The sequence below is a fragment of the Humulus lupulus genome, chromosome 5 (assembly GCF_963169125.1).
Source record: "Humulus lupulus chromosome 5, drHumLupu1.1, whole genome shotgun sequence".
Classification (NCBI taxonomy): Eukaryota; Viridiplantae; Streptophyta; class Magnoliopsida; order Rosales; family Cannabaceae; genus Humulus; species Humulus lupulus.
The window spans coordinates 11,108,558-11,180,646 of NC_084797.1; the positions used below are offsets into that span (position 1 = coordinate 11,108,558).

At 35.1% G+C, this 72,089-nt stretch overlaps 3 protein-coding genes and 1 long non-coding RNA gene across 4 annotated transcripts; 2 read left to right on the top strand and 2 right to left on the bottom strand.

The window, feature by feature from the left end:
- The first annotated feature begins 22,866 nt into the window (after positions 1 to 22,866).
- On the top strand, positions 22,867 to 23,387 carry LOC133778840 (probable protein phosphatase 2C 55). Its single transcript, XM_062218860.1, has 2 exons — positions 22,867 to 23,076; positions 23,202 to 23,387. Exons 1-2 carry the CDS (start codon positions 22,867 to 22,869, stop codon positions 23,385 to 23,387), a joined length of 396 nt encoding a protein of 131 aa, XP_062074844.1.
- Positions 23,388 to 25,896: 2,509 nt separating this feature from the next.
- Positions 25,897 to 29,029, top strand: LOC133834434 (uncharacterized). The gene is made up of 2 exons (XM_062264043.1): positions 25,897 to 27,764; positions 28,221 to 29,029. Exons 1-2 carry the CDS (start codon positions 27,489 to 27,491, stop codon positions 28,467 to 28,469), a joined length of 525 nt encoding a protein of 174 aa, XP_062120027.1. The 5' UTR covers positions 25,897 to 27,488; the 3' UTR covers positions 28,470 to 29,029.
- Positions 29,030 to 36,734: 7,705 nt separating this feature from the next.
- On the bottom strand, positions 36,735 to 52,009 carry LOC133778841 (uncharacterized). The gene is made up of 5 exons (XM_062218861.1): positions 51,869 to 52,009; positions 50,533 to 51,614; positions 48,470 to 48,641; positions 37,089 to 37,281; positions 36,735 to 37,002 (listed from the first exon to the last, which is right to left on the bottom strand). Exons 2-5 carry the CDS (start codon positions 51,271 to 51,273, stop codon positions 36,735 to 36,737), a joined length of 1,374 nt encoding a protein of 457 aa, XP_062074845.1. The 5' UTR covers positions 51,274 to 51,614; positions 51,869 to 52,009.
- Positions 52,010 to 56,675: 4,666 nt separating this feature from the next.
- LOC133780265 (uncharacterized) lies at positions 56,676 to 57,856 on the bottom strand. The gene is made up of 3 exons (XR_009869194.1): positions 57,729 to 57,856; positions 57,286 to 57,613; positions 56,676 to 56,906 (listed from the first exon to the last, which is right to left on the bottom strand). It is a non-coding gene; the product is annotated as an uncharacterized LOC133780265 (long non-coding RNA).
- Between the last annotated feature and the right edge of the window lie 14,233 nt (positions 57,857 to 72,089).

Consider the following 72,089-nt stretch of genomic DNA (forward strand, 5'->3'; position numbering starts at 1 on the left):
ACCTGGAGGCATCAGGGCACGACGAAGCCTAGGCCCAGGTCTTTTACTTGTTTTTCTTTCTCTTTTTTTTTTGTAACATTTTTATGGACGCGGGTGCGTCTGAGACAATTTTTATACTCGTATTTATTCGTTTCTTGCACAAGGTTTTCCTGTTTCCATTCGTTAAACTTTCACTAAGTGTTTTACCACCCTGCGTAAACGAATCGAATGTTTGGTCTTGGTTCCAATGGCCGGGACCATTGGGGAAAAGTTGCAGAAAACATCTATCTCTTCTGGTGATCCATGTTCGGGTCTTTACGGCCTGGAGTGAATTATCTAGATTTTATAATATGGGCTCCAACGGCCCGGACCATGAGAGATCTCTTTTTAGATTTTAACTTATTAACTCGCTTTAACCCTTTTGTTTAGGTTCCAACGACCTGGCCCATTAGGGAGTTGATTAGCTTATTTTGAACCACACACTACAAGAATAACTAATATCACTAACGGCACTATTACTGACGGCAAAATGTTGTTAGTAAAAGTCATAGTATCACCAACGACATTTCACTGTCGTCAGAAATACTTTTTTCTTTTGGTTAAATAAAATATCACCAACGAAAATTACAACAATGAGGACAATGTCGTCATTGATAAATTTATCAATGACGACATTGTCCTCATTGATGTTTTCTACTGTTTTTGAAAATGAACCGTTAAAGAGGCGGGCTTTTTCCCTCTAAAAAGTATTGCCAACGACTTTGTCGTCAGTAATACTCTGCCACGTCGTCAACGATGTCCAATCACCAACGACTTTGTCCTCATTGATAGTCGTTGGTGAAAATCATTAAAAACATCTTCTTCAACCCCGAGCCCCCATTTCCCCTTAACCCATTTTCTCAGTTTTTTTTCAGATCGAAGCTCTCTCCTCCCCTCCCGTCGAACGCCGTCCCCTCCCCTCCCCTCCCCTCCCTCTGCCGTCTCCTCCCTCTTTGCCTCACTCTCGCCTCTCTCCTCAACGAAACAGTAGCCGCTCCTCTCCATCGCTCCATCGGACCCTCGCCGCTCCTCTCCAACCACTGTGAACCCCTCACAGTCGCTCCTCCACTCGGCGCTCATCTCCGACCACCGCGAAACCCCCACAGTCGCTCCTCCACTAGCCGCTCGTCTCCGACCACCGCGAACCCCCCACAGTCGCTCCTCCAAAGAGAGCTCCGGTATATATTTTTGCCTCTGATCTTTGGTGGTTCTCAGCATATATAATATATAATATATAAATGTGTAGACCCAGATGCCTCATGCTTATATATATAACCCAGATGCCTACTGCTGTGTATTGTAGTTTACTAGTTTGGTAATCAAATTTCCAATTTGGACCTTAAACTTCTTCTTTCTCCCTTAATAAAGGAAATGCTGCTAGTTTTTACTCTATTGGTGACTTGTAATTCTGGCTTATATTCGATCATTGTTACAGGAGTTGGCTCATTAACAGCAGAGGAGTTGCAAAAAAAGTAAAGAAGGCTTCTGCTTGTCAAATAAGAGACTGCTGGTAATTATTTCACAATCAAAACCCAACTGTAATTAGACTCTCTTATATATATATTTAGTCCAGTTATATACTATTCCAGTGTGATTGTCCATAATATTAATGGGATGTGATTTTTTTTTTCTTTGAAAGGGAATGGGATAAAATTGTGAAAAGTAATTTTTTTTCGAGTCCCCTATAATTGAATTTCCATCTTTTTATTGAAAAGTTTAATTTTAAAAAGGATTATTATTTAAATAATTAACAATTTAAAAAATTTGATAAAATTAATTTCAGAATTAGTAATTTAAGTAAGAAAATATTATTTCATATTTTCTATAAAAAATAATATTTAATAAAAATAAATAATTAGACAATTAATTTAATAAATCATAAATAATAATTTAAATGATTTAATATTTAATTTTAACATAATAAAATTTTGTGCTAAAAAAAGATTAATATTATTTTTTAAAATCAATAAATATATTATAAGTTTAATTATTTGAATGTTTCTTTTAGAATTATCTAAATAATATTTAAAATAAAAGTTAAAAAAAATCATAAAATAACATAAAACACATTTTGTTCAACTTGTACATTAATCATAAAATTTGTACCTCACAAACCAATTTGATTAAAATTAATTTATTTTAAATTTTTGGTAGATGACAATCGATAAGACTTGGGTGACCATGAGAAATCGTAAGGATCCTGCTTACTGGGAAGGTCTCCAAGTCTTTATGGCACTCGCGTCTAAACACAAAGATTGTGACGGAAGAATTTTCTGTCCTTGTGTTAGATGCAAGAATACAAGACTGCATCCTTTAGATACTGTGGATGCCTACATCACATGGCCAGCAAACATCGCCAATGATGCCTACACCACATGGGCAGCAAACATCGCCGATGATGCCAAGTTCGCAGGTGCTGCCCTACTACCCACAGATGCCAAATGTTCCTTAACAACAAATTCCGAGAAATGCTAGTGATGATGACGATGACGATGCTACTACAAATTTCTTTTAGTATTTTTATATACGTTTTATGGACTATTGATTATGTATTTATTTATGTTTTATGAACACTTTAGTATTTTATATTTCCATGTATGACTTTTTAAAATTTAATATGAACATTTTTAGTTTGTTATATGTTTTATTTTTAATTAAATTATTTTTTATATTAATTAGTTATAAAAAAATGAAATAATTAATTATTTTTATATTAATTAATAATTTAAAAATAAATAAATAAATAAATAACACTAACGACATAGTCGTCATTGATAATATTATCAATGACGACTAAGTCGTCATTAATAGTTAAAAGCATTAAAAAAAAAAAGGTTAAATTATCACCAACGACATAGTCGTCATTGATAATATTATCAATGACGACTAAGTCGTCATTAATAATTAAAAGCATTTAAAAAAAAAAAAAAGGTTAAATTATCACCAACGACATAGTCGTCATTGATAATATTATCAATGACGACTAAGTCGTCATTAATAGTTAAAAGCATTAAAAAAAAAAAAAGGTTAAATTATCACCAACGATATTGTCGTCAGTGATACTTTTTTTTACCAACGACTTGTAAAGTCGTCATTGATATTGACTTTCACCGACGAGGTATCACCAACGACCAATCACTAACGACATGTCGCCATTGATAGCTACTACTGACGAAAGAAGCACCCTTCACTGACGAAATTTGTCCTCGTTGAAGCCTATTTTTCTTGTAGTGACAGGGTAGGTTCTTTCGGCCTGGACCATTTATATGACTAATTTTAGATAACTTATACCTGGAACTCATGCTCCAATGGTCTTGTGCTATTGTAGAGAATATGTGGACGAGTATTTGGTTATTTGGGACCACGCTTAGTCAACCTATTTTTTAGGTATTTCATATCCTCGAACCATGCGTGTCTGGGTTAGGATTAGGGCTGGCTCGCATGTCCTATTGGATATTATACCTCTGGACCATGTATGTCCGGGCCAGGATTAGGCCTGAGCCTTAAGTCTTATTGAGTTTGTACTCCTAGACCACGTATGTCCGGGTCGGGACTAGGCATGAGCCTTGCGTCCCACTTGGTTTGTACCCCCCGAACCTTGGAGATCTAGGCTGGGACTAGGTGTTGGCCTTGAGTCCTTTTGGGCTTGTACCCCCCGGACCCTGTCGGTCCAGGTTGGGACTAGGCATTAGCCTTGCGTCCTTTTGGGCTTGCACCCCCTGGACCCTGTCGGTTCGGGTTGGGACTAGGCATTAGCCTTGCACCCCCCAGACCTTGTCAGTCCGGGTTGGGACTAGCCGTTAGTCTTGCGTCCTTTCGTTAGGAGTTGGCCTTCCATTATTATCTGTGTGTACAGTTCAAACCAAGAGCATTTAGCATCCTGTTTTGTTTTTGTTCTCGGACTTGTTTGTATGAATGGATATATCCCCCCCCCCCCCAAGTGAGCGAGGACTGGTCATGGCTCACTTGGTTATGGAGACGGACAAGAACTTTCATTGTTTCACAATATATATATATTTTTTCATATATGATGTTTTGAACACATCATTTTTATTATTCATGATATCGCCCTGGGGCGTACATTGTTTACAAGGAAAATTAAAAGCTGAAACATGCTCTCTTGACTAGTGATAGTACTTGCGCAGATGTTTCGCGTTCCAGGCCCTTGGGACTTCGGTCCTGTCGAGTCACCTTAAGCGGTACGTTCCCAGACATACTTCATGTTGGATTTCATATGGTCCTTCCCAGTTTAGGCCCAGAACCCCCACTCCTGGATCTTGGGTTGCAGGGAAGATTTTCCTTAGGACTAGGTCGCCGGTTTCAAACCTTCAGCTCTTTACTTTTGAGTTAAAATGTCGAGCAATCTTGCCTTGATACATCTTTAGTTGAACTTGAAATTCTTCCTGGATCTCTTCGATAAGATCTAAGGATTCCTAGAGTAAGGCGTGGTTCTAAGCGGGATCATACGTGTCCCTCCTGTGGGATGGGACAGCTGTTTCCATCGGGATGACGACTTCACACTCGTATACCATAGAGTAAGGAGTGTGTCCGGTAGACGTTTGTTCGGTGGTTCGGTATGCCCATAGTACGTGGGGAAACTCCTCTGGCCATTTGCTCTTGCAGGCTTGAAGCTTTTTCTTTAACGTCCCCTTCAAGATTTTGTTGACAACCTCTGTTTGCCTATTTACTTGAGGCCTGGCGACCACAGAGAAGCTTTTGAGGATGCCATGTCTTTCACAAAAGTCCGTGAAGTTGATGCTGTCAAATTGCTTCTTGTTGTCGGACACGATCTTGTAGGAGAGCCCATACCGGCACACGATGTTGTTGATGACGAAGTCTAAGGCCTTCTTTGAGGTGATGGTGTTCATGGGTTCTGCTTCGACCCACTTGGTGTAGTAGTCGACGACCACGATTGCATACTTCACTCCACCTTTTCCAGTCGGGAGCGATCCTACTAGGTCGATTCCCCATACCGCAAAAGGCCAGGGACTCGTCATCAAAGTTATTTCCATTGGAGGGGCTTGCGGGATCTTTGCGTACCTTTGGCATTGTTTGCACTTGCAGACATAATCAACACAGTCTTTCTTCATGGTTGCCCAGAAATATCCTTGGTGCAGGATTTTCTTGGATAAGCTGAGTCTGGCTATATGATCTCTGCAGAAGCCTTTGTGCACCTCGTGCATGATTGCACTCATTTCGGTCTCGGACATGCATTGGAGGTATGGCATGGATAGCCCTCTGCGATAGAGTTTTCCTTCCATCATGATGTATCTATGGACCTGGTACTGAAGCTTCCTGGCTGCTGCCCTGTCCGTGGGCAACCCCCCGGTTGTTAGGTATTGGATGATGGGTCCCATCCAGGATGTGGAGTATTCTATAGTGTTGATCGTGGGGGCTTGAATACTTGGTGCGGGGAGATGGTTGATCGGGACTAGCCTAAAGAGTTTTGCCTCATAATTTGTGGCCAATTTTGCCAACGTGTCCACAAACACGTTTTGTTCCCTGGGGATCTGACGGATGGAGTGCTTCTTGAAAGTTTGAAGTATCTCTCGCGTTCATGCCACATAAGCTGCCATATTTTCCCCTTTCATTTGGTATTCTCCCGAGATCTGTCTGACAACCAATTGGGAGTCGCTATAGATCTCCAGGTTTGCTACCCTACCTCCCGGGTCAGGCGCAATCCGGCCAACATGGCCTCGTGCTTGGCCTTGTTGTTCGAAGCCTTGAACTAGAAACGCAAGGCGTTTTGTAACTGGTGTCCATGTGGCGACACCAAGATGATTCCGACCCCTGCTCCATTTTCATTCGAGGCTTCGTCTACAAAAACTTTCCACAAGGGTACCGCGAGATCGGCGGGCTTGTCCTCTTCGGTGGTCCCTCCTCTTCGGTGGTCCCGAAGCATTCCACGATGAAGTCGGCCAAGGCTTGTCCCTTTATTGATACTCGAGGGACATATGCAATGTCGAACTGACGCAGTTCCATGGCCCACTTCAAGAGCCTTCCCGATGATTCAGGTTTTTGCAACACTTGTCGCAAACGATGGTTGGTCAGAACTCTTATGGCATGGGCCTGAAAATAAGGCCTAAGCTTCCGGGATGCGATTAGTAGGCAAAATGTCAACTTTTCGATAAGTGGGTATCATGATTTTGCACCTAATAGCCTTTTTCTTACGTAATAGACCGGGAGCTGGGCCCACCCGTTTTGCCGTACTAATGCAGCGCTGATGGCGTGTTCAGTCACGGCCAAATAGAGGTATAGCGGTTCTCCTTCCACCGATTTCGCCAATATTGGTGATCGGGCCAGATGTTCTTTTAGTCTTTGGAAAGCCTTTTCACATTCAACCGACCATTTGAACCTTTGGCTTCCCCGAAGGACGTTGAAGAATGGGATGCACTTGTCCGTGGCCTTTGAGACAAAGCGGCTCAAAGTGACTATCCGCCCTGTTAGACTTTGAACATCTTTGTGCTTCCGTGGCGAGGGCATGTCAATCAGTGCTTTGATTTTTTCTGGATTGGCCTCTATTCCCCGGTAGCTTACTATGAATCCTAGGAACTTCCCAGATGCCACACCAAAGGTGCATTTTTTGGGATTCAACTTCATCCCAAACCTCTGAATGATCGCGAAGGCTTCGGCTAGATCATCATCGTGTGCTCTGGAGGTCTTGGACTTGACCAGCATATCATCGATGTAGACCTCCATGTTCTTTCCTAGCTGGGCTCGGAACATTCTATTGACGAACCCCTGATACGTGGCTTCGGCGTTTTTGAGTCCAAAGGGCATGACGACGTAGCAGTACATCCCTGTGTCGGTTTGGAAGCTGGTATGTTCCTGGTCCGCTACATGCATAGAGAGATTTGGTTGTAGCCTGAATAGGCATCCATAAAGCTCAAGATTTCGTAGCCGGATGTTGCGTCCACCATCTGATCGATCTGAGGGAGCGGGAATCAATCTTTAGGGCAAGCTTTATTGAGATCCGTGAAGTCGATGCACGTTCTCCAAGTCCCGTTCGGCTTAGGCACTAGCACTGGATTGGCTAGCCACACGGGATATAAAGCTTCTCAGATGAAGTTGATCGAGTATAACTTTTCAACTTCCAACTTGAGAGCTTCCGCTCTTTCCGCCCCTAGGGGTCTCCGTTTCTGCCGGACCGGGGTCGCGTCCTTGTCGATATTTAAGGCGTGACAGATGATATTACGGTTGATCCCGGTCATATCCGAATGAGACTAGGCTAGGACATCCTGGTCCTCTTTCACCCGGGCGATGATAGCGGCCCAGACCTCTGCACTTAGGTTCTTCCCGACTTGGATTACCTTGGTCGAGTCAGTGTCGCTGATGCACACCTCCTCAATTTCCTCCATGGACTCCAGTATGCGGTCCTCCCCTATCCGTGGGTCCAGCTCGTCTTCTTCTCGGACAATCCTTCTTGCCAGGGGAGGAGGTGGAACTGGATTGGCGTTTTCCTCCTTAAGAGGTTCTTCGCGGACCATGTAAACGGGCCGGGCAGATACGTGGTAACATTTCCGAGCGCTCTTCTGATCTCCCCGGACTGTTCCCACCCCTCCGTTGTTGCAAGGGAACTTAATGCAGAGGTGGCGGATGGAGGTGATAGCCCTGAAGTCGACTAGTGCGGGTCGAACAAAGATGATGTTGAACGAGCCTTGAATATCGTTCCCCAGTGTTACGGGAAACTGGATTTTTCCCATCGGGAGTATCGAATCTCCATTGAAACCATAGATCTGGGTTGGGCATGAGGCCAGATCTGCCTCAGTCAAGCTAATTGCGACGAAGGCTGGCTTGAACAAGATGTTGACGGAGCTCTCGTCATCCACCAACACTTTGGACACCATCTTGTTAGCTATCTGGGCATCAATGACTAGAGGATCATGATGCGGGAAATGGAAGTTGCAGGCATTGTCTTCCGTGAAGGTGATGTGGAGGTTCATCAACTACGGGCGTTGAGTCGGTGCTTGGACCAAGGCGCATACCTCTTGGTTGTGGTCAAGTTCGATGAGGTAGCGCTTTTGATCGTTCCGGGACGGTCCTCCTAAATGGGGCCTGCTTGAGATGGTGACTACGTGACCATCTACTCGCGGGGGCGCGGTCCCGGCAGGGTAGGGCATTCCAGGTCCAGGCGCCTGCATAGCGGGGCCCCCCTGAGGGGCCTGTGCTCCCAGGCCCTTCACGTATTCTCCCTAGGGAGGTGGGTACGCTGCAGGTGCGCCCGAGATCGTGGACTGTCCGAGGATTGCTGGCATTCCCGGAATGCCCACGGGCACCCTGACCCACTGGTGGAGATGTACCAACTTGATCAAATTTTTGATCTCGTCCTTCAGCTGCCGACATTCTTCGGTTGTGTGGCCCACCTCCTTATGGAACGCGCACCTTTTGCTGGTATCCCTTGGGTTCTTTCCCCCTTTGAACACATGGGCTAGTTTCCAGTAATGAACCGTCCTTTCTGTGGCCAGGTATATGTTTTCCTTGGTGTCCACTAGGTTGGTGTACTCTGAATACTAGGGCTCGTAGCCCCTCTTGCCTTTATTAGAGGGTTCAGACCGATTTTGTCCCTTCCTAGATCTCTTTCCCCAGGAGGGATTCACACTTGCCTCAGTTCCCCCCATCTGGGACGGCTGGGTCCCGCTGGGAGCAACACTGTATCCGACTGGCGCGACTTCGTACCCGGGTAAAGGGGTAAACTGGGCCGGGGTGTATCTTGAAGATGCAGGGCCATAGACCGCAGGTGCGGCAAAGGTCATTCCAGGTGCAGCTGCTGATCTTGGCGCTATCGAGGGAGTTAGGTACTGCTGGACGGATATTGAACCCTGTATCTTGGAAAGGTTTGGGCATTTTGCTGAGGGGCCGGTTGCCATCTGAATGCCTAGATTCGGGCCTCCTCCAAGTTGATAAATCCTTGTGCCCTCCTTATGAATTCTTCGAGGGTGGCCGCTTTACTGCGCTGCATGTCGTCCCAGAGGGGAGACCCGACCCAGATTCTGGATTGTAGGGCCACCAGGCACTGCCCATCGTCCACCTTGGTTTTAGAGGCTTCCTATGTGAAACACTAGATGTAGGCCCTCAGAGTCTCCATGGGGAGCTGCTTGATGGTGGTGAGGGCACTGATCTGCATATCCATCCTCATGGAGGCCACAAATTGTTTGCAGAACGCCGACTGCAGTCTGGACCAGGATTGGATGGATCCTGGCTTGAGCCTCTTCCACCATTCCTTTGCAGGTCCGTCGAGAGTAATCGAAAAGAAAATGCACTTTCCGTTGTTGCAGACGTGGGCTACGGTCATTAACCGATTATTGCGCGATAGATGGTCTCTGGGGTCGGTGTTCCCAGTGTAGGCGGGTAGATTTGACATTTTGAACCCTTTGGGGAGCACCACATCCAGGATGTGCTTGGCGTAGGGCTCCTTTTCCTCTTCTTCGAAGTCGGAGTCTCCTCCCTCTTGCTTGCGGACCAGGCGGTCCATGACCTTTTTTAAGGGGCCAGCTGTTCTATGAACTATCTGGCCGTACCATCATCTAGGGGAACTCTCTCCTTCCTTTTGTCATTGAGATTGTTTCTCAAATCGCCTCCTTAGGGGCAGATCTTTTCCTTGTGGGCCCGTTCCTTTCGAGCATTCAGCCTGTCGCGCAGGTCTACCCAGGACGTATCATCCCCTGAGCTAAGGGCATTTGGCTCATCATCATGTTGGTGTCCTCGGTGATCTTTATTCACGGAGGCGCTTGGGCAGAAAAATCGTTCCCGTCCAGTCCGCCTAGGGGTAGCCTGGGGCCTGGTACCTTGTGGGCGCGTCCTTTGCGGATCGATCGGGTGATCCTGTCCTGGGACGGGATGCACCTTCTCTCTCCTAGGGAGCGGCCGAGGGTTGGCCCCAGTTTCTGAACGGGAGGAATTTTTCTCTGGGGGTTTGTTTTTCCCTCGGGGTTGTCCGCTTTGGCCTTCCCTTTCTCTTGGGCCGGGTTACTCGGGCCCTGTTCGGGAGCTTGTCCTAGGGGAGGAATTGGCCTCACATGTTCGGGGATGTTATTCCTAGCCTGTAGAGCAGGCGGTTGTGTTCTTGGAGATTGAACAACTGGAGGACTGGCCGCCAGCCCTTGGGCGGTGATGAAAGCTTGTAGGGCCAGGAGGGATTCTTGCATCCGTCGAGTGGCTTCTTTTTGTTCATTAATCCTGGCCTCTTGGTCTAGGACTTGTTGTCTTAGTTTTGTCACCTCCGGGTCCTCCTGATCAGGGTCTACTTCTTCTGGGATCATTGGATCCTCAGCTTCGAGGTCATGGTATTCCCCCTTATTTCCCTCCTCTTCCTCGTAGTAATCTTCCTCATAATTTGCTTCACCTTCATAGTTCTGCGACTTGTCAGGCTGGGGCATCTGATGAGGTGTGTCCTCAGGTTGGTTTTGAGGAAGAGGTTGGCTAGGCCATGGCTCTCCATTGCCTTGTTCTTGGTTAGTAGGGTCGAAAGTGGTGTGTCTTGTGTTCACCATTGTTGCAGATGTTCAAGATCAACTCAAGCTTTCTTCAGCTCTCAATGAAAGCACCAAAATGTTTATTGAGTTTTTCAGAAACTAGAATTATAAAAGATAAGATAGCTTAAGAAGAAAGGATTTAGAATTTGCAAGCAAGGTTTTTACGTGGTTGGGGCGTTAAAGAGCCTTAGTCCACGAGTCAGTTGTATTAGAGCCTAGAGAGCTTTTGACAATGGTGTTTTCTACAAATTTTAGCAGAGTAATCGCTTACCAATGAAATTCCCATTTTCCTTCGATGCACCACTATTCATATTTATAGGCAAGCGAGTGCACTGGGCTTGGGCCGGATTAGCCCAGATTGAAATATAAAACATATATTAACCAAGGCCCATTGGGCCAGCCCAAACATGATCACATTATAAGACTCTCGACAAACAAGTGCTTCAGTCTGGGTGTTATGGGCTACAAGGAAGATTCAGGGACAAGATCTGTTAGTGTAGTGGCGGCGTAGTTCTGAACAGACATCGTACATTCCCGATGTAGCCTCCTCCATAGGTTAATTATGGGGACATAGCTCCACACTTCTTGGGATGATGCTAGTATCTGTTAGGAAAATATAAATTGTCTCAATGGAAATGGTAAGAAAATATTACAACTCTATGCAAAATATTACAATAGACAGTGATTGATTAAATAAAGTGTTACAACTCTATAATTGAAAATACAAATAAAAGGAGAAGGAGATGTAAGATGATAGAAATAGAAAGTACAACTCTATTACAAAAAGATACAAGTAAAATAGAAGTGTTTGAACAAAGGAAATAAAAGGATTACAACCCTTAAACAAAAGTACAAGTAAATAGAATAAGAAGAAAAGAAGAAAGAGCAATAGAATAAAATAAGAACAAGAACCAAAACAATAAAGTCTCACTCACACAACCAAAGTGAAGAGTGTTGGGGATCACCAACTTGAACAAGGTTTGAAACCTTTGTCCAAAAGCTTATTTCCCCCTAACTCAAGCACTAAGGGATCTCTCACAGATTATAGGAAATGCTTTCTGGAATAATCAAGCCTCAAGGTGTTTCTAGCCAAGTGCTCTAATGGATAGAAATGTTGTGTCTTTCAAGTGAGCTATAGGCTCCTATTTATAGATTTTAGAGACACTCTTTGAATTTCAAATTCCACCAACCCCCATGACTGTTACCAATGTTTAATTGGATTAATATGGAATTAAAAAATGAGATTTGGGAGTTATTTGGGTTTTTTGAGCCGTTCAACAAAGATTGAAAAAACTGAAAAAATGGTCAGTTTTTGGCCTGTGGCCGCGACCACTAGCCTCTGTCCCACTGGCCGCGACCACCAACATTCAGTGGTCGCGGCCACCGACCATTTTCAGCACCAAAAAATGTGCTGCTTTTCCAAACGGTTCCAAACTCTCCCAAATGAATTTGTAACTCCCAAAACACATTATTGGGGTTAAAATCATATCTCTAACAGTCATATCACATATGACTTTATGAAATTCATCTCAATATTGTGTAACAACAATTTTACACAATAAAGGGTAATATTTAGAAGTTACAAATTTGTAACACCAAATATGTTACATTATTTGGATATATCTCATATATCTAAATATTGTAACCCTCTATTATATGTTACAATATGTGACATACTTTGTCACATTTATTTAATCTAAAATATTATATTATAATATAATATAATATTACATTATATTATAAAATAATATAATAGTATCGGGGACACTTTATCACGCCAAACTCGGACAACCGATCCAGGACCGTTTACCAACATCCCTCTTCATTTACCAGGGTCCCAGTTCGTTTACCAGGACCCGGGTTCATCCACAGCGATCCCGGCCTAATCTCGGACTTGGGAGTCATGACCTCTTCTACTGCATCTCGGGAGACATCCCGGTATGCAGTCCTGGGTTTATGCAACATGCCTTGGCGATGGTCCTGGCTTATACTTCCTGATGCCCTTTGGGCCTTACCGAGACTTGGACTACCAATATTCGTTTTCTCTTCATCTACTGGGCCTGATCTGGGCTTTAACTCCCTAGAAGGCAGCCCATAAACTTAGAGTGTGGATCCGTACATTTTGGGAAGAAACGGGGATCACACCATTCTATTGGAATGACATTCCGATACTCAAAGGCCATGTTTGATACGCCATATTGTATTGTATTGTGTAATATTATTTTTATACAGTACTATGTTTGGTATTGACTTGTATAAATATGTTGTATTAAATTATACTATGTTTGGTGTGCAATGGTATTGTTTTGTATTAATTAATTTTTTTTTTGAATAATTAAAACAAAATAAAATAAATATTTTCAAACTATTTCATATGTGATACTAACTTTGACCTCTACTTCGACCCCGACTCTAGCCCCAGCGTGACCCCAGCCTCGACCCTAGCTCCGACCCGACCCCTATTGTCATTATCATTATGAATTATGACCCAATTAACTTTTAGAAAGTAAATATATTAGCAAATATGCTCATTCTGCCCCAATGATCTTTTGAAAAGTGAGTATTTCATAAAATATCTATCAAAATATTAAATTAGTTACAGAGTTCACATAATAAAAATACACCTCATAAACTATCAAAGTATCAACCATTAAACTACTAGAAAATTTGCAAACCAAGTTCAAATAATAATTCTCATAGAAGAAAATCAACGACTATATCAAACCTCACTAATAACTCTCCTCACAAAGGTCTATCGAAGTGAGCTATCTTAGACTTAAATGTTGCCACATATTGTGATTTCTCTAATATGCGAGTCAATCCCATCGAGTTGATCCATATTGTCAACCATGTCTGCTGGTGCTTCTGCTTCTTTTCCAATTGCTCTATCTTTCCCAAAAATAACATCTAATCTCTCAAATGCAGGAAATGCTTTGTTTCTCCAACCTTTAGCATCCTTATTTTGCAGCACAAATAAATATAAAAATTGAATAAAAAATGAAAACATACCAACAAAAATAAATAATTAATATAGATAATACCTGAACTCAACCAAGCTTCTTCACTATTAGCATCCACCCATTTTTTTCACTTCATTCCAAGCAAAACCACTCTTGCTGATCATGTCGTAGACTATACCATATTGTTTCTTCAACATTCTTACATTGTTCTCAATATGTGGATTAGCTCTTATTCCACTATTAGGAATCAAGTTATTCAACGCCCTTTCTATCTCTTTCCATGTCCCTACTCTAAAAGTTCCACCTTTCACCACAACTTCCTCAAGAACATTCAATAATGAATCCTCTTCAAATGTACTCAATGCACGCCTAGAATCTTTTTTGCTACCAATTTTCTCACTACTACCCCCAATATCCATATCCACATGCATTTTCAAGTCACTATATGAATCAACTTTGCATTATATAGTGACAATAGTTATGAATAATATAAAGAGACCACCATCAATCACTTGTCCCAAAACATAACTGAATAACAAAGATCAAATTTCATGTTTACAATTAAACGACATCAAAAGTGAATAATAAAACGTCTCAAATTAATAGTGTGTCAAATACAAATAGTAAGAAAACAAAGTTTGTCCATACATGAAAGACTAAGAACCTCTATAACTAGAAACCTCTATGTTGTCTCCATTCATTATAAATTTGCATAGCTAAATCATTTCTCCATTCAGTCCATTGATCTGAGGCTTCTGCAATTTCAATTATCTCATGATCTTCCTGAAATATCCGATTAGTATCTTGTGCAACATCCATCTTGTAAGTGTCATACATTTTGTGTTTTGTATTTTGGCAATATTATGATTCGTTTGTTATTTTGTCAGTTGCATCTGTGTTTTGTATTTTGACAATATTATGATTCATCTGATATTTTGCCAGTTGCATCTGGAAATTTTGGTGTTGTCTTAATGTTTTCTTGTTGCTTACGGGGCATGGATTAAAATGTTTGTTTTGGTTTTGGGGTTTGTGCTGTGTTTAATTTTTCTAACGATTTTCTGTTAGATGGGTTCTTGATTTGGTTGAAAAAGTTTGTACTCAGTTTTTCAGAAACTTAGCTCTGCTAGGTTTTTGTTTTTCTTTTTGGGGTTTTCTCTGTTTTTGTTTTTTTGATAGGTTGAAGAACTCTGAGCTTTGAAGGATGTTCATTAATGGCAGACAACAGTGTTCTTCAGGTGGAGTATTGAATGAAATGAAGATCTGCAAAAGTTCAAGTGTGAAGACTTGAAGAGATCAATCTAAGGAATTTTGCAAGAGAGACAAATATAGAAGATTTTCTTATTGTTAATGTAAAATCACAGATACTTTGTAGAACTTGCATTTTCGATCTTAGTGGATTTCTTTCTCTGGACTAGGCTCCAAGGATTAGTCATTACTTTGTGTAGTGGTGAACCTTGTAAAAATTGCTTTGTATGATTTTTTTTACATGTTCTTTATTGTAACGCCCTGGTTACCCCAGGACAGTTACTGTGAACGGTGAACCGGAAATTTGACCCGCTACCCGAGTCCTTTGGTTAAAAACGTGCTCTAAGTGTTATTAATAGGTTAAGGTGAAAAAACAATAAAAAGGAAAGGATATATTTCATTAAGTATATAAACTGCTCATGAGCTAATCAAAACATTTACAAGTTGTTTATAGTACAAAAAGGTCACTACTGTTTCAAATTTACAACCCCGTTGACCTAAGCAGCAAAAGATAGGGTAAACCCCCTAGTTCCTCTGAGAACTCCTTGGCCGTGGTGGTCAAGCATCCGCATATGTACACATCACCACCTAAGCTCTCCACTCAAGGCTGGGTGAGCTTTTCTTTCCCTTTACCTGCACCACATAGCACCCATGAGCCAAGGCCCAACAAGAAAACACAATATAACATGATATAATATCAACAATGATCATAATAATCATCCAGGACTATCAGTCCAAAACAGATAGGTGATAGTAGCAAAAGTCACTAATTAGGGAATAACTCCCTTCAGCCTTGTGACGATAAGGTCACCGGGGCTTGACAGGCAAGTGAACCTTTCATTAGCTTAAGCAGGATAGGTGCATGGTGACTGGTCACCAACATAACCTTCCTCATGACCATAGAGTCATAACCCTGGAACATCGTTCCCTAGCCATGTGACAAGCGGTCACCTGGGCCTTAAGCCCTAGCTCTAAGTAACTAGTCATAGACTAGCCAAGCGCTTATAAGTTCATCGACCTTAGGGTTGGTCCAACATTAATGCCTTAGAGCCATTCAATGCTGATATCGATTAGATCTAATCTTCATTCGGCCCTGCGTTCAGGACGCTTATGCTGGTTCTGACTCTTAGGTCAATGTCCCTGACTAGTCAGTGCCATATACAGATAAACAATATTCGCTAGCATATAATACGCAATCCATGTCCACATTTACCAATCAACATGCCTTAATAACAATCACGCATGTCATTTATACACAGGGTGCAGTTTTCTTACCTCAGATTCGAGCTAGAATGATTAAAAGAGTGACCATTGAGAACGATCAACCTTTAGTCCTTTAGCGGTCACCTAGTCATAACCAAATATAGGATACCATCAATAAAAATGATCAACATAGGTTTCCAAACCAATATCTAGCCTCCTGGACATCAATCCAAACTAATCCAGGTAGTAGGAATGATCCCGAGGCCTAAAACCATGTTCCCGGGGTCAAAACACACAAACGGGCTCAACCCTGCTCAAGAGCCGCGGCCCTAGCACCTTGGGCCGCAGCCCCCAGCCACCTCTGAAGCAAGGGCTGCGGCGCCCTACATCAAGGGTCGCGACACCCAGCAAAGGCAAACTTGGCCACCTGCTTCTTCGAGCTAGGGTCGCGGCGCCCAACCCAGAACATGCCCAAATTAGTTCTCCAACATCCCAAGGCCTCCAAAATCATGCCTAAACATTACCAAATCATCAAATCAAAGTTCCCAAGCTTCCCAATGGTCCAAAACCATCAAAACCCAAAGTTCAAACAAACCAAAAACTCTACAATTCACAAAGTCCAATTCAAAGCTTAGAAACTCTAAAAACTCAAAACTTTAAACTTAGATTACCTTCGATTGGGTTGTTTCTCGTCAAATCCTTCGGTCAAGAAGCTTCTAATATTTTCTAGGATCGCTATGCCTCGATCCTCGCTTGATTCCGACTCCTAGAACTCAAGATTTCTTTGAAAAGGCTTCGAACGGTAAAAATGAACTACAGAAAGAGAACAAGAGGTTTTCTAACGTACGTTCTATCTGACAAGCTACTTCAAGCTTAAGTAACCTCAAATAAAACCTAGTGCTCGGGGTCCCAAAAACCTCCCCAGGGACATTATAGTCAAAACTTCCAGAATTCCATCCTGATCTCAAATACTCCAAATTTATCATCAAATAAACATTCTTATTACCCAATAATTGACCCCGTTATGACAAAACCGCTAATCCATTATATAGGACCACCTTATGCCGAATAGCTCAAATATATCTCCATAATACTGAAATCTCATTCACAATTCACAATATGCACTCAAATATACAATTATACCCTTAACATGCCAAATTATCAAAATTTCATAATATTCAAATGTGCATACATGTAACATCATATTATAATATAATTCACATTAACATGCATATTATCATTTAATGGCATAATTAAACAGTTATGGCCCTCCCAGCCTACTAATCCTGCCATTAAACCACATCGGAGAATTCATGACATTACATTTATGATTTCATTAAATCTTGATTTGCTAATTCAATAAGTTCAATACTTAGGTAGTAAATCACCTTCACATCTGCCTCCCAAGCTCAATTTCTATTGGATCTATAGACATTTCTCGCCTAATCAAATTATGTAAAATACAACACGTTGTAACCATCCGACATTGTGTTGTTATTGGGAAAAATGACGGGCTCCTCAAGATTGGCCATCTAACGTTAAGCAATCCAAAACATCTCTCAATGACATTTCTTGCAAACACATGTTTCATGTTAAAGTGCTCCTCGTGATTTCTAGGCACATTTGTTGCAATATTGCTTTTCCTTGTTCGATACCTAGGTTTGTCAACTTCAGGCACTCGTACCTCAATGTAAGTTCCATCTAATGCCCCTAGACAATTCTCAAACCATCTCCATCGACTATCGATGCAATTGGCAAGAATACGATCTGGATTAGCTAATAAGTTTTCTTGTAACCTTAAAACCCCATGTAAAACTGAATTAAAATATCTACTTATGGTTTCTCCTCATCGCTTAAATCTACCGTTCAGTGTGCAATTTTTTACATGATAATCAAGTGTGTATGAACAAACAGACACACTTGCTCCTCAATAGTGACTAAACCATTACTTTTCACCTTTTCACCAACACGAAACAATTCACATCACGAATCAATTCACGTAATACTCCAAACTATTTAAATATTGCAATCAAGTCTCGTGTCTAGAAAAAACGCCATACACATGCTCATCAATTGTAAATGCCATAACTTTATGATATGATAAATCACAATCTTCTTTTATCTATCATCACATTTATATAGATAGATTTAATTTGTCTTTACAATTTCATTTTAATTATGTATCAAAATATATATATATATATAATTTAGTCTCAAAAGGAATGTATCAATTTTTAAGGGTATGATTGGTATCTATTTAAGATACAATCTTTTGTTTTGGAATACTTAAAATATGTGGGCCATTATAATCTTTTGATTGATTGATTGTTTTTTAAAATAAAATTCAAAACTACATCCTAATTTTATGATGAAAAACTGAAAATGCGAAAATAACTTTTTCTCACTTTTTACATTTTTTTTCTAAAAACTCTAAAATTAAATTCTAATGACAATGCAATATTGTTATGAATATAATCAATGAATTTATCAATATTATTAAAATTTACTTAATTAAATCTATTGATAAATCAAAATTTAATATCATATACCACCTATGTATATAAAATATATCAAATTAAAATAATATTTAGATTCAATTGAACCAATAACATATTCAGTTTTCGTTATATTTTTAAATTTAATACCAATCATAGATTCAATTTTTTAAAACTCAAAAACAGTTTACAGACATTGAATCAATCACATTTTCAGAAACATGTTTTTAGTCACTAAATTCAAATTTTTATTTCAGAATTCCACTTTTCAAAAATACAGTTTTCAAAATTATGCTATCTACCTGAAGATGTTAATTATTTAGTATGCAGCTATGCATATATAAAATAAGTAGATACTAATCAAACAAATGAATGAAATGAAAATTGATTAATTTTTATTATATTATATTACCCCAACCAAACATCACCTAAATTCTTAAATCTAATCTCCATCTTGAACCAGATCGGTTCTCGTGGTGGAGCCTATATTTTATTACCCCACCAATATAAATTATGTATAGGCACTCGAGGGCTGCTGTGCTTAGTCGAATCTCAATAAGTGATGTTATTATATATAATTGTAGTGTAACTAACAAGTGAGTTTACTTTAGTTAAGGAGAAAAATATTTGAAGGGAGAGAGAGAGAGTATCACTCAGTTATTGGAATAAACCGTACGTTAATTATGTAGTATTAAATTCCACAATTTGCATAATAAGCATCAATATAACATGCATGGCACTTAACTTTTCAACTTTTCTAAGTTTATTTGACTTGTATCACATTTCATTTTCTAGATTTTCATTTCTTATCTTAATTTAATATAAATATTATTTATAATAGTAAAATATTACTATGAATAATGGTGGAATATTTAATGCCAAACTTTTGTGCTATATTCTTTTTCTAAAGATTACTACTTATACTAGCTAGTATTATTATATGACACGTGCTTTAAATCCTAGATTAGTGATGCATATAATATAAGTTCCCTTTTTTATATTTGTTTTTTAAAACTAGTAAAATTTTTTTGTCTATTGACTAGGAAACTTCCATAATAGAAGAACTTTATTTTTTTGAGAGAAACATTGAATCCACTTTATTATTTTTAGAGAAACATTGAATCCACTTTTTTTTTTTTTTTTTTTTTTAAAAAAACTTTAAATAACTATTACTCTATGTAGAAAGAAAGAGAAAAACTGTCACCCATAGATAGAATGGTGGAAGTTTTGGGTTTGTAGACCAACATCTCTTCTAAAAATTACTTTTTCACTTTTAATGCTTAAAATTACTTTGGAGTGATTGATTGGATTTACCACACAAATAAGTTTTTCACTTAAAAAGTCATTTCTCAAGAAACTATACGAAGTAGCTTTGGTAAAAATAGATTTAAAAAGCCAAAAGTAATCACAACCAAGCTCTAAATCTCCCAGTTGCACTTTTGTAAATATTATATTTGGGCGGCCTTGTTGTTGTTTTTCTCTATTGTGGGTAATTTTTAGTAAGGTTTTTTTTTTTTTGGTTTTAAGAAAAGATCCCAAGTTCAAATTCTTCCTCTTCTAATATTTAAAAAAAAAAAAACTATTTGTAGAAAGAGACCAATCCAACTTATCTAGGACAAAAAAGATTTTTCCTTCCTATACTATGACACTCGTAAAGTTTTATCACTTGAACTTTTTAGCGTGAAGAAAATTATCTCCGAACTATAACAATTATTGAAAATGTGTCCCTTATGTTGGAGTTTGTTAATTTTTTTAAATACTTTCTTGATGTTGTAATGATGTGGCGCGATTTGAGGAGAGTCCCCAACAGAAAATATATGTATAGATAGTAGTCTAATGATAAATTTTGATAATATGTATCTGTATTCTTAGAGTTAATATTTGTGCATTTAGCGCCAATAAACTTGATTTCAGCTAGTTTTTGTTAGTTAAATAAACTATCATACTATAATTATGCTTGTGGTTTGTGGTCACATCAACAAACCGTATAAAAAAATGAATGGAATGCAATAGAAAAATTAAGAGGACAAAACTCTACCAAGTCCATAATTTGGAAGGAAAACCCTATTTGTGGATTTATTTATTCCTTTTTAACAAAAATAGAACATCATTCAAAGTCTATTTTCCCCTTATCAAAAAAAAAAAAAAATAATAAAATAAAATACTTCCCTAAAAAACAATATATGGACAACCTTGAAATACCCAATAAGGGAAGAATATTTTTTTTGCCCCTTAGATTGATGGTTTCAGTTTATTTTACAATTTAATACTCGATAGATAATTGAGTGTTATTAATATTAATATATTATCCAACATATATTGTTTAAGGATCACTTCCTTTTATAAGAAACTTTACATTGAATAAATTAAGAGATCATAGTATTTGAGGTTGAGAGCACTCACTTTATGGCAAAGAGACTGATTTGATGCCATAAATCTTTAGGATGAGCATATTAATATTATCATTTAGACCTTTTCCATTTTTTCTATTTGTGTATTTTGATTGTGGTCTGGCTGGTTGTCACCCATTTAAAATAAAATATATATTATTGACTTTGACAAAGAATTATTTTATAAATTATATCCGTGACAACTAACGTACAAGTTTGATAATATAATATTTATTTATCTGTTTTTAAAAATAAAAAACTGCATATGTATATATTTAAAGTGGTACCTATACAATGTAGATGGTAAATTTACAAGTTTATATTATTTTACGAAATGCTGTCTTAAAAAGATTGGAAAAATTATTTTTTAGGGGTGTATGATAGAAGTAACTTGCAATATATGTTTAGTTTTATTTATAAAATTTATTAATTATTTTTATTAAATTTATTTTATTGTCATATAAATTTTAATAAATAAATAATATTATATATAAAAGAATATCATAAATATATTAAATAAAAAATCAAACCCAAACTTTGTTTATAATTTTTTAAAATATATATAATTTTATAATTTAAAAAAAATTAAGATTATATATTATTATTATAATGATATTTTATAATATTTAAATTTATATTAATATAAGTATTAAATATCTAATCGTATATTAAATATTATTATAATAATATTTAAAATATTTGAATTCATATTAATATAAATAGTAAAAAATTAGGATTATATATTATTATTATAATAATATTTTATAACATTTAAATTTATATTAATATAATTATTAAATATCTAGTCTTGTATTATATATTATTATAATAATGATATTTTATCACATTTGAATTTGAATTTATATTAATATAATTATTAAATATGTAATCTTATATTAAATATTACTATAATATTGGTATTTTATAATATTTAAATTTATATAATATTTATTTTTAATTAGTTTTAAAAATATATTTCGTTAAATATTTAAAATATTCTATTAAAATTAACGAAAAAAAACTGTTAAAATTCAGAATTTCTTTTATTTATTTATTTATATAAAGAGATACGGTTATAATATATTAGGGTTACATATTAAATAGTTTTGTTACAGTTTTCTTAAATAATATATTATATGGTTATTATATATATGATATGTATATTATATGCACATTTTTCAGTTGTAAATATTTATTAAGATTTTATTGAAAGATAAAAGTCCAAAAATTAAGGAAAGGTATCTTTAGACGCTTTTAAGAAATAATTAAATCAAATGTGTTTTTTTTTTGTTGACAAAATGCAGATGTTGGTTTTGAATTTTATTAAAATTCAAAATAGATTGATTTGAGATTAGATAGTGTGATTTTATGTGCGAAATGAGACGAGTGGAAAAAGTAAAAAGATAGAATGTGTAGGCGGTAAAATAATTAAAACAGTTAAAATATTGTGAAGAAGAATTTTTTATATAATACATTTCTAATTTTATACGTAACTTGTTGAACTAAATATTTACTTTATTATTTGTTTTTATTCGATAATTTTTCTCTTAAAACTATATTTGATTTTTTTTAACTTACATTACAATTGATTTAAAAAACAATTATTTGATATTGATAATCTTTTTATATTCAAAATTATTAAACTTTCTTTTAGGTTAAGTTATATTATATATCTACATTTTTTATTTATTTTATTCGATAATATATCTCTTAAAATTATATTTGATTTAAAATACAATTATTCTTTGATATTGTTAATCTTTTTAAATTCAAAATTTTAAACTTTTTTTATTTTTATCATAATCCTAATGAACCTAGATCTAGGACGTACTATAAAAAAGAAGAATAGTTAAAAAAAAACCAATCTTCATTCCTCATTAGTTCTATAAAAAAAAAAACTTCATTAGCTAAAATGACCTTGAAGATTAAAATTAAAGTAGAGAAGAAACCTTCAAAATGTTTGAAGTTTGTCTTCAAAAGAAAGTCTGTGAAGATGAATTGTGCTTCATTTTACATACCCAAACAAAATAGACTCAAACCTTTAGGGGAAGACGTTCTTTTTGTATCTTCAAAATAAGAAGCTATGGAAGTTGCAAATGGTGTTGGTGGATGCGCCAGAGAAGGAGTTGATTTTGGAAAATACGAATGCTCGCTAATGACGAATTCTTTGGCTGCTGTCAACAAACTATCAGAAACTAATTCGCAAATTGATTCAAAAAATATTATCGAAGAAGCTTTCTGTAAAAATAACAAGTTTGAAGGTTCATCCACAACATGTGTTGTAACGCACAAGGTGTGCTGCGAGATGCGAGCATAGGAGACAGTGGATTCTTTGTGTTTAGGGAGGGAATGGTGTTATACAAATCACCAACTCAACATAAGTGATTCAATTGTCCTTTTCAATTGGGAAACTACAAGAGCAGTGATGGTCTTGAGTGTACTATGAAAGTGGAGTTGGGTGTTAACAAAGGAGATGTTGTGGTGATGGGGCGTGATGGATTGTTTGACAACTTGTTTGATTGGGAAATCCAACAAATCATTAAGAAAGAGCATCCTAAGCTATTGGATTCAGAACACAATAGCAATGATTATATTAATGATTAGTATGAGAATTTAGCATTCAGGTGAAGCTGCTTACTACATATCACTGGACAAGTATGGTGTGTGTCCTTGTGCAATTGCTTCTATGTTTAATCAAATAATGTAATTCAATTGACATGATCTAATTTAATATTTACATGCACAAGTAAACACAATTTACAAGTTTCCAAATAATTATATTTTCTTCTTTAATATTCTAATTATTTATATTATTTTGAACTCATTGTACCAAACATTTCCTAATTGACGAATTAATGCCAAACAGCAAAACAAATGCTTGACAAAACCCATAAATACGACCAAGATGATTATATATTTGGGATGATCCTTCGTTAGAATTTTGAGAGAGGAATTCGTGAGTAGCCAATAGTATTGTGATACACAATGCATAAACATATTATATATATATATAGAGAGTAAAACTTCGTTGAAGTGTTACTCTATATTAGAATAACTCTCATATAGTCATAAAAATATTTAGTCCCAATTTGAGACTAGTTATAAATATGAATAAATTCCACATTGTAATAAGTTATAATATTTATTGATCATCCTTTAGAAAATATGCATCTATATAGTAATAATTGTCTTAATGTTAAATATATTTATATATATATATATGCTATCTTAAGTACTAAAAATTCATGATAAAATTAATTATCAATTTAGAATTCTAAAATAACTTTATGTATTTTCAACATTATATAAATATGTTCATTGTACTTATACATTTATGTCATTTTCATTTATCAATGATTATACATTAAATTTAGCATGATCAATTATTATTCAATTTAGATTTAAATATGTATATTTACAACATTTTATATCATAATTTTATTAAGTTATAACTTCCTCGTAGTAATAAAATATGTTGATTGATCCTACATTATTATTATTATAGAGAGATTTTACTATATATATTTATATAGGGAAATTTCATGTTATATGCATGAGTGCAATTTTTTAATATACCAACATAAGTTATTATATCAAATATATGACAATTTCAATTTTTTTTAGACAAAAATATCTAACCTTCAAATACTCATTTTCTCTCTCAATTCAAACTCTCTCTCTAACATCTCTCATTCCCTCACTCTCTCTATCATTCTAATATTGTAGATCTCGAAAAAATACCAAAATTTTAAAAAAATCATCTGAAACGGACATTTGAGTGAAAAAATATGAACCTCCAAAATTTTCGTCAAATTTCAGTATAGAACATCGAAATTGCACCGAAAAATCATTATTTTGGCCAAAAATCAAGTTTTCATGATTGCATCACAAAAACATCGAAACACCATTGATTTTGCATCGAAAAATCATCATTTTGGCCAAAAAACAAGTTTTTATGATTGCATTGCAAAAACATCGAAACACTATCGATTTTGCATTGAAACGCCAACGATTTTGCATCGTTTTTGCCAAAAATCAAGTTTCATGATTGCATCGCAAGAGCATCGACATTCCATCGATTTTGCATCGAAAATGCATCGTTTTGGCCAAAAATCAAGTTTTCATGATTACATCGCAAGAGCATCGATTTTGCATCGATGGTCTTTCGATGCTCTTGCGATGCAATCATGAAACATGATTTTTGGCCAAAACGATGGTGTTTCGATGCAAAATCGATGATGTTTCGATGCTTTTGCGATGCAATCATGAAAACTTATTTTTGGCCAAAACGATGCATTTTCGATGCAAAATCCATTGTATTTCGATGATGTTGCATTATGAAAACTTGATTTTTTGCCAAAATGATGTTTTTTTTTATGCAATTTTCATGCTCTGCACTGAAATTTGACGAAAATTTTAGAAATTCATATTTTTTCATTCAAATGTCTATTTCAGATGATTTTTTTTTTTAAATTTTGGTATTTTTTCGAGATCTACAAAATTAGAATGAGTGAAAGAATGAGAGATGTTAGAGAGTGAGAGAGTTTGGATTGAGAAAAAAAATAATATTTGAATATTAAATATATTTTTGTCTAAAAATTAAAAATTATTATATATTTAAGATAATAACTGATATCTTTAAAAAATTTACTAAATTTTTTTTACTTTATATATGCATTCATCATCGTCATAGGGTGATCATGACGTGGGTTGCCATATAGATACCGGAATTATTGCTTCACGTGCATCGAATGATCATTATTATTGATGCTATGTAGTTGATATTCCTTTCCATAATACACCTTTAATTTTTCCTTCATTTTTCCAAAAAATGAAAAAGTAAAAGAAAGAGTTTGGCTAGTGGGGTTGGATGGTTACTTACATTATTAATTTAGTATATTTATATATTAATTTGTTTTCTTAATATATATATATATATTTATATAAGAAGGAAGGATTCTTGAACAATAATATCTTCATCATCATGATAATGGTTCCTTTCTTATCCTTAGTCACATGTTTTAGAATTTAGATTATATATCATCTTTTCTTTCCTATATATATACCAACCAAACTCCACCTCTTCAAACCACCAGTTCTCGTACATAAACTCATTTCTATAGATATATTATAGTTCTGCAGAAGCAGACATGGCGTGATATTGATTTGGCTCATATCTCATATATGTTTGCTTCATATCAATATATATATAAGGCTCTGAGGAGGAAGAGAGACGAGCCGAATCAATATCACTCTTGTATGCCTTTTGCGTCTAAATTTATATGTGCGCATAGCTCTCCTTCCTTTCTATATAATTTATATCTTGAATTTGTGCATCTTAAATTGTGAATTTATATATATAGCATGCATGTTTATATCTTGACTACTACTACAAATAAACTGGAAGTTTTATGTCGTTAGTTAGTGTTAGATATTCATACAACATCTTATCAATAATTTTGCATACAATTTAGAACACAATAAACAATTAAAGAATATAGAAAACAAACATGATTCAACATGGAGAAAACGTGAATTGTTAGTACAATTCCAACCAACTAAGTCTTCTTCCTTAGGATCTTTATTTCTAAAAATAGATTATCAAATTACAGAATAGTGATGAAGCTATTTATATATATATATATATATATATAGAGAGAGAGAGAGTTAGGGATGAGACTTAGCTTATATTAATCTAGTTGGACTTAGCCTGATCATCAAATGTTTCAGTTAACTAGAAAGTCCACCTCAACTAGACTACTATAGATACTAAGAGTAGTCCCAACCGGTGATGTATAATACATTATCCCTCAAAATTTTGAAGAATCATCACCAAAAATATTCTTCATTGGATGTTGTAGAATAGCTCTATAATTTAACTATGCTACAGTACATTTCTACATTTAGAGACAAATTTTACCATTCTTCAAACATTTTTAACTATTTTTTTTGTACTTTGCTTTTTGGTCTATCTCTTTCTCTCTCATCTTTTTTATATTTAAATAATAAATAATATTTTTAAATATAATGTTTAAATAATGTTAAGAAAAAATATAGAGAATCTGATGTATGATGTAATATAAAAGTTTGAGGTAAAATAGAAAAAGTAAGTTTTTTGTGAGGTATTTTGAAGGATAGAGTAGAGTACCTATTGGGAGTGTTCTAAGCCCATAAACAAGAGATTACTAAAATTAAAGGGATATTTACACAATTCATTACAATGTCTTTTTTATTTACTATATTAATACCTTCCAACATATTTTCATTTTTATATACATATACTAACCGATTTTGGATTTTAATTACTATGATTGTATATTTTTTTTCTCATACTGATTTTGTATTATCTATTACTTTCCGTGATATAAGTTTATATATTTATTACTTACCTTTTAAAACTTGGTTGTCTTTTTGTTTTTATTCAATTAAATTCCTGAACACTTTTTAAAAAAGCTTCTGCCATTTTGTTTCCCCAATAATTTTTTTTTCCAATTTCAAAAACAAAACCCCAAAATTCATTCTCTTTCTATTCCTTACCGTGATCATTTACCCCCAAACCCATTTTTTTTCTTCTGCCAGTTCCTTTACCCGGAAAATGCTTGTTTTCCCATTTCAAAAATAAAACCCCATAATTCCTTCTCTTTCCATTCCTTATCGTGAACCCTTACTCCCAAATCCATTTTTGATTTTTCATCATCCATTGCCATGGTCTCAACTGGGAGTGCCGGAGACAATCTATCCATTGAGTCGCTGGAGAAGGTTGGTCCGATCGATGATGACTTTGAAACCGACAAGTCTGATGATGATAGAGATTCTCCACCGAGTGTGAAGATGCATGCAACTCTAAAGAAGATGAAAACTAGATCACCCCCCTCTGTTAAACCTAGAACTAATAAGAAGTTGAAAATTGTTGATGAAGCTGTGCTTGTTCAAGACGCAATTTCTGATTCCGACCCAATCCCCGAATCCCAATTGATAAAGGTTTGTTTTTTTTATAGCTTTTTTTTTTTATGTATATTTTTTTGGGTTCTTAAAATAGTAAATATTTGTTTTCTTTAGTTAAGATTTTTATCATAATAGAAAGTTATAGTGTTTTAATGTAGGTATTATTTTGGTGTATTTCTAAAGACGGTTTTTATTTATTATTTTTTTGCAATTGTTTGTTATTCATTTGTTTTCAGAAATTTTATATTTTTGTTTATTTTTTTTATTTTTTTGCACTTGTTTATTTTTCTCATTTGTTTGCACTTGTTTATTTTTTCATAATTTAAAAATTTTGTTTATTTTTTAATTTTAAGTTTTTTATTTGGTTTTATTTTGTGTGTTAAATTTTTGTTCATAGCAACCTGTTTTACATCATAATATTTTTATTTATTTATTTTTTTGTTGCTGAAATGTTGTTTTTTCCTGTATGTTAATTTGTATATTTTTTTACAGGATTGGGAATTTTTTTCAGACCTGAGAATGGACCATAAACTCATTGCTGTTATCATACTTTGTTTGTCTTGGAATACATGCCCAGTTTTTATGTTCTTAATCTCCCGATCCCCATACAAGAATGGATCATCATCATTTTCATCTGCAGCCACTATTTGTTCTTCATTGTTTATTATTGATATGGCTAGATTATGTGCTGCCCCATTCCAGTGTGGTTCATGTATAAGAAATCCCCCCATACTAACCTGATTTATCAAAAGGAAAACATTTTTGTTAAATATTTGATAACAATCGCAATTTATATTGGAAAGTGTTGTAATGTTTATTTTTTTGGATGTTTTTGGGTAAAAAAAGATTTTACCTGATTGTCTTGTCTTGAACATTCCCCCACGCTTTGTGTGTTTTGTACTTGGGTATTGTCGAAACTTACCAGCAAACGGTATACTGTTTCATCAAAATGTTTCTTATGTAGTTCCATGAAAAACTTTACTGTGTCATCATCATCTATTACCATCGGTGGTAATGATGGATTTGGTTAGAACTTAATTTGTACAGCTGTGTTTTTACTTTGTACCTTCATTTTTTTAGTGATCATTGTACTCAATTGAAGAAAAGTACAGTCACTAGGAAGTAAGATCCCAGTTACCTCAAAATCTTTATAAGTACACCGATTTTCCCAAATACCATTGTAGTAAATGTACACAGTTGTCATATTGGTGTGTCCTGTTTTCATAAATTAAACAGTAAGTCAAATTTTAGATAATTAACATTGTATTTCTTTACTTATTTCATTTTTTTTCACACGATATTAAAAAATAAACAAATCTATTTAACGTTCAAATGTGTTATAATTTTACATATTTATTTTTATACAAATTTTGCTTATTAAATAAATAGATTGGAATACATAACAATAGCAGTTTATAAATGTATATATTTAATTTTTTTTTCAAACTTTCCCTTTATATAAAATAAATTTGTTTTAAGATTTACAATAGCATTGTTTTTTTTTTCTTTATATGATTTATATATTCTGTTCTTATAATTATGTATAATGTTTTCAAAAAATAAACAGTAGCATACATGTTAGATAATAACCCTTGAATTACTGATTGTTATCATTTTTTTTCATCATGTCATTGAAAATAAACAAAAGGTTTTGAGTTACACAGATGTGTTTTAATTTCACACATTATTTAAAAAAAACATATCTAAATTAATAATTGAAAAAAACATAACACTATTAGGTTTTAGTTTTATAAAAGTAAATGTTAGTGTTAATTATTTATTCAAAGAGTCCTTTTAAGTTTTATAATTTTATGTTTAGATTTACAATAGCATTGTTTATTTCCTTCCTCATCATAGTTTGTTTTCTTCTGTGTTTTGTTTATATACTTATATAAGTTATTCTAATTATTCGTAAAAATGCATCATAACATAATTATTTGTTCATGTCCACACCTTACAAATTTTTTGAAAATGGCACCTGAAAATAGTGATTACGTATTTCCATTTTTGTTTGTGTAAATAAGATATTAATTGTATGATATTATTTGTGTATATTTATTCATATCATATCATTTATTATCTAATATTATGGTTTTATTGTATGTATTTTATTTATGGGAAGTTACAAATTTTGAAACTAATACATATAAGGAAAGTGTCTGAATTTTAGGGATTGCATTTTCATAATTATTTATATTAAAAAGGTATAGATTGTATATATTTTTGTAATTAGTTTTATTGATGTTATTAGAGTAATTTTTTTACTTTTGTTGTATATAAGTGAAAATTTCCCAAAATTAAATGGGCTAGATAAGCAAAGAATTATTTATCAACCTGTATTTTATAAAGGGAAAATTACATTTTACACAATAATTAAAAAAAAATCGTTTTATACAGCAGATTAAATAAATTACAAAATTACGGTGCTTCACCGTGTACGAAACTTTTTGTTCTCCTTAATTGATATCATTTTGTGTAGTGGATTTATAACTTTGAGTCAGCATTTACTTTAGTCAAATTAACATTTTATAGATATATAAATATATTTATTGTCAAATCACTTGAGATTCTATATTAAATATTTATTTAATATTTTTTGTCAAACCATTATTTTTTATTGAGAAAAATATAATTAATCTAAAAATTTCAAAATTATTTCCTACTTTATTTAATTTATTTATTTTCAATATACATTGACAACATTAATTAGACACATCACTTATATTAATAAAGACAAAATTTTAAGATATGCCTTCAATTGTAAAAATGAAATGGTTTTGTGCTTATTTGATGATGTCATGAACTTTTGTAACATATATTAATAGTAGAAAAAAAAATAGTAATAAAAATTATTATATTTTTTTGAAAATCATAGCTAGTATTAAATCTCAACACTCAATATTAAACCAAAACCATAATCTACTACAAGTTTCAAGCTTTGTTAGAAAAATATATTTTAAAGGTAAAAAATTAGTTTTGTAAATCTTTGTAACAATCATGTTAAATAAATTTATAAATATTTATGTAAATGTTAGTTACAAAAATAAACTTTTTGGTTGTGAAATTAATTTTGTAAATTGTTGTTACAAAAATGTAAAACTTGTTTTAAAAAATATTGTATTTCACCACTCCGTAACAACATTTTTCATATAAATATATATTTAATAAAGTGTTTTATAAATAATGAATATCCTAAATTTATATTTTTAAGTTATATATAGCATAAATATGATGGTTCCTATAATTTTTTGGTACAATATTGTAACAATATGAAAAAGTATAATATTTTTATTTATATTTTGGTTATGATTTCTTAATTATAAAATATTTTGGTAAATAACTCTCTTAGTTGAAAAATTAGATTTGTAAACTATTGTTACAACAATAAAAAATTTAGTTACGAATTTGTTTGTAAGTTTTGTCAACAAAAAAAAATTTACAATTCTATAACTGATTTTGTAAATATTATTGTTATCCCCAAAAATTGGAGTCCGATGACGTGGCAATCAGAAGTGACAAGTGGCAATGCATGGTCAGTAAATGACACATTAATAGTCAATAAATGTGTTGGCTCTTCGGAGTTGTGATAAAGTGATCTGACCGATCTGATAGAATTTCTGTTCGACCGGTGAAGATTTTTGACTGACCAGTCAAGTGTCATGCAAGACCAGAGAAGTGTCATGATCGACCAGTCAGGTGCTTGTCCGCCCAGTCAGGTGCTTGTCTGCCCAGTCAGGTGCTTGTCCGCCTAGTCAAGTGCTTGTTCGCCCAGTCATGTGCTTGTCCGACCAGTCAGGTGCTTGTCCGCCCAGTCAGGTGCTTGTCCGCCCAGACATGTGTTGGCTGACCAGTCAAGTGTTTGGTCGACCAGTGGAGTGCTTTGGCCCTTCAGTTTTCCTCTTTGGTGTGGTGTGGACCGACTAAACAGAGCAGGGCTACGCAAAAGATCCCAGTAACGGCATCAACAAGAATCGGTCATACCTGCGCAGGAATCTCTCAGATATCCCGGAATAATAGCCATATTGTTGTAATATTAGATTTATTTATATTTTATTAATTAAAGTCTGTTGGAAGAACCAAAGACCCAGTAAAAGGGAGATATTTATGTACGATCCATGAGCCTATAAATAAATGGCTCATGAAATCATTTAGGGGGATCTGATCTTTTTAGCCTGAAAAAACTCTCTCGTTTTGAGATTTTGGGGATTGTTATTTGGGGCATTCTTGGGGCATTTTCTGAGAGGTTAGAGAGATAAAGCTTGTATTCTCTAGAGAGAGAAACTCTATATTTTTCTACTTGTACTTAAGAAACTCAGTTGGCTTAAGTTCATTTGATCTTAAGTGTAGGCTAAATATATCACAACTCCAAGTGGATTAGGCTATTACCAATAAATTGGGGCTGAACCACTATAAAATTATCTGTGTCGTATTTTTCTCTTGAAGGTTCATTGTAGTTTTGACGTCTACTCGTCGTTGGCCAAAATCGTAGTCAACAATTATTTACAAACATATAACAGATATTTACAAGTTTGTAACAGATATTTACTAGTTTGTAAACCTTGATCACAAAAAATTGTATTTTACAGCTTTTATTTATGATTTTCCCACTTCGTATTTACACTTTTGCCATTCCGTGTTTTTATCCAAAAATTCTGTATTTTGTAATGTACCGTATTTTTCATATTGTTTTTTAACTTTTAGTGCATTTTTGTAGATTTCCCTTTTATAAAACATGAAAATAAATCATGTAAGCCCAAATAAAAATCTAACATTCTCCCACTTAGGCTACGTTAATTTTGTAATACATATATATATTAAAATAATTTTATTTAAAAACGACTCATGGGTTGAGTAACAAGAAAAATATTGTCGCCACTTTTAAAAACAATAGTTCTTTGATAGTATCTAAAACAACCAATCCAATTTAATCCTTGATATTGAACTATGATTATCACTTTGCTTTCCAATCAACAAAAAATATTCATAGTTACAAATACCAAAGTATTAAATCGACATGGCCAATAAGTTTAGTATAATGTGGTAAGAGATTATGTCCAACATGTGATCAGTTATATAACATTATCTCTTTATCGATCATCATTTCACTGATACCGTGATGCCTAATAAATAAGCCAGTGAAATAACCAAAGCACTGCTTAATAAATAAGTCAGTGTTATATCATTATCTGTGCATAAAACAGTATGATATCCACGCCATTAAGCAAATAAATTTAAATGAAGATAACAACAATATTATGAACTACATGCTTTCAACTCAACATTCTCGAGAATATAACAAAACATAAATGAAAGCATAATTATTCATTGATCAAAAGAAACCAAAAAACAAATTTTGTAGTTCATAAGTTCAATAAAGAAATTACAAATAATCATAATTCCTGGTGGATAAAAAAACATAAAATAAAATTCCCACTAACCAAAAAAATCAAAGGATTCTAAAATGCCTATATCAACAACATGTTTATTAAACAATGACACACTTAATCCTTTGGTTAGAGGATCTGCCAACATCAATTTTGTCTTGCAATTCTCAATAATAACATCTCCTTTCTTGACTAGGTCTTTGACAATAAGATACTTGCTTTCCATATGCTTCGAAGCACCACTGATCTTATTATTATTGGCAAAGAAAACAACATCACTATTATCACAATAGATCAGCATAGGTAAGGAAATAGAATCAACTACTCGTATCTTTGTAATCATATTCTTTAGCCACACAACTTGCAAGGATGCCCCATAACAAGCTACAAACTCAGCATACATAGTAGATGAAGTAATCAACATCTGTTTTACACTTTTCCAAGAAATAGCTACGCCAGCCAAAGTGAAAATATATCCAGAAGTTGACTTTAAATCATCCACTGAATCACCAAAATCAGAATCTGAATAACCAACTAAGAGATTATCAACTTGCTTATATAACAAGCATAAAATTCTTGGTTTTCTGTAAATATCTCAAAACTTTCTTTGCAGCAACCCAATGATCATGCCCAGGATCAGACAAATATCGTCTAAGAACATTTACCACAAAAGTAATATCAGGTCTAGTGCAAACCTGAGCATACATCAAACTCCCTACCACACTTGCATAAGGGACGTTTGACATTTCTTCTCTCTCTAAGTTGTTCTTAGGACATTTTTGCTTACTAAATTTGTCCCCTTTCAGAATAGGGACAAAACCAGGTTTACATAGATCCATGTTAAACCTTTTTAGCACACGATGGATATAAGCTTCTTGAGATAAACCAAGAACTTTTCATTTCCTGTCACGATGAATCTCAATCCCCAAAGAAAAAGATGTTTCTCCAAGATCCTTCATATCAAAATTTGTAAACAGGAAAAGTTTGGTCTCATTTAGTAGTCCTAAATCACTACTCGCTAGTAAAATGTCGTCCACGTAAAGAGCAAGAAAAATATAATGACTCACACTGAACTTCATATAAATGCATTGACCAAACGTGTTCTTTATGAAACCAAACGATGTCACAACTTTATCAAACTTCATGTACCATTGACGAGATGCTTGTTTGAGACCGTAAATAGACATTTTCAATTTGCAGACCAAGTTCTCCCTTCCACTTTCCTTGAAACCTTCAGGTTGAGACATATAGACCTGCTCATCCAACTCCCCATTCAGAAAAGTAGTTTTTACATCTATTTGATGCAACTCTAAATCAAAATGTGCAACTAAGGCCATAATAATCCTGAACGAATCTTTTGTAGAAACAGTTGAGAAGGTTTCAGTGTAATCAATACCTTCTCTTTGAGTAAAGCCCTTTGCCACTAGACGTGCTTTGTACCTTTCAATTTTACCCTTATTATCATTTTTGGCTTTGAAAATCCACTTACATCCTATTGGTTTAAAACCAATAGGTACCTAAACCAATGCCCACACATCATTATTCTTCATGGATTCAATTTCATCTTTCATGGCATCCATCCATTTGGAAGATTGTTCACTTTTAAGAGCTTCACTATAAGTCACAAGATCAACAACATGACCAATATCATATTCTCCTTCTCCAGGATAAACCAAAAAATCATTAGAAATTGCTGACCTCTTTGCCCTCTGAGAACTTCTTAGAGGAATTATTTCTGGAATTGTTGCTTGTTGTTGAACGCCATCTTGAATGACATCTTCAGCAGTTGGAACTTCTTCGAAGACATGAGCCTCATCCATAATGGAAGCATCAACAACATGAGTAGGAATATGATCATTATGAGTATCATATGTCTGTAACATATCATCTATTGAAAAAGATAAAAGAATGAAAATTCCACCAGATGACTCCCCTATTTCAAGAGATGGAGTAGAAACTTTCTCAGCAATATCAATTTCCAGAAAATATTGCAGTCTTAGATTCAACAATTCTAGTACCGCGAGTAGGACAATAAAATCTATAACCTTTTGAATGATCTGGATAACCAATGAAAAAACAGCAAACTGTTCTGGGGTCTAACTTTTTCAAGTTAGGATCATAAATCTTCACTTTAGCTGGATAACCCCATACACAAAAATGGTTCACACTAGGCTTTCTACCAGTCCATAACTCAAAAGGAGTTTTGGGTATAGATTTACTTGGAACTTGATTTAGGATATAAGTAGCAGTCAAAAGAGCTTCACCCCATAAGAACTTTGGCATATTGGATCTACTCATCATGCTTCTGGTCATATCCATAAGAGTACGATTTCATCTTTCAGCAACTCCATTTTGTTCAGGAGTACCAGACATAGTGTATTTTGCAATTATACCACGGTCATGTAAGTACTTAGCAAAAGGCTCCATATTTTGTCCAGTATCAGTGTACTTGCCATAATATTCACATCCACGATCCGAACGCACAATCTTGATAACTTTTCCTAATTGTTTCTCAACCTCAGTCCAAAATATTTTGAATTTATCAAGAGCATTCGATTTTTCCTCAATCAAATAAGTAAAGCCATATCGAGAAAAGTCATCAACAAAAGTGATAAAATATTTTTTCCTACAAAGAGTAGTAGAATAAGGCCCACTGATATCACTATGTATAATATCTAATAGATTCTGATTACGAGTGACACTTTTCTTACAAGTCTTGAGTAACTTCCCTCGAGCACAATCAACACAATTGCCTAAATCAGAAGCATCAAGAGGAGGAAGAATATCAGATTTAATCAATCTATCATCTCGTTCCTTTGAAATATGACCTAACCGTTTGTGCCACAAAAGTAAAGAATGTTCCTTTATATGAGATCTCTTAGCCACAATATTCTTAACATTAAAAGAGGAAACCAAAGGAGCCAAACATAATTTTTAGAGATCATCAGAATAAAAACAATTTCCAATAACTTTGGAGTCAAACATAATGTCAACTTTATAATTTGCAAAAAGAAATGAATATCATTGTTTATCCAAAAGCGGAAGCGAAACTAAATTTATCTTAAAAGTAGGAACATAAAAAGTATTGTTCAAAACAAGCTTAAAATTGGTCTGTAAGTCAAGAATAAAGGTTCCAACATAGCAAACTTCAACGCCAACATTGTTTCCTACTTTAAGTTTTGACTCCCTCTGATTTGGTTTCCTGAGATCCCTTAGCCCCTGCAAGGTAGTAGTAACATGAACTGTGGCACCACTATCTAACCACCAAGAATCAATAGGAACATCAACTAGATTAGATTCAAAACAAACACAAGCTAAAGGAGTACTTGATTATTTTTTCTTCTTTTCTAGCCAAATCTTAAATTTGTGACAATCAGTTCTTCTATGGCCCATTTTATCACAGAAGAAACACTTAACATTAGCATACTTAGATTGGGCATTCTCATTTTTCTGTCCATTGTTATGCTCCTTTTTATTATCAATGTTCTTAGAAGTGTTGTCCCTCTGATTTTTGAATCTCCCTTTTCCTTTGTTTGCTTGAGGTGAGAAACATAATGAGTCGACTCATTCTTCTCCTTTTTCAGCTTGTTTTCCTCAGTCACACACTTCGAAATTAGGTCATTTATGCTCCATGTTTATTATAAGTGTTGTAGGATGTCTTAATAAGACTGAAAGATGCAGGAAGAGCATTGAGAGCATGATGAATAATATAAGAATTAGGTAGAGAAATCTTACGATCTTTTAGCTTTGACTGATCATTGACAATTTTCAGAATGAAGTCCTTCACTCCTTTAGTTTCATCATACTTGATGGTTTGAATCTCATCCATAAGAGATCCAGTTTTAGCATTCTCACCAATGTTATACAATTTTCCCACATTAGTTAAAACTCTTTGGCATTAGTTGTCTCAGACAGACCACTCAAAAGATGTTCAGGAATCGATCTTTTCATAGCTATTAGACTAAGACGATTTGACTTTTCCCATTGTGCATGGAGAGTTCTCTGGGCAGTAGTGCTCGCATCAATAAGAGTAGCAGGTTGATCATCACGCATGCATAGGTCCAAGTCCATGATTCCCAAACTAAAATCCACATCTCGTTTCCACTTCTTATAGTTGGACCTAGTCAGAATTTGAATTGAAGCATTGCTGTTGTTCACAGAAAAAGAAACTGCAGGATAAAAGGAAAATGACAAAACTTGATTAAACTATGAGCATATCAAGAAAATTTATAAATAGAGTCACGATGATTATCACAAACTCCTCTTTGGGGTGAGAATATAACACACATATGATCTATTTCCATGAAGTTAAATAGAAAAAAAATATAAATTAAAAATGTATTACCTTTGGGCAAATAAATTCTCAAAGCATATATATTAATTCAAACCAAAAAAAATACACATAAAAAATTATTACCTTTTGGGCAAATAATTTTAAACATTTATTATAATCAACACACTTCATGAGACATTAATTAATATATATAATTACCTCATTTGGGTAAGTAATTATACATTTCAATTATCCAAGGAAAATATTATCTATAAACTGATGAAATTTGGCGATAAAACAATCATTGAAAAATAATATAATTAAATCACTTTGATGATAATAATTATAATATTTTCAACCAAATTCCCAAAAAATAAAAAAAATATTGCTCATTAAATTTATGAATGATCAAAACAATGTCTCCACCATAGCACATTATTTAGTCATCAAATAATCAAGTTTGACACTTTAGAACAACAAAGAATGTAGGATTTTTTTTATGAAAATTAAAACCTATTGTTTGAGTGGAGAGTATATGAAAAACAAATGTTGTTCCAAAGAGTGAGTATGTTCAAATGAACGAACAAATACTCAAATAATTTTCTAAAATTCAAAATTATGGAAAAAATATTATAAATTATTTATTAATGTTTTATGACAGCGTAAATGAGATTAATTCCATAATAATTATTTAACATTTCAAAAAATTAAATAAAAATCACAGAAAATTCAGAAATTAAATTCTATTAATGTTGGAATAAAGAAACGTTGAAAAACGACGTCGAGAAATGCCGCACACGCCCCACGCGCTGCTTGCCACAAGTGGACGTTGTCGGAAGAGGTTGTCTTCAACCTCCAACAACTCTGAAACGGGTCATGCGACCCGGATTGCGACCCGGTCGGGTCCAACGGGTTTTCAGCCAGAAAAAGAGGCGGTTTCGAGCATTTAATGAGGGGTTTTCATCCGAGGATCATGAGCAATTGATTTATGGGGCTTATATGGAGTAAAAACAAGGAATTAAGTGTAGATCTAAAAGACTATATGCAAAAAAAATGCATCAAAATTTGGGGTAAAAGTATGTGTTAATGGCCGAATCTATACAAAATAAAGCATGACATATCTTCCACAAACAATAATGAATACATACAATAATTTAATTTGGAAAAATAACCATTAAATTGAGATATAACAATTTTGCAATTTCAAAATTTATGAAAAAACCATTAAATTTTAAATACAAAATTCTTCATCAATATGTAACAAAATTAATTATATAATATATGAACAGAAAGGTAATTTCGAGATAAACAAAAACCCTAATATTTTAGGATCTAACTACAAAAATTTGGACATAAAATAATAACGAAAATTATTTAGGGTTTATCAATGATTAATCTCAATTTAGGTTAAAAAAAAAAAATTATAGGTCATAAATCGTATACAATTGGCAATCTGATACCACATGTTAGATATTCATACAACATCTTATCAATAATTTTGCATACAACTTAGAACAAAATATACAATTAAAGAATATAGAAAACATACATAATTCAACCATGGAGAAAACATGAATTGTTAGTGCAATTCTAACCAACTAAGTCTTCCTCCCTAGGACCTCTATTTCTTAAGCAGATTATCAGATTATAGAATAGCAATGAGACTATTCATATGTATAGAGTTTGGGAGGGGGCTTAGCTTATATTAACCTAGTTGGACTGGGCCTCCTCATTAAATGATTCAGTTAACTAGAAAGCCTACACTTCTGCCTCAACTAGACTACTATACATACTAAGCCCATAAACAAGAGATCACTAAAATTAAATTGGCTAGATTAGCAAAGAACTATTTATCAACTCATATTTTATAAAACATGAAAATAAATAATGTAAGCCCAAATAAAGTCTAACAGTTAGAAGGTGAACATGCAAACGACACAATAGGTCATTTTGCCAAGGGACCCTATTATAAAATATCATTAATATAATAATATTTAATACAAGACTACATATTTAATAATCATATTAATATTAATTTTATTATAATTTTATCATTTATAATTAAAAAGAAAACATGTTACTTTTTTTTATTACTCAGTCTAACTTATATATATAATCATATTAAATAGCATCAAATGTTATAAATACATTATATATAAGTGTCGTGTATATTCAAATAGTATGAATATGTAATTACATAAAAAATTACAATAACATTTCTCTTTTATCAAGAATAAACAAGATTCTTTTCCAATCGTTGAAGTGAGATTTGAATAATATCATAAATGTCTTATACCTTGAATATGGTAGTTTGTGATCTAAAATGTTATCATATTATTATTTTAAAAAAAAACATAGATGTTGACTAGCTTTTTCGCTAATAACTAATTATAATAAAGCTTAAACAAAAGAAAGTTGAGACACGGAGATTTACATAGTTCATGTTATGAATAAACCCTAGTCCACGAGTCACTTGTGTAGCGTCCCAAAACTCCCAATAAGGATTAGTATGTTGATAGTGTGCTTGGAGGGTATAATTGGAAATTATGTGATTTTGATCGAATACATATGTGACTATGTGGATTATGTGAGTTATATTATGATATGGCTGCTTATGCATGTTTATGTGTATTAAATTTGCTTATAGGCTCGCTTTTGTTAAAAAAAAGGGCATTTCTGTAATTTTGACTCGTTGAGGGTATAACTGTAATTTTATATGCTATGTGCTTGAGACCACATTATTATGTGGATATATTTATGATATTCGACACGAGTCATCCTTTCGAGCAATTCAGCAGAAAAGTCACAACGATGATTAATACCCAGCTCAAGGTGAGCCAATGTGTATTATGGCAATTTGACATGTATTTGGGATTTATTGGTGAATTGAATTAATTGAGAGAAATATTTGGGTTTAGTGGATTTAATTGGGAGTTAGAGGTGTAATTTGAGGTTAGTGGGAATTATGGGTTAATGACTAAAATGCCCTTAGGCATGGTCTTTTTGACCAATATACCAAATAAAGACCTAAGGCTGAATACCCTGGGTCATTCACATTCCGCACACCTCTCCCTCTCTCTTCCTAGACATTTCTCCTAGTTGCACTAAGGATCATTCCAAGCAAAGTATTGAGTTCTTAAGGATTCTAGTGAAAGTGCTGGCATAATAGAGATTTGGAGTTGCCGAGGTCTTCATCAATAAGCTTAGATTTTTAGATTTTATAGCTAAGGTGAGAAGTGCTCAAGCTTAAAGTTGTGATTTTTGGTATATTAATGTTTTTGGTATTTTATAGATACTTTGATGATGTTTTGGAGTTGAAATGTTGTTTGTGGTTGGTACTAATAATCTGAGGTCAAAATTATGTGCTAGTCAGGTTGGAATTGAATTTTGGGTCCATTCCCTTGATTGAACCGATTGTTTAATTCTTGCCACATAGCAGCTGCAGAATCCAAGAACATGATGATACTTTTGAAATCTGGGGAAACAGAATGGATGATCCAAGACATGATCATTTGGTTGCAGCATTGCCAGACATTGAAGTTGGGATCAGTGGGAGGAGGTTGAGAAAGATTTCCATTTAGAAAGTTAGATTTGTTCTTTGCCCCAATCGATAGCATGAAGTCTGGGCGTCATTGTTGAAAGTTCTTGTCCGTTAATGGAGGTGAGGCAAGAATGAGTCCCGCCCAAGAAATACAGATTGTTGGCATCTTAAAGAGGAGGTCGATCAAGATTGTCCAGGGGAGTGAAACGATTTGAGGCAGAGGTTTGTCCGCCATTGTTGTTGACAATTAGCGCAGGTGGAGCTTCAGGAGGATGGGCTTGGTTCTGTTCACTTTTCATCGGAGCTTCAGGTGTGTTTTGAATGGAGGCAAAGAATTTGGTGCGAGTTCGAGCCATAGAAGAAGTTGAGAGGTGTGTTCTCTGATACCATAATAAAAAGAAAATAAGTATTTTTGTGTTGATTATTTGTCTAAAACTGTATTTGTAACGTCCCAATTTTCCAAATGAGGCTTAGTGCCTTGATTGGGGGTCAGAAGGGCAATAATTGATTTAATTGAATTATTATGTGATTATATGCATGATTATATGAATTATGTGAGTTATATTATAATATGACTATATTTGCATGTTTAGGCGTATAAAGCATGCATGTGGGCCTGTTTCTTATTAGAAGGACATTTTCGTAATTTTGGCCCGTTGATGGCATATTTGTGTATATATATGTGCATATTGATTGAAACCACATTATTGTGTGGATACATTTGAGTTATTCAGCGCGAGAAGATCCTAGGGAGCAAGTTAGTGGTTTAGTCATAACGGGGAGAAATACTCGGCCTTGGGGCGAGCCAATGGGTATTTTGGGTGACCTGGAGAGTCATTGGGACTCATTGTAGCGTGAGTCGTATTTTGGGAGAAATAACATTATTCCGAGTTTAGCAGAATTATTTGGGGAGATTTGGGTATAAAGCAGGATTAGAAAGTGAAAATGACATTTTTACCCTTATGGGTTGTTGAGAGAGAAGCAGGTTGAGTGGGGGCATTTTGGTCATTTGAGACCGTTCGTATATAAGGGTTTGGCTGAGCTCATTAACTCAGAAAAACACAAGTCTCACTCTCGTTCTCTCTCTTCTGTTCACTCTTTACACTCGTTGGCGTTTTCGAAGGAAACTCGAGTTTTAGAGCTTGGATATAAGCGAGGTTAAAGTCATAAAGATTCTAGGGAAGATTAGAATCTTTATAGTTTGGGGATTTAGCTAAAAAATGACTGTATCAGAGGTAATTTGAGCTTTTAAGTTTCTCAGTTTTGTTTTTTTAAGTTTCTTAAGCTTTGCTTGAATCTTGTAATTTTGAGGGTGTTATGATTCGATTTTGAGTTTGGATTTGCTGCCTGTGATGTATTGATAATGTTTTGGGACTCAATTTTGGATTTGGTACCATTTTGGGGTGAATTTTAAGGGAATTGGCTCGAAGAAAGTGTTTGAAAAACTGGGTTCGCGGGGTTGCTGATCGGTAAAATATGATACGCAAGTGCACGTAATCGATTCAAGTAATATATATAATAAAATAGAGTATCGTTCCCACAAAGAATATTTCCCAATTACCAATAATTGTTCTTTAATTTCTATTTGGCAAACAAACTTTACATGAATGAATTTAATTTTAAAATTGTAACTAACTATGAACAAAAATAACTAATTAAAAGATAAAAATCACTATTAAAAAGACCTAGGGTATTAATTTCATCAAATTTTCATTCTACTAATTTTATTAATTAGTTCTAAATTTCTTTCTTTATATTCTATAGCAGGTTAACATAAATTGATTCCTATTCTTTTTTCAAGATATAAGATCCCATCTGTTGTCCCCATTTCCTGCATGGGCTCGGGGCCTTCGTCCAGGCCCACCGTCATGGGCCAGGTCAGCACGCGAGCCCGGCCCAAGGCCTCTTGGTATGGAGAGTGCCCGAAGGGAAGGGTATGGACCGGGGGTTCATGTCCGGGCCCATTGGAGGGGTCCGGAATGTCCCTCCGGGCCCGTCCTCCACGACGATAGTCTGGGCTGTGTACAGAGCGTTCGAACCACCGCGGCCTACGCGTCCCGACCCCGGACCCCTGACACGGTCCGGGCCTATGGTAAACGAAGCGGGACAAAGGTAAATGGACCCGGATCACCTCGCCCCCGGTTGAAGGGGCCAGGCGTCCAGGACCCTGACGCCGCCTCGCTCCACGTGGGCGTTGTCCCCCACTTTTCACCTGCAGAAAAGGCCACCTCGGGATTGCACGCCGATGTGTCAGGAATGCGCAGCCAAGTACTCTGACTGGTCTTGTCTCCTGAATCGGCCTTGTGACTCGAAGTGATCAGACCAAAAGCGCCGTTTTGTCGGGCGAGACGTAGTTCTAAGGTCAACATGTTCGGCCTTAGCTGGCGTGGACTTCATGTATTTTGTACCTTTTGTATTGGGCCTCCACTAGAAAGGTCACCTATATCCATTCCTTCGATGGGCCTGGGTCGGACCCGGTACAGACCCGGTGTTCCCATACGCCTATAAATATAAGCTACAGAACACTGGAAAAGGGATCTTCTTTCACCAAAAAGACAGGAACTCTGTCAAAATATAGAGGAAAAACTCCATTGTAAAAGGTTCTTCAAGCTCTAATAAGATAGACTCGTGGACTAAGGCTAGTTAACGCCCCAACCACGTAAAAACCCCGCGTTAATCTTCTGCTTTCATTATAATTATCAGTAAATATTAGTTATTAATAGAGTTGCCGAAAATCTCGGTTAACACCATCCTATATGCAAGTTTTCTACATTTCTGTGACAAACTTAAACATATAGCAGGCATTAAGCATGGAAACCTAACTACTACATAAGCCATACATGTACTTTCGTCCAATATGTAACCTATGTTATATAACGATAGCATATTCAATTCTCACCTTTCGAATTTTGAATCAAAATCATAAATTAAGCAAATATTGATCAGGTATTTACTTGCATTAGGCACACATTATATAGATTAGAATAGAGAAGAAAAATCAACAGAACATCATAATTAAATTAGATAGAATTCCAAGTGACTACATTAAACCCTAGATAAAAATGTTTAGTTCATATCAGACATGACTAAATCAACAAAATAATAATTCAGAAACATAAGATTCAAAAACTTGAAGAAGAAAGGAAAATATAAAAATGCAGAAAAACTAGTCTAAGAATCAAAATTAGTCTCTAAAAACGTAATTAAAATCTGACCTAATGACCTAATTAAACCCTAAGTCTGAATTTATAGTAAGAAAACACAAATCCGTAGTTTTTTCATAGGTGAGCCACGACTTGGCCTTATCTAGGTCGCAACCCGCATCAAATTTTAAAGGCTCTCTGAATCTGCATATGTCCTTAGGCGCTGCGACTCAGGCATATCAAGTTGCGACCCGTGTCTTCAATGCACCCTTGCCTTAGCCTCTGACTTCCCCTAGCGCCGCGACTTATAAGGGTAAGTCGCGACTCTAATTCCCTTCAGCAGCTTTGTGTTTCTGACTTTCCCAGAGTCGCGACTTTAAACTCCTAGTCGCGACCCTAATTTCATTATTTCTCAATTTAAGTCTTTCAACCTCGTTTCTTCATCAAAAACTGATTTTTACTCGTCCTTAGCATCATCTTGAGTCGAAAAACCACCAAGAGCTTCGTTTTTCCACCATTTTCTCATCTTTTTACATTTTTCTCATGATTCTATGCACCGACCTACAACAAAGACAAACAAAAGCGTAATCTTGCACAAAACATACATAAAGACTCAATATTACCACAAAAACACATTCTAAAACGACACTAAAATGAAGTTATCAGTTGCATCGCAACGGTGTTCTTGGAGCACCACGACCCGCATGAACCCAGAGGTCAGGGCGGTTCCCTAAACTGCCATCGTGCTGCGGCGCTTGCTGAGCTCCGTCGCGGGCCATGTCTAGGAAAAAGAGGGCTAGGCTCTCTGACTTGAGGAGAGTCGCAGGGCTTGAGAGGGGCGTCGCGTCTCAAATAGGAAACTTTGGTCATGTTAGGTTTTGGGTGGCAAGAACTCAAACCTAAGGGCTTGGGAAGGATTCTACTACCTAGTTTAGTAGAATTCGAGGTCCCGAAGACTAGGACTCGGTCCGAAAGTCTTTATTTTCTTGATATTTATGGATATCGTTTATTATGGTTGTGACTAGGGTACCGCTAGGGCTCAAGACGGGATCGTGCTCAAGGGTCGTTGTTAATTAGCTTGTGCTTGGACCAGAGGTAAGAAAATTGCACTCAATACGTGCTATATGTGATTAGGGCTTGGCCCGGTTGTTAAATATAGATATGATTAGGGCTCGAGCCCTTGTGAATGAGCATGATTATGATTATGCCTATGATTGCTTGAGTAAGCATGCTTGAATGCTCTATATCTGGCTAATTGTTAAATGATGTATGCTTGTTTGCATTATCTGACTGAAAAGGCTTGACTTATTAGTCAAGGACGGCAGTAGCGCGCTAAGCGCTGGTCGAAAACATTGACTTAGGCAGCAGTCGATATGGTTAGGCCTAATCAGGAGCGTATCATACGCTTGACTGATCCTATGGTCGTTGGAAAACTAATGCGCCAGGTACGCTGGGCCAGCTCAAAGGCTTGTTATATAGAGGATAGGGCAATGGGCCCCGGGGTGACTTAATAGTCCCATATCCTAGAGCCCCTGTATGATAGTGTAGTCACTTATCTACATAGAATGCATGTGTGAGTAGGGTTATTACTGCTAGTGTAACGCCCTACTACTTTGGAGTCGTTACTATGTGATTTATAAATGTGCCACTAGCTTGCTAATAGAGGTTTTAGATTGAAAAGTGTGATTAAATCAAAATAAAGACTCATTTGACGAACGTAAATTATAAAAGATTTGGACATTCATTAAAGTCATAAAATTTATACATCGGGATCCCAAAATACTGTTTCAAAAATGTATTACAACTTAGAAGTTATGATACAGTCGACCTAAGCGACAAAACCAACCATTTAAAGTATATTCCTTAAAACAACCCTGGCTGTGGTAGCTAGGTAGGCCGAACATGTACACGCCGCTCCACGCTTTCCAACTCATGGTTGGTTGACCTTTCCCTTGCCCTTACCTGCACCATAGAGCACCCGTGAGCCGAGGCCCAGCAAGAAAACTCAACACATAGCATATCACAATTCAATCCAGTAACAAACAACTTAAACAGATAACAGATTAAACATATAGCGACCTATATCAACCCAGGTGCTTTACTAGGCACTGGGTTCATGGTATTCACCGAGCGGGTGAGTACAACACCCTTAGAAGGTCTTGCCCTAACGATCTGCATTCAACATGCTTAATGTCGATCCCGACTTTTGCTGTCTTCGACCTTCACCATTCCCGACCTTTGTCGTTCATTCATAATCATGCACAACATAGAATAACATTTACAGGTATTCACACATTAAACACAAATAATAGGGTCATGCCCTGTGTAATGTCCCAAATTTGCTAATAAGGCTTAGTGCCTTAATTAGCATGTCGAGAGGGCAATAATTGATTTAATTATATTATTATGTGGATTAAATGATTATGTGATTAGAAATGCATATTTAGGTGAATTAAATATGCATGTCGGCCCAATTTGGTTATTAGCGACATATTTGTAATTTTGACCTCTTGATGGAATAAATGTGAATTATATGTGTGTTGTGCTTGAGACCACGAGATTGTGGTGATATATTTGTGATGTTTGATCTGAGACGGTCCTAGGGAGCGAAATAGCGAAATAGTCACAATGGGGTCGAATACTTGACTCGGGGTGAGCCTAGGGGTATTTCGGGAACATAGTAGGTGTTCGAGATTACCGGGTAACGGGTAGTGATTTAAGGATTTTTTTTAAGTATGTCGAAATTTAATAGGGAACTATAGGAACACTCGAAGAATTAGCAGGATGAAGCAAATGACGGGACTGCCCTTGGAGGCATTTAAGTGGCTAAGGTTAGCATAGGGGTGATTTGGTCATTTCAAAGCCATGATAGACTTATGCTTGGGCTAGGACACTAGAACTAACCAGAAGGAAAAGAAGAAGCACACTCCCTCAGCCTTTTTCTCTCTCTCTTGATCTTTGGAAGGGGTTTTGAGAACCTTGAAAGAATTTGCTCAGAAATTGAAGATTTGAGGTTGGAGATTTGGGGAAACCAAGCTAAAGGCGTTGGGAAAGTAGCTCAAGGTCAAAATCATTACAGAGGTAAGGACTAAAGCAAGCTTTTTTTATGAATTTATCTGTTTTTTGTTAGAGTTTTGGGGTTTGGAACTTAGGTGATTGAATTTGGGTTTTGATGAGGTTTTGTTCAATTTTTTTGGGTTTATGTACTGCTTTGAGTATAGTGTAAGTGATTTGGGACTCAATTATGGCTTTGAAACACGTTTGGAACAATTTTTGGGAGTTTGAAAATCTGAAATGTTGGGGAAATTATGGGTTCGCGGGGTCGCGTTGCGACCCGCATGAACTCAAGAGGTTTGGGGGGTTCACTGAATTGCCTCAGCGTCGCGACCCTGGGTAGGACGTGCCGCGCCGCATGTCTAGAGAATTCAAGAGTTGGGATCTCTGACTTGTAGAGGGTCGCGACTCTAAATGTAGGGGCGTCGCGATTCTAATTGAGGGTGTCGCATTGAGGGCGTCGCGACGCGAACATGAGTTTTTGGCCAATCTAGGGTTTTAAGCTCGGGAACCCAAATCTTAGGGCTCAGAAAGGATTCTACTACCTGATTTAGTAGGATTTGAGGTCCCAGAAGCTAGAATGTTGATTTAAAGTTCTTAATTGGTTTAGGGCTTGATGGACGTTTATCATTATTGTGTTGTGAATAGGTTTTACGTCAAAGCTCGGGTTTAGGGGATCGTGCTTGGGATCGCAGTAATCAATAGCTTGGTACACAGGTAAGAAAACTGTTTGTGCACATGGAGCAAGGCGTGGCCCTGTTATTTGTGTTCTAGGGCATGACCCTATTTTTTGTGTTTAATGTATATGTGTGAATACTTGTAAATGTTATGCTTTGTGGTGTATGACTATGAATGAATAGGTGTACTAAATAAACTTGTTTGTTCCTAGTAGAAAATATACTAAAAACTGTTTCAAAAATATATATATATACTAAAATCTGAAGAACCCAATATCCAAATCATGTTGTAAACACAATGCATCAGGTTGATTAAAAAATCTCAAACACAAACATGTATATGTTTAAGCACAATTATTTTTAATTACTTCCACAGCTTTGGGGCTTCTTCTTTTTACTTGAAATCACTGTGGATCGAACTTCACCTCCTCCTAATAGAAATCAGGCTCTTTACATAGAAACAAACCGAATAATCACATACATTTCTATCAAGATCACAAACAACATTTCTTAACTTTTGGTTACGAATGTTGAAAGACACCAACTGTGCTACACACCTATTATCAGTCCAGACTTTCATTAAAATCTCATCATTCTTCCAAAATGGTAACTCATGGTAATACTTTTCTAGTGGTCCAACCTGCACATATTGGGTCCAAGAACAAACACCTGCTACGGCTTCATCCATCGTGAAGATAAAGATGTTGTCATCGGGGGTCAAACAAATCACAACTGAATCATTCCACACTGAAAACCGGAGAGAATAATTAGAGTCAAGGGCCAAATCTTCAACATCTGGCAAATCTATGAGATGGAATTCCTCATTGCTTGTAATGACCCACTAATCTAGACTAATTGGACCATTATCAAAACTATACATAAAACTTACATTTTTACAATCATACCATAATTTATTGAGTAACTTGAAAAATAAGAGTTATTTACAAATAAACAGAATACTAAGAAGGATTTTGGGATCCCATTGTCCTTAAAACAAAACAAGATTTAAAATAAAAGACATTACATAATAATGCGGAAAATACACATAAAAACCATAAAAACATAAAAGGAGACTATATCCTCGAATCGAATAACGCTCGGCCCCTTGACTCCATTCATCATCGATACACATTCTCCAAGCGTCACGAATCTTTCCGCCTCTAAACTTATTTTCCTGCACATAAACAGAAAGGAGTGAGCCTAATGCCCAGTAAGGAAAATCTAACACAAAGTCACATACATAATTTCATAAGAAAACATAAAGACTTAACATAATACATATAACATACACTTATTATAATGGCCATTATTACTTGGGGTCCCATAGACTAAACAAGCATATGCCCATGGGATTAGTGGGGTCCTACTAGCTAAGTAGGTCATATGCCCATAACCCATTTGGGGTCTTGTTAGTCATATGGGTCATATGCCCAAGCCTACAAACATACACATATATCATAACACTTTTAATAACATAAAACATATAGATAACATAATCACATAACATGTTGATTCTAGCCTATTTCCTTACCAAAGTTACCGAGATTATGGACTGAGTTGGGATTGTTGGAACACTCCTAAAACCATAAGAAAGAGTAAGTCTAAAGAAAGGAGATGAAATGAAAGAGATGGAAAGACTAAACCATAGAAAACATACTTACCGACTTATATGCTTAAAAGCTTGGATTCCCTAACCAAAATAAGAATAAGGTTAGGGGACTGAGTAGAAGGTTTTGAGAAAGGAAATAACATAAAAATACAGAAAAGAACTAGAGTTTTGGGTTTACCTCAAAGATTGCAAGATCAATCTAACATCCACCGAAATACTATAGCACTCACTTCCCAAAGTGTTTGATAAGCTTATGATGTTTAAGCTTATGGTTTTTCCCCAAACCAAGTGTTTACACTCTCACACTCACTTAACACTAGCAGCCTCTGAACTTAGAGCAAATGGTGAATAATGGCTCGGTACTAGGTCCTATTTATAGAGTTTGGGAAGGAAAATATCTTGATTTTACTTGAATAAAAATAATGGCTTTTTAGGTGAAAATCATTTGAATAATCGTTCAGCAGAGGCTGAAGACTCGTTCAAAAGATGCTGGACTGTTGAAGGAGTTTGAATGGCTGAAGGGAAAAGAATTCAAAAGTATTTGAATTCATGCTGGTGGAGGCGATATATCGCCCCCTATAGGCGATATATCGCCTGGACCTTTGTTCCCGAGGCGACCGTGCATCGATTCGTGTTTTCCGTATCTACGTGCTGCGATATATCGCCCCCTATAGCTGCGATATATCGGCATACGCTGAATATTTAAACACGAATTTACACATTTTTAGCTGAGTTTGAATGGAGTAAACAGCCTTGACTAAGCCCTCAACGTGCTCAAAGCTGCTGACTGACCCTATACATTCAAACTTTTACCCTTATTTAATTTAATCCTCAAAAATACTTAATCCTTAATTACCATTCAAAACATGTGCTTAAAATCCTATTGGTTGATGTCTAAACCTTATAATATAATAATATAATCCTTAATATCAGTCACATTAATCAAACCTTAGGTTATACTTAATATTCTTAAACTATAGGTTAAACTTAGAAAATCTATAAGTACTGCTATGAGTGTCCAAATAACTCCCGGTCTGAACCAAAAATCCAAAGTAACAATGATAACACTAAACATACTATAATACTACTAAACAATTAGCTAAGTAAAGTTCTTGGACTCTACATTGCTCATATTGAAACTAAGAATATTTTCATATACACCACCATATGCCACAAACCAGAAACAAACACCTCCCCAACATAAACCATCGCATAGTACAGCATTCGAGATAGCATCCATTATGCCTTGAGACATGTTGATCTCTCTCCAAGAATCAGAAACCACTGTGTATACCTCAACTTTGTATTTGACACTACGCCAAATGGCTACACATTTGTAATCATTGTATATAGAGTCAAGTTCAAATCCTATATCAGGATAAGGCCCTTCAGTTTTAACGTTCTTTGGTTCTGGGAGAATCATGAATTCTTTCAAAGCAGGATTACATAACATCATTGTCCCAACATCATTTATTAGCAAAATGAGTCCATCACAGTGATAAACCTCATACGTTCGATTCATGTCCTTGCACCTCTCATTACGAATAAGTGGTACACTAAAGGCTTCTGTGACAGTTATAAAATGATTGTTCTCATCATAGATTATTGTCAACAATGGGTATGTGATTAAGTAAGTATCGTCATGTGGGGAAGGCCGTCTGAAAAATAAGGATGTAGAGGACTGGTTTTTGGTAATAAGGAGATGCTTGGCTACAAATTCCGGGTCATTGATGAAAGCCGAGATAAGGGAATACCAAAACTTGTTCACAGATTTATATTGCACTAGAGAATCGGCAGGTACCCACAACATGATTTTCTCCACTATTTCACTTGGCAAATCACAAAAACTCGCCATTTCTGCCATGATGGACAAAGCTTTCTATCAAAACTAATTACTTAAAATGACATCAAATAAATAGGTGTACTAAAAAAACTTGTTTGTTCATAGGACAAAGTATACCAAAAACTCAAGAACCCAATAACCAAATCATGTTGTAAAATACACGAGGTCACCATAGAAAATCTCTGAACATCCAAAGTATTTGTTTTGTTAAGTTGAAAATGGAAATAGTTTCTAACAATAGATAATAGATAAAAGAAGTAGTGCTGGAAGTAGTGGCTGACCTTAACCCGCACGAAAACTGAACAGAGATCTCTGTAGAAGTTTCTTGTGAGGAAGCTCTTCCTTTTCAATCCAGTTTTACCCTTAGAAAAGAAAAAACAAACAAACAAAGAATGTTAAGGCATAATAATCAAGCCTACTCATTGTGAACCTAAAACCATGCAGTTTTTGTTCAGAGCAAGTAAGAAGCATTCGATTATGGGAAGTGGGTGCAAAAAAGGCAGTCAGACAACGATGAAAATTCAAGGTGTTCATAAAGAACCTACTGTATCTAATAGAAATTTGGGAGCATTAAGCGAACAGGCCTATAAAACAGTATCACAATTCCCATATTTACCTTAGATTAGCATAAAATGTTTGGTTTGAAGTCCGGAGTAGAATTGATTGTGAGTGTGCAAGTGATTCTCAGCTTGAATATGCAAGATTTAAAGGCCAGAGCTGAATTTAATGCAAGAAGGAGAAAGAAAGAAAAAACGCTTTTTTCAAAATACAAAATTCCAGAAAAAAATAAAGAGGAAATAAATGAAGCATTTTCTTTGAGAATAAAAAAAACACACACACACACATTCCAATAAATGTTCTATTTTATGTTAGGGGCAGTCAATTAATGATTGACACGTGTAAAAAACACCTCGAATTTTTTTTGGATGGTGGCATAGGCCTTTGAATTGAACCCATGCAGTGGTACACTGGTTGGTAGTGGTCTTGAGCTAATTTAAATATAAAAATGAGGATGTTAGGTCTTTCTTTATTTTTATTATTACTTTTTTGGGATTTTCTTTGCTGCACACCCTCAAAAACAAAATAATATACATTATATACCAAAATTTATATATATATATATATTTATATTTGTTGTTATTTAATGGTACATGTAAGAGATTTTTCATATATATAGTTATATAAATTGAATCAATAAAAAATGAGTATTGTTATTTGGCACCTTAAGGTGTGCCACATCACATAAGGTGACCTCATAATTGGTTAGCGATACCCTAGAATACTCATTAAATTCAAATATGTAGAACTCGATATTGAATTACACCAATAACGATATGTCATTTTCTTGTGGTGTTAGGCACCACTTGTGCCACTTAGCAATTCTCATAAAAAAATTCAAAGATTTTAGACAAGATATTGTAGTTGTAGCTTGTGCAAGTGCCCTGTATTCGACTTCAATGCTTGACTGAGCTACTGATCTTTGTTTCTTCAAACTCCACGCCACCAAGTTTCCTCCAATCCAATGTACAAACAAATATCTTGTTGTTGACTTTCTATCATTCAAAGAACTGGCCCAATCTGAATCACAATAGCCTTGAAGATTAAATTATTTTCTCGGAGCAAACATAAAACCTTGGCCTACATTCCCTTTTGGATGTCTTAAGATTCGTTTGCAGGCTTTCCATTGTAGTGTCGTTGGTGAGCACATATCATATATTGGCTTAGTTTGTTGACTACAAATGCTATGTCAGGTTTGTTTAGCATTAAGTATTGCAGTGCTCTAAGTGTGCTCCTGTAGACAGTTGGCTGGTTGAAGAGTCCACTATTACTCTAAGACAATTTATCACTTTGGTTCATGGGAATGTTGCATGGTTTTGCATCAAGCAAGTTTGTCTTTTTGAGTACATCAATTATGTACTTAGTTTGAGAAAGACGAATACCGTATGACCCCCTCATTGTTTTGAAACCAAGAAAATATGAAAGTTAACCAGGAGATTTGAGAGAAAACTTGATGTTAAGTATTTGAATAACCTACTGAACATGATCATTGTTGTTGCTGCCTGTGATTAAAATATCTTTAATATATATAAGAATGAGCAAGATGTGATTGTGGCACGGTTGTATGAATAGGGAATTTCTTACTTAGAGTTATCAAAGCCAAGGTTAAGTAAGAAACAAAGAATGTTGTCATAGAGGACCTTTGGTGCTTGCCTCAATCATAGAGTGCTTGGTGAAGCTTGCAAACTGTAGTAAGATTTGAATGATCAACAAAGCTTTCTAGTTGATGCATGTAGTCTTGATCAAGTAAGGTGTCATTGAGAAATGCATTGTTGACATCGAATTATTGTATAGGCCAATTATGAGTTGCTGCAAGAGTGAGAACAATTTGGATCGTTGGGGCCTTGACAACAGGGCTAAAAATGTCTCAATGAATTCAAGACCAGAGACCTGTTGAAAGCCCTTAGCTATCAGGCGTGCCTTGAACTATTCAATGCTTCCATTGGGGTTGTGCTTGATGAGAAATATTCATTTGTTTTGAATGATGTGCATGCTAGGATTAAGCTTGACAAAAGACCAAGTGTTGTTACACATGAGTGCATTATACTATTCTTGCATTGCTTGTTTCCATAGTGGTTTCTTTAGTGCTTCAACATGAGGTGATGACACAAGGGCTCGGGGTTTGTATGTACCTACTTTGGATCTTGTTGCCATTTGCAGCTGGATTGTAAGGAATCCAATGAGATGGCATGAATGTTGAATTAGAAACATTTGTTGGAGTGGAGAAACCTTTGGTAAAAGGAAACTCTAATTCATTAAATTTGACACTTTGAGAACTTAAGACATGACCACTGGGGTGACGACATTTATAGCCTTTGTGGTTGGGGTTGTAGCCTATGAACGCACACGGAATGGATCTGAATTGCAATTTGGATAAGTTATATGGTCGAAGGTGTGAATAACATGTGCAACCAAAGACCCTAATAAGGAAGTGCAGATTAGGCTTCTTATTATCCAATTGCTGAATAGAAGATTTGTGAACGAGTGTATGTGTGGTGAGGTTATTAATGAGAAAAGAGGTAGTGTCAATGAGTCCTTTGAAAATGGCAATGAAGAAAGAACAAAGTTTCTGTCTTCTAAAAATGGCAATGAGTCCTTTGTGAACGAGTGTATGTGTGGTGAGGTTACTAAACAGGATAGGGAATAAGTGAGACCCCTAACACTATTCGGTGGTTCCCTCCCCGGGATTACTATTAGCCAAAGGGGATGGGGACATGACTTGAACTACTCGATCCTCTTTTGCAGCAAAAGAGTAACATAACTTTGGAGTAAAGAAAAAAAATTACTAAATAGTTTTCTCCTTTATCTGGTTTCTTTAGCAAAATATGATGACGATGGTGATTATGATTATGATGGGTATTCCTTTTATCTATTATGTCAAAGCAAATTTGAGTTTTTTTGAAAGAACAATTATTAACTGCAATTTATATCTATATATGGTCAAAATATCAATTGAGAAATTTGGTGAGGCTTCTACCTTTTTTGGTGCTGAATTGTGGATCAATTAGAGCTAAACACACTTGGAGAATTAAGGGCAGCTTCGTTTTATTATTATAATCTAAATTTTGATAAATATCAATATGGCAACATGCTGTATCTTTGGCACTCAATCTCTATACCTCTTTTTTCAACTAAATGCACATCCATAATAAATAGTTGCACTTATTTTTGCCTTTAAATACACATGATAGGCTGTTAGTTTTTTTCAGACTACCATTTCTATTTCATGAATGGTATCTCTTCATGGCTATATATTTGAATGTTATAAATTCAATTACTGTAAATAATAAGGGAAGATTAACCATAAACAAAACCTGTTTTTGAAGAGCTAACTTACCTCACAACTTACCCTTCAACTACTCACATTCACTCCTTTAATTGAGAATATCAACCTAACAAGTCTAATTGTTCCTCTTATTTATTTATTTTTATTATAAACAATATTTGTCTCACTACTGTTGCGTAAAATAAAGCTTAGTGCAAGTGTACACTGTCAACAACAAGTAATACAATAGCAAGTACCAGATATCGTCTCCTCAAAAACTGTTTTTAAGTTCTTAATTGTGAAACTAAAGTCTAACAAAATGATTTAAAAGCACGAGAATTAGTTGAAAAGATTGTGATCTAAGAACTAAGTAATTAAGGACTAGTTAAATGCAAAAAAATAAAAGAAACAACTTAGGAAAATAGTAGCAAGGAGTAACGAATGATAAGATGAGAAACTAGAATAATTATCCCCCTAATATGCAACTCTGACAGTGATGCTGGATTGATGCCGCAGCAACCGATGGTCTATTAGTCAAGAATTCTAATTAATTTTCATAGGTTTTCGTCAAAGAACTATGATTCTAATCCTTTAATTAAACCACACATGTCTATGCTAATTTAATTTCAAGGATTCAATTCAAGCATCATTTCCATAAGACTATGCATGGTAATAATATATGTCTATACCACTACAATGTTGAAATCAAAGAATTCAAGCATGCACCATTCAAATTGTATGTCAATTAATTCCAACCTTTTCAGAAATTAAAGTTAACTCAATTACTTGCTAAATGTGATCAATCATTAGCAAGTATTAGTCATGAGAAATATTTGAATGAATAGATATCAAATTGCATTAGCATCAATATCAAAGTATCAAGAAAGTTCACAAAATAGGGTTCAAATTATCCTAGCTATTTAGAATTTAGTTCATGGCTACAATCTCAAAAACACCCAAATAAGAGCAGTCAATATTTAGAAATTTGACAAGAAAAATTAAAGATACTAAGGGTAGAGAGAGGGGCAACCCAATGGGATGTCTCCAAGTTGGCCTTGTATTCAAGCTTAACCCTCATTGTTCTTCTCTTCTTCTCACACTTCAAGCCCTCCAAAAATAGGTAATCTTTTCTGAACCAGGCGGCTGCTACTATTTCCCAGGTCTCACTACAAGAAAAAATGCTTTTAATAACACCGAAAATGTGTTATCAAAACATACCATAACACTTTTTGATGTGTTAAGACCGACTATGTTATCGTAGGTCAGGATACTTTACATAACACTTTATCATTGTTATACAGATGTGTTATTATACTGTCAACGATAACACAATTTCTGTGTTATTTTAATAAATAGATAAGTGTTTAATTATGTTATTTATAGTCCATTATATAACACATTTCAATACTTATAAATTTGTGTTATACTACACTTTAGTATAACACATTTTTTGTGTTATACTATAATTTAGTATAACACATTATTTGTGTTATACTACACTTTAGTATAACACATGTGTTATATTAGCTTAGAGAAACAAAATCTTTTTTTACTTACACAAAACTAGGAAAACAAATATGAAAGTTGAAGCCAAATAAGGTAACATAAATAGATTTTTATTAATTACTCAAATGTAATTACAATATTTAGTCTACTAGTCTAGGCTTAAGAAATCATATTACAACATAATTTATGCCCAATTCAGATTCCTTTATCACTAAATACAAAACAAGAAATGTATACAAAAATTAGTGAAATACATTCTTCCATTCTAAAGGCCTCAACTACAAATGTTGTCAAGAATTGCTCCAAAGAAATCATCTCAATATACCTGCACATTGCAAAAAAAAGTCCTTTTATTATTAAGAACATAAGACTTAAGCTAGTTTCCACCTGTAAGCATATAAAGTTTAAATTAAATTTGTAATAACTCCAAAACTTGACGAAACAGCAGGGTATAGCAAGATGTACTACCATGCAAAACAACGACTGAAGCAACAAAACATGCAACTTAAAACTAGGCTTGTGAAATGTATCAAGATAAAAAATATATCATTCTCAATGATCAAAAAGTATGTGAGGAAGAATTGATTCCAAAACTCTAAATTCTATCAATATATCCCCAAACAAATTAAAGAATAAAAACAGAATCACACTTGGACTTCTTATACAACAAAATCATAAAGAAAAACAATAAAATAAAAATGTACCTGGAAACTTCTTTAGCATCTTTAATATAAGGTTTAGCCCAATTTCTGCAATAAAACTAAAAATAAAGTTAGAAAAAAGAACTCTTTCTAATAAAAAGAAAGAAGAATGTCACCTGGAAACAAGATAATTCTTTGATAACCTTAACATTTAATGAATGAAACATACCCCTCTTTAGATTAAAAACCTTCAAGCTTTTCTTTATTATCAGTTTCATTAGATGAGTGGATAGTAGAAGCAAGGCAAACTGCAACCAAGAAGCAGCCACACCAGGGAAAAGGATCTCGACTCTATTAATTCTATTGTCTAAAAAGTAATTCAAGGTTGTTCCTGTCACCATTAAAGATCGCAATAGAAGCAAAAAATTCAGTATCTATAAGAGGAACACAGACAAACATCAACATTTAGAAATGGTCAGAGAGAGAGAGAGAATGAAAGAAAGGACCTATAACAACTGTTATGCTTGCAGTGATCACTTATGTGACTGATAAGCCAACAAAAGCCCAAGCATACTGAGTTGAGAGATTTCCAAGGCTAAGTACCACCCCTCCTGCCATTGCAAACATCACAGAAGGCTAAGTACTCTATCAATACCTAAAACTTATGTAAATGAAAGAAACATTTAGCAGCATAATTCTAAAGCACAACAGAAGACTTTCTTCTTTATACCTTGACAAGGGCTGATGAAAGTCATCTTTTTGTTGGTAGTTCGTCTTCTAACATGGTCATATCAACCTATTAAGAAAGAAAAATCTAAGCATATGAATTTTCCACAAAACAAACAATTAAATTCAGAAATGAAAGTGAATGAGAAAATCAGAGAGGATAGAGAATGAATGAACTGAACTTTATTGAAATATATAGAAGTGTTAAATAGAAGAAGAGAATACATCGCTTATAATGAGCTAAAAATTAGAGTAAGACTAACAGATTCATAGAGAACCATAACAGATCTAGCAGCTACCACTTAATAGATAAAATTTGTAGTAATAAAAGTACTACAATCTTTCCATTAATCATTTATAGTGTGCACAAGGGAAATAAAAAGCCCACCTGTTCAGATGATGTTAGAATGCCCTGTATAAAGCCCTGACAGTATATCCATGGAGATCAGAAGCATTGCTTGTCTCAACAATAAGGGCAGGCCATACATTCATAACACTACACCAGTTCCTAATAGTCCAAACTAAAGAATTCAAAGTCTGTCACAAGTATCTATTATCGACAAAAAAAAATCCAATTTAAATTCAGTAGTTATCAAATGTTTTCACTGCCATAATCATAGCTGCCACTAAAGCAGAAGATCATATTGACATAAGTAAGTTCATACAGCAGAGTCGAAGCTTAGTCATCACTAGGATTACTTGATTTGGTCATCATAAGTAAGTTGATTAAATGCAAAACTTTTCTCTAAACAAAACTACTGGTCAACATAGATTTGTGGAATTAATTTCTCGTTTATGAACCAATGACTGTAGTAAAACTAGAATTCATGTAAATAACAATGGTAAGGACATATAACAGTGGTAAGTCCAATTTATAGATTTATTGGATTTGGACTATATGTACAATGACAAGGGGAGAATTCAAACAAATAATTGGCAATTGGTATAGAAAATTGCTTTAAGTAAATGAAAAAAAATAATAAGCAAAAAATGACAAGATTCCACTAATTATGATGGAGCATAGGCCAATGACAGCAACAACATAACCAAATGCAAACATGTAATCCAAATGATTTTACTTCCAACACAGTTATAACAAAAAAAAAACAGAGGAAGATTGTATATGTATATGTATAGAAAGAGAAAATAATAAACCATAATAATAATAAAAAAAAAACAGAGGAAGTGGGTCAAACCAAAGTTATCACAGTATTATTATTAAACAAAAAAAATGAACAAAATAAAGACAGACATTGAATTTTACCAGCAAGTAGGACACTGATGAACAAAAACATATTTCATTGTTTCCACATATTTCAATTATTCCATGAGCAAAAACACTAATGAACAGTGCAAGGACTATCTTGCATCATATTATTAACTGGGATGTGCTTTAAGTAATGCAGTAAATTACAGTCCTAAGACAGTAACTGTCATAGGGTCAATATTTTAAAACTAAAATACCACCATGTTATGTTGATGGCCAAAGCTTTAAACATAGGTCAGCTAACCCATCAATAAAAACAAAATGCACAACCAAGTTTCAGTTCAATCAAATAACACGTGAATAAGAAAAAGTACAAGGTTTTATTAGATCCAAACATGGATGAAAAGTGAAAAAAAAAATTGAAAATCAATGATACCTCAAGACAAGTCCCCAAACAGAGTCTGAAAGGAATATTTAAATCACAAAAAGTGGTTAGGGATTTTAAAATTAAACATTTTCAAATATTCTAAATAAATAACCAGCCTATACTGACCTTCAAAACTAAGACCCTAATACATGATACATGATACAAACTTACAAACATAACAAAGGAATACTTGTCCTCTTGATCATTACTTGCATACTATACAACAAGGAAGTTATACAATATCTGAGATTTTGAATTATGCACAATGTGTACCAGTAGGCTTGCAAGATTTTAAAGTGTGTATGCATATGTATAGATAATTTTTATAAGATATGAAAGTTCCTGAAGTAAATTGACAGGGAAATTTACACATAATCACACCAAGCCAACACACTTTTATCTTAACTATTTTAACAAACTTCAAATGTAACATTAAAAAAAACAACAAGTGCATCAGATGAGGTCTGGGCTTAACAGAGCAGCAATGTGTACTACTAGGAAGGATGAAGCAATGTGTTAAAGAAAATACAAGTCATTCAGGAATTTAATCAAACAGATTCTATGCACACATTATCACATCAAGAGAATCAGAAAAAACTTCATAGATTATTATGCAAACATGTGTTTATGAAAAAACACACATAAATTTGTATAAAAATATGCAGTAAATTCAAAATAAAAGATTTAACATACTCAACCATAGATAAGTCTTTAAAAATAATCAGTAAACTCAAAACAGAAACAAATATGAAACACACAAGTTATTCTCAAAAGTAAAATAATCAAATTTACAAACCCATTTTTAAATGAAAATAAAATCTTATCTCGGCATCACTCAACAACCCAGACATTGATATGAAGAAGACACCACCCTTTGCCCTTTGAGCCACTACCACGAACCCTCACCACCACCACCATCACGCCTACAAACCTACATAACACACAAAACATTTTCTCAAATCATGTATAAATATATAAACTTTAAATTAGCCAACATAGTACATTTTTTGAGAGCCAAAAGAAAACAATAAAAACCCTAATATATAGTACCTCGGCCTTGATAATGTGAAGCATTCTGCTATTAACTTTGGTTTAAATACAGCTAACTTTGGTTTCCTGTCTTCTGATGTTTCTGAGCCATGTATACTCTCACAAGAAGGTAGCAAAGTTTCAGAATCAGAATCAGATTATATTAAAAAAAATCTAAAGTCAGGAATACTGATTTATTGCTAGAGTCAATAACTTCTATTTCCCTACCAATCACTCTATATAGCCAAAACCAATATTAATATTAATCTAGAGAGCATAGAATACAACTTAAAAAGCTACTTTCTTGGGTATATAATCTAGAGAGCATAGAATACATCTTAAAAAGCATACAAACCTTATAACAAACACAATTGTAACAATTATTGCCACATGGCAATAAATGGGCTCCAAAGACAAAGCTTAGATATGTACATAAGTGGTAAGAGTGTTAAATGCAAACTAAAAATGGTGGTCTAGACTCTAGTATTGTGAATATGACACTTACTCTGAAACTCAAACCCATCTTGATGTGATTTTGAGTAGTGATTAACTGACGAATGACTTAACTAATGGTTGTTGTGTGAGATCGTTGAAAATAATGTACAGTAAAATATAGCACAATTAACATGAATAAAACTCACTATACATTGCATGAGATCATATATAAATATATATATCTATTAATTTGTAGCTTCTTATTTGTTTTGTTGATCTTAAATAGTGTTGGGAGCTTCTTCAAGTGAAGACAAGGCTTGCCCATCTGGCTATCAAAACAAATATTGAATAAGACTAAACAACGAGGGCAAAATGTGATGAGAGTGACACAACATGAGCACTGAGCTATAGCTAGAACAAAGACTATGAACATTTTTATTTTTGTGTCGTTTTTCACTTTCTTTGGTTTGAGGTGACTCAAATTTCTTCTAGAAAGATAAAAATATATACCCTACAAATTCCACTTGATTTTTTCCTTACATATATATGAGCATGTGTATAATCTAGAGAGCATAGAATACAGCTTAAAAAGCATACATAGACACAAATATCTCAAATTTGGTTTATGTGGTACACTACAAACCTTGTAGAATCTTAATGTTTAATGGCACAAAACCTGTTACAATGTATATGTTCATTTGTTTTTTTACAAGGGTTATTGATATTGATCAGAAGAATGTAATGTACTTTACAGTGAAATCAAGAAATAAAAAAACTCAGGCTGGGTTTTTTCTAATATGAATATTTGTTGTTGTTTTATGAGGTCTTTATTGGAATAGAATGTGGATTTCAAATAAAAGTCAAGTCTTATAAAAGCTTATAACTCAATTTGTTATATGTATATGATCCTTTTTAAACCTTCACTCTGGATAACTAAGCTAAATATGGCTTCTACTCATTGGGTTCTGCATAGAAAAAAAAAATTGGCACCTGTCATAAAATTAGTATCAGCCACAAATTAAATACATTTGTTTATCTTCCACTGCCATAGAAGAGCTGCACTCTTCAATTTGGTCTCTTGTTCATCTTTCTAGTTTGGATCTTAGCAAGAAATTGTTAGCAAGAAATCTCATCTCATGCAAGAAATTGTTGTCTTCTAGATTATTAGCCTAGGAATATATAGCTCACCCTCTAAAACTATCTTGAATGCTTCATTAAACCAAAGGGCTCATATAGCATATTCTATCTGTCCAAGCTCATAATGTATATACAGTTTCTTTGCATCATTTTATCATACACTTGTGGGGCATTGACCATTAGTTTAAGAGTAACATAGACCACAGTTACCTTACACTACCTTGAACCTCAATACAAACAAACATTCCAAAAACTAACCTAGAACTTTTTCAAAGAAGAAAAAGACAATAGATATAAGGCAAGAAAACCTATCCCTGGAACCAGAGCAGAGGATGTATAATGATAGACATCAGCAGGTATTTTTGGAGGGTTTGAATAATCTGTTCATTGCAGTCATTGATTGATCGAATGTTTAATAGAAAGTTTTTTTCAAACATCATTTTAGTAATTCAAGACAAATAACTAGTTAGTTAGAACAAGTTTTAAGCTGATGCAGCAAGGTGAATCAAATTTGAGGACTAAACAAAATCATACATTTTCTTCGAGTTTTTGGCTTACATTTAGAACTAAAGAGTGATTCATTTGTTAGTGAATAGTTTTTCCCAGATGAAATTGATGGCACGTAAGACATGTGTGTTATGTTTGGAGGTGGACACTGTCATCTATGCTTCATATTGGACTAAAATTGATGGCATTGTCGATTGTTGTAAAGCCAAAGGGTTTATTTTTACTTTATAAAAAATGTTTAGAACATATCATGGAGACATTATTTTCTTATTGAGATTGATTCATGACCTCTATAATATGCATAATGTTGCATTATAAAAGTGTTTTAATTCTTGTGTTCTGACTCAAATCATTCTGTATTGATCAGAGCTTGGTTTGTCGGTTCCAAGGTGACTTGCGTGAAGAAGACTCACTATGGCAAGAAGCTATACTGATGAACTAGAAGAAAAGAATCTTGTAGTTTTTACTTATTAAAACTTTAGCTTTTCTCTATGTAAAAAACGCAGCATATGAATTCAACACAATATCAATGATAATTTAGAACATAATCGTTTACCTTGAGCGCGAGCCACAGCAGCCAACAAGTTAAAGATATCCAAGTGTCCATTAATTTTATTGTCTTCATCTCCAGGGAGCACAAGTCTTGAGCCGACATCGTCTGGTTGAGTTTTCCTCCTACGCCGATTATGCCCAGCAAGCCTCCTTCTACAACTTTGCTTGCCCTCGTCAAACTCGGAAAGGGGATGAAACCTGCAAGGAGTAAGAAAGAAGATGATGAACCTCGCCGTTCTAAACAACAGAAATCTACAGAAAAAATTACCAGAGCTAACCCTCTTATTGGGTCTGGATCCGGGGTCATCCCCACAAGTGAAGTCGCCCCCCAGATTAAGGCGGAGAGTGGCATCGGTTATCTCGGGGTTTTCTTCTTCAAGTTAAAAGGAGTTGCAGGGAATTCTTCCGTCTTGGCGTAGTCCACAGCGTTGACGGTGGGGGAGGCCGCAGAGTCAAGGGGCTTGGCAAGGAGTTTAACCGTGTCCCAGTCCCAGACCTTAGGGTTGAAGTTATCAACGGGATTGGAGTTTGTGAATCGCTGCTGGTAATTAGGGGATAAGGGAGATATCGTTTTGAGAGAGATGAGCACAGGATCTCTTCCCATAAAATTATTTTTACTTAGTAATTAAAAAAGGAAAGAAAAAAAACACCGCCTCCTTACATTTTAGCGGGCTCCCAAAATTTTATACCGCCTTTTTCTTTTTTACTTTGCCACTTATCATAATACTTTTTCAATAGTCTTATATTCATGTGTTATGAAAATAGTTATTTGGTGTAGTGTCTGTACGTGTATTTCTCAAATGGGGAAAGAAATGTGTTAGGTCATCCCCCTCTTTTTTTTTTCACGTGGGCCTTCTTTAATTTCATTTTCTTTTTCTTTTAAAACCAATGGACCAAAAGGTTCTAAGGGCCCAAAACTATTTTAGTTACTACCGGGCCCAAATCACATAAATCCCAAAAGTTGAGCTGGCCATTTTATTTCCCACGTGGGCCTTCCAAGCAGCTGGCTGGCAGAACACGATGGTGCTGCCATGCTGCAGCATTCCATCCTCCTGAGTCCATTTCAAGCTTCAATTTCTTCCCAAAATATCCAAAACTCTACCAACCACTTGCCAAGACAAAATTCCACAATTTAGGATATATTTTTCAAGCATCATACTAACATTTAATATTATATTATTATAATTAATATTTGACAAAAATAAAATAAAAATACTACACAACACCTAAACCACTCTTTTCTTATTAAAAATACAAGTTTAAAAGCATAAAATAACTATAATTCCTAGAGTTATCACACCCCCAAACTTATCTTATTGCTCGTTTCGAGTGATGACTCTACTACCCAAAAAACACACAACACCACAAAGACAGAAACAACACCACAAAGACACAACAAAACAAAACAAGACATGACATGACATGAAGCTCATAATCAATTTGGAAATGATCATACTAAAGTGGGGATAAAGCTCTCAAATCAAAGATTCAATTGATAACTCAAGTGTATATGCAAGCCAAATTCCTCAAGCAATAAGATGTTAACCCTGATAATTTTGCAAAATAGACAAAGGAGATTTGAGAGAGAATCAAAAGGGAGGCTAGGTTTTCATTATGTCGAAAGAGATAAAAATAAGAGTACAAGAGCAACAAAATATATAGCTAAAATAATGAGAGGCTAAAAGACTAAACTACCCTTACATAATAATAAAACTTATATTATTAACATCCCCCCTCAAACTCACGATGCATTTGCGGGAAGCATCGAGAGTTTGATAACTAAGAAACGAAAATGAGAAATAGTATGAACCTTCGTAAACAGGTCGGCAATCTGTATAGCGAAAGTGACAAATGGTAAAGTGATGGTCCCATTCTGATAGTGGTGACGAGTAAGATGACAATCTATCTCAATATGTTTCGTGCGCTCATGAAAAATGGAGTTGCGAGTAATCTGAATAGCACTAACATTGTCCAATGCATCGGAGTGGGATCTGAGAGAATAACACCCATATCGGCAAGTAACCAATGCAACCAAACAATTTTAGTGGTAGTGGAGGCCATGGCACGATATTATGCTTCTGTAGACGATCGAGAGACAACAGTCTATTTTTTACTCTTCCAAGAAATAAGAGAATCTCCCAAAAATATACAAAAATCAGTGGTAGATTTGCAATCAGTATAATCACCACCCCAATCTGCATCTGAGTAGGCACGTAACTATAAAGTAGACGTAGATGGAAAAAGCAGACTCTGAAATTGAGTTCCCCGAAGATATCGAAGAATACGAAACACAACTGCCCAATGAACGATAGTGGGAGATGCAACAAACTGACTGACAATGTGAACTGCATAAGCGATATCTGGCCTGGTGATAGTAAGGTACACTTAGCTACCAACCAGAGTGCGATATAGAGAGGGATCTGACAAGGCAACACCATCAGATGAAGAATACCTGGCATTAAGCTCAAGAGGGGTATCAACAGTTCGAGCATCAGAGAGACGAGCCTGATCGAGAATGTCAGCAATGTACTTAGATTGAGAAAGAAGATAGCCACGAGGAGAGTAAGCTACTTCTATCCCTAAAAATTACCATAGGGAACCCAAATCTTTCATCTCAAATTCACGAGTCAAGTGCGTTTTCAACTCCATTATCCCATTCCCACCATCACTGGTGATAATCATATCATCAACATATAAAGAGAGTAAAGTGTGGCCAGAAGAAGTACACCTAACAAAGAGAGCCGAATCATGTGCACTGGGATGGAAGCCGAGAGAAGTAATCACGATGGAGAATTTTTCAAACCAGGCCCGGGGAGCTTGTTTAAGCCCATAAAAAGCCTTCTTCAATCTGCAAACTTCTCCTGAATTATGAGGAACACCTGGTGGAGGAACCATGCAAACTTCTTCTTGAAGAGTCCCGTTCAAGAAGGCATTTTTAACGTACATTTGAGAAATGGACCACTGTTTAGCAGACGCAGCAGCAATGAGAGTACGAATAGTGGTATGTTTAGAAACTGGAGCGAAAGTTTCCTCATAATCCATCCCATACTCCTGAGCAAAGCCTTTAGCAACCAAACGAGCTTTGTACCGCTCTACTGACCCATCAGACTTAGTCTTGATCTTGTAAACCCAACGGGAATCAATAGCATGCTTCCCCACAGGAAGAGGAACAATATCCTAAGCACCTGTCTTGTACAACGCAGAGAGTTCTTCAGCCATTGCCTGCTGCCAAAGAGGGTCAAGAATAGCCTCTTTATAGGAAGAGGGCTCGGAGAGTTGGTGAATAGAAGTCAAAAAAGAAGAGAAAGAATCAGAATAAGTGGAGTAGACAAAATCAGGTAACTGTGTGGACTTACGAATTCTTTGAGGGTAGCGAGGAGGAGAGGGAGGAGGAGGAGAAGGATCCACAATCTCAGAAGCATCTTGGGCAGTAGTAGGGACAGAAGGGACTTCGACAGGCTGAGAACCGACATCTGCAGAGTTAAGAGTATCAACAGTACAAGAATCAAATGGATCAATACGAGTGAGATCAGATTTGTGTAGATTGGGGGTGTCCGATGGAATAGAGTAGAAAGGCGTATGCTTAAGAAACACAACATGACGAGATGCATAGAGTTTTTGACTAACAGGATCATAACATCGATATCCTTTTTGACCTTCACCATAACCAAGAAATACAGAAAGAGTGGAACGAGAAGTAAGCTTACTACGTTCAACATGAGGACGGAGAACAAAACAAGTGGAACCAAAGACTCTCAATGAAGAATAATCAGGAGCGTGACCATAACGTTTTTCAAAGGGAGACAGACCTGAAGTGACAGATGAAGAAATTCTATTGATTGAATGAACTGCAGTCAGAATGGCTTCCCCCCAGAACTCACTAGGAACATAAGCAGACAGTAAGACAGAACGAGCAGTTTCAACAATGTGTCTGTGTTTTCTTTCGGCAACCCCATTTTGCTCTGGTGTATCGGTACAAGAGGTTTGATGTAAGGTACCATCTAAAGCAAGCAATTCAGAGAAACGATTGGAGGTATATTCACCACCCAGATCACATCGAAAACATTTGATAACAACATTATGTTGAGTTTTAACAAAAGCACGAAACATATGATAAATCGCGAGGAAATCAGAACGATGTTTCATAAGATAGACCCAACAAAAACGAGTATAATCATCAATAAAAGAGACATAGTAACGTGATCCAGCTTTTGTTAGAATGGGTGATGGCCCCCACACATCAGAGTGAATCAAATCAAAAGGTGCAAGAGAAACAGAAACACTCTTATAAAAAGGTAAAGCAGAAAATTTTGCCAATTTGTAACTACAACAATATGAAATATCATGGCTTTGTAACTTTCCTAATACTCATGTGGAAGCTAAGTACTTTATGTTAGGAAAAATAATATTGCCTCAATGGAAATGGTAAGATAATGTTACAACTCTAGACAATATATTACAAATAAATATTGATTGATTAAAAGTGTTACAACTCTATGACAAAAGGTACATGTAAATATAGAGAAAGAGGTAGAAGATGATAGAAATAGAAAATACAACTCTAAGACAAAATATACAAATAAACTAGAAGTAGTATAATGAAAAGATATAGATGAGATTACAACTCTAAAACAAAAGATACATGTAAAAGAGTGAATAATAGAAGAAAAGAAAGGCAATATAATAAAAGAACAAGAATAAGAACAATGAACAAAAAACTCTCACTCACACAACCAAAGTGAAGAGTATTGGGGATCACCAACTTGAACAAGGTTTGAAACCTTTGTCCAAAAGCTTATTTCCCCCTAACTCAAGCACTAAGGGATCTCTCAAAGATTTTGGAAATGCTTTCTGGAATAATCAAGCCTCAAGGTGTTTCTAGCCAAGTGCTCTAGTGGATAGAAATGGTGTGTCTTACAAGTGAGCATTAGGCTCCTATTTATAGAGTTTAGAGACACCCTTTGAATTTCAAATTCCACCAACCCCCATGGCTGTTACCAATGATAAATTGGGTGTTTTATGGAATTAAAATAGAGATTTGGGAGTTACTTGGCTGTTGGAAACGTTCAAAATTGGATAAAAACCGACTTAGTATGAATCTATCAGCCACTAGCGCCGCGACGCGGCCCTTGGTCAGTTTCAGCAACCAATTTTTTTGAGATTTTTCCAAAACGTTCCAATTTATTCCCACTTGATTTTGTAACTTCCATACACAATATGGGAGTTAAAATCACATCTCTATCAGCCATTTCTCATATGGCTTTATGAAATCCAATCTCAAATGTGTAACATATAATATACACATTATTGGGTAATATTTGGGAGTTACAAATTTGTGATGAATTTGTAACACCAAATATGTTACATGTTTGGATTTTTCACATATATCCAAATAATGTAACTCTCTATTATATGTTACAATATGTGACACTCTATGTCACATTTATTTAATCTAAAACATTATATTATAAAATAATATAATATTACATTATATTATAAAATAATATAACACTTTAAACGTGAACCAGATACATGTCCAAGAGGAGAATGCCATAAATAAAAACTAGACGAAGACGAACTTAAACGAAATGAAGACAAATCGACACTAGAAGCTGCAACATCAGGAACTCTCAGCTCATCTAAAATGTAAAGCCCCCTGCCTACGACCTGTCCCAATCAGCTTCTTGGAATGAGGATCCTGCACATAACAACAAGAATTAGAGAAAATAACTGAGAAACCAGAGTCACATAATTGACCAACAGAGACAAGATTCAAAGTAAGATTTGGAATATGATATACATCAGAGAATGACATTTTTGGAGTGCAAATCGAGCCAATCCCTGCTAATGGCATGGGAGTGCCATCAGCGGTCATGATAAATACAGAGGGTGCTGATTTAATGGACAAGAAATAATTGGAATTAGGTGACATATGATGTGAAGCTCCAGAATCAAGGACCCATATAGAGGAAGATATACCTGGTGTACTACTAGAAGGCAAACCTATGTGTGAGGAGGCTGACATGGCGTGTGGCTGCGAGGCAATGAACTTCTGAAACTGCTTTGTGAGTGTAGCAATCAAGGTACTAGGAGTGCTTCCAGAATCTGCAGGTGGAACAATAGCTGCCATGTTCGAAGACATAGAGTGAAGAGGTTGGTGAGCTTGGTTGCCAAATTTCCAGTGAGGAGACTGATTTGGTGATTGCGCCCTGTTCAACAGTTTAGGACATTAAGCCTTCCAGTGTCCCTTTTGCTTGCAAAAATTGCATTCGTCGTAGCCAACCTTGGCTTGAGTCTTGTGTTGATTGTTGGAGGCTGGCCGATGAGGAACTGCAAAGACAGAGGGATTCGGAGAAGGAAGAATCCCCTTTTCTGCCCCCCCTTTATCAACACGAGACTTCAAGCGCATCTCTTCTGCTAACAACTCATTAACCACTGAATCAACCGACAGAAGAGGACTGTGATGCAGGATTGTTCCACGAAGACCTTCAAACTCATCTCGAAGAGCCATCAAAAACTGAACCAGACGTTGTGCGTCTCTCCGAGCAATGTAAGGGGCAAATGCCCATAACTCCGCTGATTCAGTCAAAGCAAGCTGATCCCACAGATTAGACATAGCAGAATAAAATTCTTGAACGTTCATGCTATTTTATTGAAGGGCCCAAATGTCAATCTCCAACTGATACTGCTTTGCGAAATTAGACTGTGTATACAGCCTTTCCAAGTGCTCCTAAACTTCCTTCGCTGTCTCATATTTCGCCAATTGGATACCGATTGATTGTTGAACCGAGTTGTTGATCCAAGTGATGATTTTCGAATTGTTGGCATCCCAAAGATCCAATTGTTCTGCAAAGCTCTCATCCTTATCGTCCTTCAGTTTCGTTGAATTTCTAGAAACATAACCCCACATACGTTTCCCTTTCATAAAAAATTTCATGACATAATGCCAATACGAATAATTCTGCCGATTCAATTGCACATTGATGGACTGAAGCGGATCATCTTTTGCACCAGCCAGGACGAACAATCAAAATCCAAATAGACAAAACAAAGTGCGAAATCCTAGTGCAACCAAATCGAGGGTACTTAAGAACATTGCTCTGATACCTTGATAATTTTGCAACATAGACAAAGGAGATTTGAGAGAGAATCAAAAGGGAGGCTAGGTTTTTATTATGTCGAAAGAGATAAAAATAAGAGTACAAGAGCAACAAAATATATATCCAAAATAATGAGAGGCTAAAAGACTAAACTACCCTTACATAATAATAACACTTATATTATTAACAAACCCAACCAAGTTTTCAATGTGTTCCCAAATAGTGCACAAATAGTTCTTCCCAATCAACCCCTCTTCCCTAGATTATGCTAAGCAACAATCCTAAGGTTTGATTCACGCTTTCATATGTTGAACTCAATAACCCCTCTCCACTAATATAGTTGGCAAAATGATTTAGATCAATAGGTTTTTATATGGTTGTAATGTAGGCTAGGCTAAAGGTATGGATTAAGATGGATTTTGTAGGCTAAAACCTTAAAGCCTAGCTTGCCTTGGACCTAATGAATTCATTATCCTCTACCCATTACAAGTGAACTCAATCCCCCTAACTCATTCATGAGTACTCACTTCCCTTTCTTCTATGAATAATACACTTATATGCTCAAATATGGCTACAATGCAACTACAAATAACTTATTTATTTACACTTAACTAAATATACACCTATTTCTTTTTCTTTTTTTCTTTTTTTAAAAATTTTTTTGGTTTTTTTTAATAATATAAAAATAAGGCAACTTAAAAGTAATATACTTAAAATAAAAACATTAAAGATAATAAAACATAAACACAATTAACAAATTTGAGCATATAAATGTATATTAATTAGCAATTTTGAATACCCCAAGAACCAAGATACTATTTCCTCACTTCCCCCCAAACTTATCTCAAATAATATCCAAGACAAACTAAGCCTAAGATTTGGTGAGAAATAAAAAAATGAGATATTCATAAATGGATTGGCTATCAAGTTAAGGTTATATGAACAAAATAGGCCAATAAGCTCAAAGTAGGGTCACTAGGGTTAATAATTACAAGGTAGGCATGAAAAGATCAAGAAAACTGCCTAAATACTCTCTAAATCACTAAGTTTCCTAGGATTTCGCCTCAAGGAAATTATAAAGCCAATTCTGAAAACTTAAACCTTCATAAATACTTAGTTTAATCTAGGGTGATGGGTTTGATGGTCAAACTATGCACACTCAATTGGGATACACTCTCATTATGGTTGAATTGTGTAATATCTGCTTTTACTAGTAAGAGTATTATGGTAAATTGTATGATATTATGTGTTTAATTATATGAGTTATGATATGCATGATTTATGATGTATGTTTATTTATGTATTCTATCAAGTAATCCACACACGTTAGTTTCTTTAAGTGTTAGGGGCGAAGGTGTAATAGAAGTTGTGTATCGGGGTCCAAGTAGAATTATGAGTTTTATGATAGAAAGTGTAATTATCAGAAATTGAAGTTATTAGTTTTGGAAGGAAATTACAATAAGGGTCTTAAGTGATTATTAAGAATAAAATTGAGGTTGTGGAAAGAAAGGTCATTTAGTTGGTACATGAATTAAGCCAGATTAAATAATTAATTAAAAAGTGAGATAGGTTTAGAGGTCGTATTTTCTTCAAACTCTGGTTTTACGATAGGCTAAAGGGGAACAGACCAAGAACAATATCTCATTCTTGATCTGAGATTTTAAAGCTTGAGGTTTGGAGGAGATCATCAATCTGGAATATTGAAAGGCTAAGACATCCCATAGACGTCAAGGATCTAAGATTTTGG

What these genes read in the sequence shown, in the direction of transcription:
- LOC133778840 (XM_062218860.1), top strand. Translation starts at nt 22,867, where the DNA reads ATGGAAGTTGCAAATGGTGTTGGTGGATGCGCCAGAGAAGGAGTTGAT. An exon ending in CATGTGTTGTAACGCACAAG is followed by an intron (nt 23,077 to 23,201) that starts GTGTGCTGCGAG and finishes GGAAACTACAAG; the next exon opens with AGCAGTGATGGTCTTGAGTG.
- LOC133834434 (XM_062264043.1), top strand. Translation starts at nt 27,489, where the DNA reads ATGGTCTCAACTGGGAGTGCCGGAGACAATCTATCCATTGAGTCGCTG. An exon ending in CCGAATCCCAATTGATAAAG is followed by an intron (nt 27,765 to 28,220) that starts GTTTGTTTTTTT and finishes ATTTTTTTACAG; the next exon opens with GATTGGGAATTTTTTTCAGA.
- LOC133778841 (XM_062218861.1), bottom strand. Translation starts at nt 51,273, where the DNA reads ATGGCAGAAATGGCGAGTTTTTGTGATTTGCCAAGTGAAATAGTGGAG. An exon ending in GATGGATGAAGCCGTAGCAG is followed by an intron (nt 37,282 to 48,469) that starts GTGTTTGTTCTT and finishes TTTATCCTGCAG; the next exon opens with TTTCTTTTTCTGTGAACAAC. An exon ending in CTCCATGCACAATGGGAAAA is followed by an intron (nt 37,003 to 37,088) that starts GTCAAATCGTCT and finishes CTAATGCCAAAG; the next exon opens with AGTTTTAACTAATGTGGGAA.